At 40.2% G+C, this 72,089-nt stretch overlaps 1 protein-coding gene across 1 annotated transcript; it reads right to left on the reverse strand.

Moving 5' to 3' along the window:
* Positions 1-34,656: 34,656 nt before the first annotated feature.
* LOC121977596 (NAC domain-containing protein 105-like) lies at positions 34,657-48,611 on the reverse strand. The gene is made up of 4 exons (XM_042530078.1): positions 48,497-48,611; positions 46,664-46,829; positions 46,289-46,560; positions 34,657-35,295 (listed from the first exon to the last, which is right to left on the reverse strand). Exons 1-4 carry the CDS (start codon positions 48,497-48,499, stop codon positions 34,714-34,716), a joined length of 1,023 nt encoding a protein of 340 aa, XP_042386012.1. The 5' UTR covers positions 48,500-48,611; the 3' UTR covers positions 34,657-34,713.
* Positions 48,612-72,089: the final 23,478 nt, after the last annotated feature.

Consider the following 72,089-nt stretch of genomic DNA (forward strand, 5'->3'; position numbering starts at 1 on the left):
GGTCTTGGATTAGCAGAACGGGAATAATATATAAAAAAATGAACTCGAGTGGTGTTGCTCCAACTTCGAGCAAAAGCTTATTCGAACGAAGAAAACTTGATCAGAAAATAGCAATTATGCTAATACCAATCGACTCCGAAAAATAGAAAATACCACGAAAGAAATGCTGATTGGTGGTTGCACCAAATCAACGCTACCCCGCTCTGATATCAATTGTTGGATCGAGAAACGCTAGAGGGGGGATGAATAGCGCTCGTGGCTTTCACTCGTTTCGGAATCGTAAAACTCGAGTAATAAACGCAGCAGAAATTAAAAGGACAATCACACACAAAGACACAAGGAGTTACTTGATTCGGAGCCTGTGGCGACTCCTACTCCAAGGCCCGCGATCGTTGATCGTTTCCGGTGGGCAACAACTATAAGCTCGAAAAGTTATTACAAACTAACTATAATTTGAACTATAAAGAAAGAAATACCGACAACAAGAATATCAAATCTGAAGCTCCGGGTTGTCGGGATGATGTTGCAGCACTTCGGGATCGTCTCGTTAGCAGCTTGTAGCGTAAGGATTGCTCAGAAGGTGTTGTCTCTAGTTACTAGTCGAGACTCTCTTATATAGGGTGTTCAAGGCGCCTCCATCAAGCTCCAAGGCGCCTCTAACCCGAAAAATCAATCCCGATTCAACCACTGTCAATAAGGCCTGCTCGCTGCTCGTTATCCATCTGAAGGCGCCTTCAACCGCTCCAAGGTGCCTTCAAGCAGTGATCCAAGGCGCCTTCAATCCCCATGAAGGCGCCTCCAGCTCCACTTCACAGCCAGCTTCAGCCTTGCACCCGAGGCGCCTCTAAGCTCCATGGAGGCACCTCGGATACTATTTATCTGAGGTGTGACTTGCTCCTTTGTTCCTGTAAAATGTATTAGTCCCAAACACATACCCTGCAAAACAAAGTTAGCACATAATAGTCATAGTAACAAAAATATTGACAGTCTCCGGACTGTTCGGGTCTGACATCAGATTTCCAACCAGAAACCCTAGGTCGACCCGACGCCTACTGTTCCCTCTGCGGGGAACGCATCCTCACCTACTCCTCTCAGGAGAGTTACCTGTTGCCAGTGCGATCCTCCAGATCGACTGGACTTTTGCTTGGCGCTCGATGCTTCCGGACTTTCTGCTGGACACCCGCTCCCCGACCCGTCTAGTATTCCACCTGGTTCACGACACCAGGACTTTCCACCTAGGGTTACCACCCCCTAGGACTTTTACCTGAAGCCCTCGACCCACCAAGACTTTTCGCATAGAGTTACCACCCCCTATGACCTAAGGTTACCACCCCCTAGGGTTTTCCACCTACCTAACCTCTGTTAGGACTTTTGCCTAAGTACACTTAGGACTTTCCTACAAGCTCATTCAAACTGTTAGATCACAACATAACCTTAGCTTTGAATCCTTTACCATTATCAAAATACTGGTTCGATCGTCGGATGCTTCCCGCACCAACACGGTCGTGCCTAGTGACACGGCCCATGGCAGGTTCTGCTTCCCTACCACGGCTTGACCATGCCTAGTGGCATGGGTCATGGCAGGTTCGGCCACTATGCCATGGGTGCTCGTGCCCAGCGACACGGGTCATGTCTACGAGATCTGCACTCAATGCCTCCCTACAAGCGGGCGTGCCCAGTGGCATGAGCGGTCCTGCCTAGTGTCACGGCTCGTGTCGAGCAACAGATTTTAGTGGCTATAAAAGGGGATTCACCTGATCAATTTAGGGGTCGATCTAGTGTCATCCAAGGACCCAAGGAGGTAGAGAAGTAGTCTTCAAATCATTCTGGAGTCATCCACACATCAAGGAGCCAGCAGGAGTGTCTAGGAGGAAGATTCATCGAGCAATCTGAGCATCTCTTCCCCTTCTCTATTTAATTTGCATTCTAATTGTTTGATTGATATTGTTAATCATGTTTACTGACTATAACCCCTCATTTATGGGGTAATTTCCTAGATTCTAGGGTTAGGGAACCCAATCCTACGACCCACAAAAAATCAAGACGCGAAGAGTCAAATATAAAAGTGCAACCCAATTTACCACGAGGAAACTTAGGCAATCATAAAACTTAATGGATTAAACTTAATTCGTTGTCATGCAGTAGTAAAAGTGGATAATTAGGGGTCATGGGATCTAGTGATAGGGTCCCCTTAGGTTCTTTTTTTTTAAAGGAACTTTCATATATGATGAAAGAATCATAGTATGAGAGGGACCAAACCTGACCTTATACTAACATTTACAAGGACCCCAAAGATTTACATTAATATTCAAACTAAGACAACTCATCACCATACATACATTCCAAGATCTCAAAACAAAATGACATTACTTACAAATTCTTTAACAAAAGAACTGCAACATACCAGAGAGAAGACATCTATATCTCCAAATAAACACATGAACCCTCAAGAATATAACTCCAAGCTCACCAAAATAAATCAAGAGCACATAAAAGAGATACTTCATGATCTCCAAATAGATTACTCCATTCCAATTCATGCACACATCATTAGCTTCTAAACTCTATTTCACCATTCTCTCCATCAAACAAAATTTCACAAAGAAACCAAATTGAACATAATAAATTTAGAATACAGAAAATTGAGACGCATTCCATTCCACTACTTGCACACAACCTTAGCATAGAAAAGCAAAGACAAATCCTAGCACCAAAACAGAATCACATCCAAACACCAATAACCAAGAACAAAGCACCCATAACAACCACAACAAAGAAAGTCCAAACATAGAATGATTTTAGATATCCATACAACTCCATCACAACCTCCAAACCTTCCTTTAAAATAGAATCAAAAACCACAAGTGCATCTCAGAAAAGAACAATCACCACATAAAGAACAACACATCATCATACCACCAAGTTCTTATCCACTTTCAAGAAATCTCAAGCTTCCACAAAACCATCCAAACACACCTCAGAATTGAAAAACCATCACAAACAATAGAATATAAATCCAAACACCAACCAAAAATATTCATCCAAAAGCAATACCACAATAAAATTACATCAACTCCTTTTAAACAATCTTCATGGATATAGAAAAAGATGTTCCACATTGTAATGAAGCACCGAAATAAAAAAAACTCAACATCTTGAAAAATTAAAACCTCTCAACCAATAGATATCCACAACACCAAGAAATTCTCCAACTTCTCTTTTCATATTCACCAATCATGTTCTATCTTCCTGCTCTATGATCATGCTCTGTCTTCTTGTCTGGATCACACTTTGCCTTTCTATAGTAATCTCTCTCTGATTTCCTTCTCTCTCTTACCCTCTTTGCTTCCTTTTCACATTTAGACTTTGATTCTCATTTGTGACAACCATCACTTTTGATTTAGTCTAGGGAATATTAGGATTGATTTGTAGGCTAATACTTGATCACCAGTCCCTATGAATTCGATCTTATTATTACTTGATGTGTACTTGTAGATTTGCCATCACATCATCTTACCATGATCTAGAAGCCAATTTTTGAAACACTTGCTAAATTTGCTTAAAGAAAAACTTGAATCTAACCTAGGTTGAAATTTACACTAAGAATCAGGAACAAACAATTAAATTGATTAATAATCTGAGCCTAGCCCATACCTAAATCCAAACCCTAATTACAACCACACCAAATCTAAACCAAACTCATATCTTGTCCTAAGCCTTAATACAACTTGAACAAATACTTGTGTAGAGATATGTCATTACAAGAATGATTTAGTACAACCCACCCTCCTCTTTATAATGAAAAAAGTTTTACCAATTGGAGGAGAAAGATGAAACACATCCTTAAAACCAACTCAGAATGTTGGAGAATTATACAAAATGGAACCAATCTGCTCAAAGATGCAAAAGGTGAGCTATGCATGTTCGAATCATGGACAAGCATCATGAAGCAAGTAGCCCAATCAAATGCAAAAGAAACTACATAATTCGTTGTGATCTCACTCAAGCTCAACTTGAGAAAGTTGGACCATTTAAAGAAGCAAAAGACCTTTGGGAAAAGCTAAGTGCAGAAAATGAAGAAAGTGAATCAGAACAATAAACTGCACCACTCTTATGGTTGAATCAAATTCCAAGGACTCAACAAATGAAGCCCAACCTGAGTCAAAATTGAAGCCTTAATCAAAACTCAAGCCCAAGTCATAATCCTGACAAGGCAAGTTAAAGGTAATTGAGTCAGGTAACATCTCTTTAAATTTAAATATATTTATTGAGAAAACTTTGTATGTTGAACATTTCTTGTCTAATTTACTTAGCATGAATAAGTTGTATGATACTTGCCATAAAATAAAATGTCTTTTAACTAAGTATATTGAAGAACCAAACTTGATCTTATTAGGGATTAAGAAAATGGCATGTGTACACTTAACATAGCTTATTACTTACATATGTGTGCTACAACGCAACAAGAAGACACTTTTGGACAAAGTAAGAAATTAAGTCTGTATTGGATCCCCAAATATCACGTTCATTATATGGATTCAACTCATATTAAATCTAGCTCAAACCTAGAAGATAGAAACTTTTGGATAAAAAGAAATAAACCTCCAATTTAGGGGGAGCTAACTTTCAGTTTCACTCAAACTAGAATTTAAGTCTTGTTAAGTTTAAGCCAATTGACTTATTTTTACTTGTCTACTATTGACTTATTTTGACTTTAAAATTAAACTTAACTTAAGATGTTAATACTTAGCTTATTTGTCAAGCTACATGATTACATATTTTATTTTGACTTGACCTCATTTAATTTCAAAACCACTTACCTACTTAACTTTAATTAATCGAATTACTTACATAACAATTCAATTAAAAGATTTAAATTACTCACTTAATAAAATTATTCACTAGTTCATTCAAAGTCTAAGTAACTCTTACTTTATTCAAGTTAAATACTCACTTGTTTACTTATTCATTTGTAAGCTATACTCATCATTGTTCAAAGATTTCATGCTCATTAAGCCTACTATGTTGACTTACTTAATAGATATTTGAGCATACTTAAAATTATTTTAAACTTATTGCTTACTTAGAGCTTACTTACATGACCATTCAAAAGCCTATTAATTATTCAAGTCATGTTAAGTTAATTATCATTTAAAACCTAAGTTATTAAGTCTTGCCTTATTATAAGTCTAATGCTTATATGCTTAATTAATTCTTAAACTTGGCCTGACTTATATGAACTCGCATTGACTTTTAGTGACCTTTAGGTGACGAGTTTTAATTTTTATGTTGACATGGAAAATGTTTTCAATGTTGCTTATATTAACTACTCTATTTGCAAGTTCTACTTGATTACTAAATATATTTAGTCTACTTACTTTCAATTCTACTTTAGAATTCATGAGATTTCAAAGTTGTTAAGCTTACTTAACATAAATTCAAGCTTATTAATTCATCACCTATCTAATGTCATTGAAGCTTATTTACTTAAAAATTGTTTATCTAACTATTCAAAATGCTTCTAGACTTATGCTTGATTTCAGTATGACTTATAGTAACTTAACTCCTAGACTTGTTTGGTTTAACTATTTGACTATGATCTAATTTGAATCCATCTTTACTAATTCCTGAAATATTACACTTGATTATATGTCATGCTTTGTTTGCATTTTAACCCATTTTTTGAAATATAAAAAGGGGGAGAGAAATAAAAGATAAATATCAAGTAATTCAATTTACTTTCTTATTTGATTAAGGGTAAGCAATAATTAAAGAGGAGTTATTTCTTTATTTAATTTATTCATGTATGATTGCACTTAACTCCATCTTCTTTTATACAGTAAATATACAATTTAAAATTTTATTTTTTGATTATTTACTAATTTTAACTTAGTTTTTATATTATTAAAAAGGGGAAGATTGTCGGTGTTGAGTGCACAACATGTGTAACCCAAGGTTTTGATATATGACTAAGGTTAAAATTAGGTTAATTATGATATAACCAGTTATGTCAAATATGTAGGTGCAAGATACTTGATAGGTATTAAAGTTCTGGTTGTGAACCAGACAGTGATCAACTCCTAGTGGATCTAGGTATGAGTTAAATCTTAGTTAGGAGCAAACGGAAAAATTCCTAGTTGGAAGCTAGGTAAATCAAGTTCAAGTGATTAAGGTTTGATAGACATTCCTAGTTGGAAGATAGGTGAATCAAGTCCAAGTGATTAAGGCTTGACAAACAAATTTCTAGCTGAAAACTATGTGAATCAAGTCCAAGTGGTTAAGACTTGGCAGACAAATTCCTAATTGGAGACAAAGTGAATCAAGTCTATGTGGTTAAGACTTGGTAGACAAATTCTTAGTTGGAGGCTAGGTGAATCAAGTCCAAGTGATTAAGGATTGGTAAACAAAATCCTAGCTAGGTGCCAGGTGATTTATGTCCAAGCGAGTGGAATCAGTTGGAGGCTGATTACTTGATAAAAAGTCTAAGTGAGTGGAATTAGCTAGAGGCTAATTGCTTGGCACAAGTTTAAGTGATGGAATCAATTGGATGCTGATTACTTGGCAAAATCGAACTAGATAGGTTAATCTAGTCAAGTAGATGTGAGTATATTAATATTCTTTATTATACTCATTACATGTAATAACTATTGGAAAGTATGCTAGATGATTTTAGGTAATTAGATGAAGTTCGGAGGCGACTAGCTGGTGATAACTCTCTATGAATAGATTTCAGAGAGTCCAAGCAACTGTATGGGTCTAGGCAACTAGGCATACGAGTGATCGAGCAGCTTTTAGGCGACCATGGAGCAACGTTATCAGCAACCCGAACACAATGGTCAAGATAAAGTTTGACCCCATCTTAGGCAATCGGGTGGTACACGAGCAATCGAGAAGCTTCTTTAATATTATCTTATATATAGAAGTTGTAGCCATGTCAGCAATTATATAGGTGACCAGGAGAGTACTATATAAGGAGCTTCAAGGCAGAGCTTTCAAATTATGCCTTGCTCAATCATCTAGTTCTGTCTAGTGCTCTTTTCTCTTTTTATGCTGCGACACATGCTTCATTTCTGATCGACAACACCTAGAGTAATATTTTTATATTGTTTTAGTGTTGCCTTAATCTTTTTTAGTGTTGTCATTTCTTTTTATATTTTCTACTAGGTTTCTCTACCTAGTAGAAATTAAAAATAAGAATAAATTTTTTAAATTGCTACATGTCTATACTTTTGACTTGGTTAATCAATTTGCATGTTTATGTTGTTTGATTTCAATATAACCTTTATCTTACTTGATTCAATTAGTCTAAATTAATTTATTATTTATGTTGTACTAACTCTAATTAATTCAGTTACTATTTGTTGAATATTTTTTTTGTAAAGGTTCTGAATATTATTCATCCCCCTCTAGCGTCGATCTTGGTCATGTGGTTTCTCTCAGACTCAGCTTCCGATTCAAACTTGGACTCGGTCTCATACTTGGTCATGTGATCTTTTGTAGTTAGCACCAGGAAGCTCGCTTGAGTTTATTCTTCTTAGTTTGATTCTTTGATGGAGGCTCGTCCTCCTGCATATAATGTTAGCAAATTTATTCAAATTGAGGTTGTGTTTCATTAATTCCCTCATGGAGTTTGATAAGCTTATCCCATAGGTATTTTACATTGATATAACTCACTACAACAAAAATGTTAAAAGATAATGAATTTTAATCCATTGTCGTAGGCCCTTAAAACCGTTGTAACTGACTGTGTTGTTAAAAGTGGGGGCTACAACAATGGTTTTAAACTGTTGTCTTTGAATGAAAAGACAACGGTTTAAAACTGTTATTATTTAGAGCACTTTTAATATTGCTGACAATTACAACAGTTTTTGGGGCTATGATAACGATTTTTAACCGTTGTCTTTGAGGGCGATAGACAACAACAATAGTTTTAAACTGTTGTCTTTTAAAGTATTATCTTTTAATACCAATATATCATATTTCAATATAAATATATAATAAAGGCTCATAATCATAAAATAAAGAATATTCCCTATATCAATGTCATTCAAAATGTTACTTATATAAGAATTACAATCACAAAAGAAGAAACATATCTCTTGTTCAAATAAAATTTATGTCAATACAAATAAACAAATAAACTCCATTTACAACTAATGAACAATAGCCAAAAGACTAGAAACTTGTGATGGTGATTCATGTCATGTAGGAATACACTTAATTATTGTCAACCCAAGTCTCATTACAATCTTCAACTTATAGGATTTCATTGGACTCCTCTTTCTCACTTGCTCATTCTTTCATGCTAACCTTTTCTAATATTGTTGATCATCAATTCCATAATAAATCCAGTCTTCCCCACACTAGCTCTATCAAAAAGTCCAATCTTTCCACCCCTTTATAAGGCACCAAGAGATCAACAACCTATTGATATCAAAGAAATACACTATTATATATATGAAAAAACTTGTTCTGAAAGAATAATAAACGACACACATATTTTTTTACAATAGTTACTATCTGTGTGCCTTTGTTATTCTTTCAGAGTCGTGAATGGTTCCACAATTTAAAAAGTATACATAAATTTTAGATTTTATTTTTGAATATGCAAAGATCTGATAATTTAGGTTTTACCTTTATGTTCTGCATCAGTCGTTGACCTTGTGTATGGCAACATCGAAACAACTTCCAAGTAAATTGCAAGTGCTAATAATGCACAAGGAACAATCTACAATTATAGAAATAAAAAAAGTCATCAGATCTTGTAAAAACAATCATATAAATAAAAGAAATGTTTATCAGATCTTGTAAAAACATGCAAGTTATTTATGATCAAAAGAGATAAGTTTCAAAATCTTGGACAATTCACTTCAGCAGGATAAAACTGGAAGCAGTCGCCAATCTTGTCTGGTAGGATTGGATGGACTCTGGTTAACCTAGAATTTTCACAAGTTTAACTTGGAAAGAATAGTCAGACCTCCAAGTGAAACCACGTACAGTCCAAATTTTTCAATACAGGGGTCCTAACAATTTATAAGGTATGGCACAAATCATGAAAAAACTTAAGAGCACTGCCCAACTTATCGACAGATATCGCAGTTGTTCTCCTCTTATATTTGTACATTTGGACATAGAATAGGAAATCTCAGTTACAATATCAATCATTGGAGAACAAAAATATTAGTTACGTGTAAATAATTACTTACACATAAGAAAGGGAATGAACCAGATCCTATAGGGAATCAGTAGTAAATTCATTCTCATCCATTAGCCAGTTCTTTAAATAAGTTTTGCATTCGACTGACAGGGTACACCGAGTTAACAGTACATATGATACGTACAACATAAAAACAAGGCTACGTACCATGCATGTAGCTAAGCCTGCATTTTACAAATCATTCTTGCCACTAATACAACTCACCAAGAAAGTGTAATGAGGAGTTATATTATCAGAGAATTTAAAATTTAGTGAGTTAAATGACCATATGACTAAAGACCCAAGAACTGAAGAATGCATAGTACGAGATAGATAATGGACAAACTACTACAAGTTATTAACTTGCTTCTTGTCCAGTTTGACTTCTATATTGACCTAAAAAGTCTTACTATCATGTATCATTTTTATATGAGTCAATACACAAAACGGAACTAACAAATCAAGATCGGATTCAACTCCTAGAAAAGCGATTCTTGGCAAAGATACAAAGCCAAAAAAATCAAGAACTCCAAACTAAAGGAAACAATTATTTGAAAACAAAGATTCTACAGACACACACACAAAAAAAGGAAGAGAAGAGAAGATGAGACTAACCAACCATCAAATCCCAAAGCACTAGCTAGTTATGTAAGTCGTTAAGCATACATTTGGGAAGACTCCTTTGAGGAAAGCAAGGTATTACAAATTATTCTACATTCATCCCAATTCAACCAAGAAAGTTCCTAAAACCTTAATATCCATAAAATCATGCAACAAAGCAAAAAAAGAATAAGTCAAGTTTTAACGGAATAGAAAGCAACATCATGTGAATCAAGCTGATTGAATGAACTTAGGTAAGAGAAACTTCCACACTTTGATAAATGATAGGTTAATAAGCAAACAGAGGATAGGAAAGTTCAAAAAAAATAAGACTGGATGAAGGAAAAAATGAATCTCAGAGGCATAGAAACGTATGTGTTTTGAGCAAAATTAAATAGAATGTCGCTGATGAATCAACCACTCTTTTATCTGCAGTGAAAACATGAATAAAATAGCTTAGCGAGGTATAGTTCATAAAGAAAATCATCACCGTAATTATCAAGAATAGTGGAGTTGGAGCATTTTAGACCAAACAACAACATAAAGGGGATGATAACCATCGGGAGAGAATACCTTGATGCCATGGGTGTGGGCGGAGTTGGTCCAGCACGGCAGCGGCAGCGTGACTAGGTCATGTGAGAAGTAGACGAAGACATCCATGAGTTACCAATGCCAAATCGCGTATGCTCCGGGGTTGCCACTCCCCTGCACTCGCATGTCGTCGATATACCTACCCTTCATGTCATGGCAAACGAGGATCCTATGGCGGTAGCAGGGGGGAGGTGGCAAAGGACAAGAGCGGGACGGAGGCGCGGTTCAAGGGGAAATGAAAGGAGCAGAGGTAGGAGCGGGAGGCGAGAGCTTCGAGGCCAGTGATGGGATAGGAGATCGGGGGAGAGGGCTACGACAGGTCGAAGGGAGGATCCCATGGCTTGGGGTTGCGCTTCGAAAGGTTGTCGCGATGGCAGAGGAGGAAGTCGACTAGGGTTTTGAGGTACTTGCAAATCTCGTGCAAGTGCTCCATTTGGTGTCATGCGTGAAGAGATCGTCCAAGGAGAGGGAAAGAAAAATAGCTTAGGGTTCGGGAACGCGAAGGGGAAAACATGGCACCGAAAAGATTTTCAGAGAGAGGGAAAGTAAAACTTTGAGAGGGAAAATGACGAAATGAATAAAGTCAAAAACAATTATTTTATCAAAACTATTGTCGTAGACCTTAAAAAAAGCGTTTAAAGACAACAATTTTATAAAACCGTTATAAAAAGTGTTGTTGATTTAAAAAGAAGTCACTCAATGACAATAGTTTTTACAAAATCATTGTCTTTTATATTTAATGGGAGTTCAAAGACAACAATTTTGTCAAAAACCATTGTCTTTGGCTAAATTCACAATGGGTTCTCTTAAAACTATTGTCTTTATAATGTTGTCTTTTAACATTTTTGTTTTAGTGATAAAAGGGTCAACATAATTCAATTCCTTTTTGGTTAGACCACATTGTAGTATCCAAGTTGCCTTGGCATCAGCTTTAATTTGCCTTTGTATTTTGGTAGTCCATCTCTCATAACCTTCTTCGTTGATCGGTAGGGTGAACCCGATCTTGATTATGATCCATGAATTTATGCGGATCTTTAAGAAATATTTCATCCACCCCTTCCAATAAATGAAATCATCGCCATTGAATAAAGGGAGTGGACAATACTATAGCCTTCTTGGATAATGAGCAAGAAAAATAAAATAAAAAGGTGTAAGAAAGGTAGTTGCATCAATTCAGAATTACCTTGCTCTTATACCAATTGTTGGATAGAGAAAGTGCTAGAGGGGGTGAATGGTGTGCTTCATATACATTCAAAATTTGTTCAAGAAACCAAAGTCATGCAATGGAAATAATAAAGACAGAGTAAGAAAGACATAGTGGTTTTTACTTGGTTCACATCCAAGTGGCTACAACTCTAAGTTCCACAATTAGTTTGACCGCTTCAATGGACAATCACTATCAATCTTCTTCCCCAAAGAGAAGAAGACTCACTTCTTTTACAAATGAAGGGTTCGATAATAAGCCTATCGACAATTAGAGTATTTTCGCACAAAAGAAAGAGAGTGTAATTGAAAGAAACAACTAAACATTACCCAAGGCTAGGCTCATTTGAGCTCGTAACGATGTCGTGTCATTGTCACATCTTTGAGGCTTAAGTGCAGTAGAGTGTTGGAGTTTTAGAAGCTTAACAAAGCACTCGAGGGGTTTAGAAAGATGATCCTAAAGGTGCTATTCAAGAATTCTTTTACAAGGTGATCAGGGCACCTGAACTATCCCCGAGCGGCCCTAGCAAGGCCTATCTAATCCACATCCATCTGTGAGTTATCCAACTCTGGGCACTTGACTTGTTGGTGTGGTAATCACTAAACAAAGTTTTATCTACATCGACTTTATCCCTTCTCAGGCTCCTAAAATCCTTTTAGGCATCTAGAAGCTGATGTGCACTACCCAATCATGGCTTGCCACCTCATCTCGACGTGGCCTGGAGTTTGAGCTGTCTGAGCACCTACATCTACTCGGGGTGATCGGATTTGGATCGCCTAGATCTACTCTAGGCTCCTATAGTTCCTTTTTCCTTCCAGCTCCTATTTTTTATTCTTGCATCACTTTATTATCACAAGTATAACAAGAAGAGTATGATTGACAGGTTTTCAGTTGTTTGGTCTCAACTTTAGGTTTCTCATAAAACCTAGGTTAGAGCAATGCCTACTGCTATTTTTCTGAGAGCTCGTCCTCACCACTCCACTCGGGAGAGTTTACTTGAGGTCAAACCTTAATCCACCTGACTTGTTTAGACTTTTGCTCAGCTAATCTTGACCCTTGGAACTTTCTACTAGACCTCCAATACTCAATTAGTCTAGACTTTTGCCTGGTGTCCTTGACCCCTGGGGATTCCCGCCTGATGTCCTTAATTCACCAAGATTGTTTTCCTAATCTCACTGATCAGAACTTCCTTGTCTAGTCATTCTAACTAAGACTTCTTTGCCTAATCTCAGCTAGAAATTTTCTGCAAACTTGATCAACATGTTATAATACCACAAGACTTAACTTTGACCCTTTGCCAACATCTAAACTTAGGTTCGATTGTATGATGTTATTTGCACCAATACCATATCACAACCTTTATTTTATAGAAAAATAGAGTCTTCAATTGATCGAAGGGTGTGGTCGGCCGAATAGTGATCATATGAAGATAAGCACAGCTATATATGATCCAAGTCCAAAAACAAATAAAGGATTGGTCGACCGATAACAAGGATTAGTCAACCGAGCTTATATGGAAACAAAGGATTAGATGCGATGACAGCAGGAAGCAAAGGAAATCCTAAGGTTCAATTAACTAATTAGGAGTATCAGTCGACCAATCAAGTGGATTACACAATGATTTGATCTAATTGTGTCACGCCCCGGAGGAGTCCCTGTCCGAAGAAATTTCGGCAGCACCTCCCATGTACGGCGAACAATCTGAAACTTTCTACATCCACAATATACCTCAGCCACAGGCGGTTGGAATATACACATAACCACATAATTTATATGCAGCCTACTCGGCTGATATAATAAAAACACAACCAAAATACAGCAGAAAATGATAGAAAACCAAATATACAAGACTGCTAGCCGGCTAGGCTTACACCACATAACAACACAATACTCCGGAAACAAAACCGGAACACAAAGCTAAATACACACATACCATATACCACGATTAACATAAATAAAATGCGAATACTGGTCTTCTAATATGACGTGGGGACCGGCAGTCAGGATACTCCAAGCGACTCCATAAACAACCTGGTACCTGAAAAAGATAGTGTCCATGGGGGTGAGTTCAACAACTCAGCGAATACCAATAGACATGCCTAGTAAGATATATCTAACAGCAATAAACATGAAATGCAACTTCCTAATCATATATAGGAAAAATGCAAGACTGAAAGGCAACTGAGGAAGCTGTACTCACCAAGAACTCCTATCTAGAACAAAAGAATCGTCAAACCAGATACACAATATGCTTCCTGTATGCATGTCAAACAAATGCATCCACCAAAATGCAGCATATAAGTGCAGCAAACACAAGCAAATAAATGCAATACATGCATATGGTGCCAATGACATGGTCACCCCTGACGCCAGTCAGTTATCTCACACACAATGGTGAGACTGAGTGGGTAGGGTTGTGACAACCGTGCACTCTGACATCACTGCTCCTGATGAGTGACTGAGTGGACGGGATGCTGTCGGAGTACACACATACTCCTACCCCAAATCATAAGTGTGGGGGCGCAATGCTCTCATCTCCCGGTACACCATGATGGAGAGGGATCCCTGACGTGCTACCACGCTGCGTCACACTACCCATGAGCGGACCAACGGAGCACCGAACAGAGCAAAACTGACGTGCTACCACGCTGCGTCACGCTACCCATGAGCGGACCAACGGAGCACTCAATAGTGATGAAACTGGCGATATGCTCTACAATAATGGAGCAGCCTATCACGCAGTATGCAATCATACGAATGGTGCATGAAACTAAGCATGACAATATCCTGAACCAAATCCACACACATATATAAAAATGTGTACCCTAGTACAAGTAAGTCAAATCCATAGATTTAGGGTATACAAGTCCTCTATGGTATAACAACCTAGGTCCTGAACATATCCACCTCCATAAAATATGTACCAACAATGTACATGGATCAAAGCAAAAGGTCTAGGTATACAGATCAGGTATGATATAAAAATATAGATACACATGTCAGATAATAAAAATCCAGAGTCTAGTCCTAAACTCAGTAAAGCATGGTATGTCACTTACTCTAGGAACTAAAGTACTCATGGTAAGAATCATGAAGTATAAACATGGATACATAACAAGCGACCAAACAGATCATCCTATGGGTATCAAACCGTGACATACCAAAGGCAAACATGATCATTGCTTGCAGCTATAAAATACTATGCATATCCAATTGACAATATCATAAAAAGATAAGTCAAGAGGTACATGCCTTAAAATCTGTCAATCATGATAAGCTATCCCGCGTCACGACGCTCGCCTCGTAACAAAGTCTTGAGATCACATACTGTATTTAGTTAATTACTTATACAGTAAATAACTAAATAGACTCCCTAATCAAATTATGGAAAACCCTAATCGCAATAAGTAACCTAATTTCTTAACCTAATTAGGTTTAACTAAATCCACAATCTTTCACTTCAATCCAATCAACCTATCAACCATATCATCAATCACAAACTCTACCATCCTTTAGAAACTTAATTTAGCAACATACTAATAAAATACCCAAGGTACATCACTAGAAAAGCATTGACCTTGAGGTATGACCGAAACTCCAGTAGCTCAGTAACCCTACCAATCACTGCCAAGAAGCTCAATCCATAAACTCAACTATATAGTAAAAGATTTGCTGAAACCTTAATTCAAAACACCAAAGCTCACCTCAACAGAACCTTACCTCAATTCGTAGCCTTGTTACTGCTGATGGAATACGACCCAAGGGGTTCACCGCTGAAGCTAGATCGCTGGAACCGTGAATAACACGTAATCCGTATTAACCGAAATTATACTGACCATACAAGCATAAAATCTGATACGAACCATACACACCAAATTCTGAAACCTAAGCTGAAGCAAAAATCACTACAGCAAATTCCAAAAACCCTAAATCAGAAATATCACCACAACCATATAAATGTTTCCAACCAAAAGACTAAATCCAAATACTCACCCAAACATAAATGCCCAATCTGTTGAGTCACTACCGTATGTGGCTGCAGTCGGATAACGTCGAAAACCAGTGGCCGGAACAAATCTCCAAGTCCAGTGGTCGTCACAGAGGAGAGCAACAACCCTCAGCCAGCAGTGAAGAACTAGCAAGGTCCGGTGGTGTCTGTTGGCGTCGACAGCGGCGCTAGGGCACAACAAGAAGATGGCAGCCAACACGAAGGCAGAGAGGGGAAGCACTCAACACTATGGCTCGCGGCGAGTAGGAAGACTAGGGCATCGGCTTTGGGGTGGTGCTCGGGTGGTGGCTATTAGCGTCGAAAGGGCACAGTGTATCAACTCTAGGGCACGACATCACTGACGGTAGTGGGGATGATGCTAGGCGGCTGCGGCAGTGGAAACTAGGGCACGGTGTGGCGCTAGTAGATATCGGCCATAAGGGGTGCGTCGGGGAGAGGAGAGGGATCTGGCAGCTCTTGCTCAAACGCTGGCGAGGAGGAAGAGAGGGGAAGAAGAAGCTTGGCCGGCGTTCGATCGGAGAGGAAGAGGCTGTTGGTCCCTTTAGAGGCCGGCAAGAGGGGAGGGGTGAATTTCCCTATAAAATAAAACCAAAAACCCTTCTCGGATATTCAACTAACTTAAAAGAACTTGTAATTAAAAAGGCAGAGACTAATTAAAACAGAAAATAGACACAGAGGAATTACTTGGTTTGCAATCAGAGGATTGCTAATCCAAGGCAAAGAAGGCGCACTAATTGATTCTCCTCTGGGCGGAGTAGCCTCTTACAGCGTTGAAAGCACAGAAAGAAATAACACAAATGAAAGCACTGAATTACAAGTAGTTGCATTCAATGTACGGATCAGTACTTTATTTATAGTACTGGTCTGGGCGCCTGAAAGTGGTTCCGGGCGCCCCCGGGGGGATAAACTTTATCCCCAGGTCAATTTGCGAAAATCGCGATCCTGGTCAAAATCATGCTCCGAGCGCCCGGAATGGTTCCGGGCGCCCCGGAGCAAAAAGTCAACTATGGTTGACTTTTTGTCCAGGATCACTTCTCCGTTAAGTCCCAGTCTCGGTCCGGGTCTGTTCGCTCCGGCTCCGCTAGCTTGGGTGATCTCGACCTTCCTGAATAGGGCTCACCCGAACCCATGTTCCGGCCTTCTCCTCGAGCAGCCTTCCTTCCCGGTTTCTCGTCCCTCGAGCGCCGCGCACGCTCTTCTCGTCCACCGGTGTACTCTTCCGCGGACATCTCGTCCCTCAGACGCACCGAGCCCGTCGGCTCTCTCCCGTGCCGTCCTTCTCGCTAGCCGCGTCTTCCGCTCGACTTCTTGTGTTCCTAAGCTCCTGCACACTTAGACACAAGGGTTAAACAAACGCAGGACCTAACTTAGCTTGTTTGATCACATCAAAACACCTTGGGGTTCCAACAATCTCCCCCTTTTTGATGTGAGCAACCCAAGTTAAGTTAGGGTAACCATATGCAATAAAAACAATTTATATTAAAATAAGTCTAAATATTTTTCAATTGAAAAATTATAGTACCTCCTCCTAGACTTAACATACTTCTCCCCCTTTGATCACATAAAAATTGGGGTTATAAACAAGTCTAAGGTAAATTCAAACAAGAACTTTTAAGTGTAAAATATTTAGTAAAGACACTCTTCAGAATTTTTCGTTTAAAAAAATATTTTTCAGATAAGAACAGTCATAAGTGTTAAAAAAAATTTAAGTTTAAAACTTATCTCAGCATTCTCAAAAAAAAAAATTTCTAATTTTTTAAAATAAAATTTCTAAGTGAATATTCATAAGAAACAATTCTAAGTCAATTTTTTTAAAAAAATGATAAGGCAATTTTTTAAAAAAATCTAAGTTAACCTTTAAAAAAAAATTCTAAGTCAATTTTCTTGAAAATTTCTAAGATAATAAAAAATTTCTAAGTTAAGTTAGAAAGTTTTTAAATATTTTCTAACACAAATTGAATAACTCTTTTAAAGCATTAAGTAATTTAAATTAATGCTTTTTCAGTTAGTCAATTAAACTTTTCATTTCGATAGTTGGCTTCCAGGTCATGGCGAGGCACTAGGCCTTCTTGGTTATTGGAGCAACAATCACTTCCTTTGACAAAGCCTCATAAAGAAATTAGTTGTTTAATTTCCTTGCTGAAAATGCTAAGTCTGACTTTAATTTTAAGTTAAACAAGTTTTTGGAATCCAGTAAAGGTTCCTACCTACAGGATTAACCAAGTATTTCCTAGGTATGTAGATTTTTGATATATTTCTAATTTGACTTTGATGAAATCTATAATACCAATTTAAATTTCTAAAAGTAGGAATATTTGAACCATTAGATTTTTTCAATCTTTCTATTTCTTCTTTTAGTTTTTCATTTTCAATTTTTAATTTTTCAAAATCCTCTATAAGACATGATTTTGTCAAAATTCTCTTTGTTTCTAAAATTTCATTTTCTAATTTGGCATTTTTATTTTCTAATTTATACATGGATTTAGTCATAGCTTTTATACCAGAGTAAAGCTGATCAGGGGGTAAGAGGCATACCTCACTTACCATGTCGGACTTGAAGCCTGAATCTCCCCCTGCTTCACTGCTTTCATCCGAGGTCGCTCCCTCTTCATCGATGCTAGGTTCTGATATACTTTGTCTATCGTAGCTTGCCATTAGTGTTATTCCGGCATATTCTTGAGCTTCTGATTCGGATGAAGAAGTGTCGTCCCAAGTTGCTTTTAGGTTGTGTTTCTTGGGAGACTTCCTTTTAGCCTTTTTGAGTTCTGGGCAGTCTTCTCGTAGGTGTCCCTCCTTCTGACACTGGTAGCACCGCACCTTTCTTCCACCTTTTTGATTCCTTTTATTCTTCATTTTAAATTTATTAGATCTAAAAAACTTTTTAAAATTTCTTACCATGTATGCTTCTTGATCGTCTTCGGAGTCTGACTCGAGTTCATCCTTCTGGGTTGCGTTTAGCGCCATAGTCTAGGTTGTATCCTTTGTCGTTCCTGCATACCTAGTTTCATGCAATTCAAGAGTAGAAAACAACTCTTCTAAAGTGCTTACCTCCAGGTCTTTTGAGATGTAGTAGGCGTCGACGATTGATGTCCATTCCGGAGTTCTTGGAAACGCGTTGAGCGCGTAGCGTATAGTGTCCCGGTTTGTTACCATTTCACCGAGGTTCTCGAGACCAGTAACTAGTTCTTTTACCTTTGCGTGTAAACCAGCTACTTTCTCACCTTTCTCCAGACGGATGTTCATCAGTTTGTTGCGGAGGATGTCCCTTCTAGCGAGCTTTGCTTCAGACGTTCCTTCATGGAGTTCCAAGAACTTCTCCCAAAGTTCTTTAGCAGATGCATAGTTTCCGATGCGGTTGACCTCTTGAGGCGGTAACACGCTCAGCAGGTGATGTTCCGCACGGCTGTTTGCTACCGACTCATTCTGCTCCTTCTTTGTCCAATCGCTCTCTTCTTTGTCTTTTCCATCTTTATCTATTGGAGCTACAAAATCATATTTCATAATAAACCGAATTTCAAAATCTGTTTTTAGGAATACCTCCATACGACGCTTCCAGTCTGCGAAGTTCCCCTCGAATTTTGGTGGAACGATGCTTGGTCCGGCCATCTTGTTGCTTCGATCGGCGGTTAGTCCTCCTGAAGTGTCTGGCTCTGATACCACTTGTTGGTCCCTTTGGAGGCCGGCAAGAGAGGAGGGGTGAATTGCCCTACAAAATAAAACTAAAAACCATTCTCGGATATTCAACTAACTTAAAAGAACTTGTAATTAAAAAGGCAGAGACTAATTAAAACAGAAAATAAACACAAAGGAATTACTTGGTTTGCAATCAGAGGATTGCTAATCCAAGGCAAAGAAGGCGCACTAATTGATTCTCCTCTGGGCGGAGTAGTCTCTTACAGTGTTGAAAGCACAGAAAGAAATAACACAAATGAAAGCACTGAATTACAAGTAGTTGCATTCAATGTACGGATCAGTACTTTATTTATAGTACTGGTCCGGGCGCCTGAAAGTGGTTCCGGGCGCCCCCGGGGGGATAAACTTTATCCCCCAACGGTCAGTTTGCGAAAATCGCGATCCTGGTCAAAATCATGCTCCGGGTGCCCGGAAGCATTCCGGGCGCCCCGGACAGCTCCGGGCGCCCGGAATGGTTCCGGGAGTCCCGGAGCAAAAAGTCAACTACGGTTGACTTTTTGTCCGGGATCACTTCTCCGTTAAGTCCCAGTCTCGGTCCGGGTCTGTTCGCTCCGGCTCCGCTAGCTTGGGTGATCTCGGCCTTCCGGAATAGGGCTCACCCGAACCCATGTTCCGACCTTCTCCTCGAGCAGCCTTCCTTCCCGGTTTCTCGTCCCTCGAGCGCCGCGCACGCTCTTCTCGTCCACCGGTGTACTCTTCCGCGGACACCTCGTCCCTCAGACGCACTGAGCCCGTCGGCTCTCTCCCGTGCCGTCCTTCTCGCTAGCCGCGTCTTCCGCTCGACTTCCTGTGTTCCTAAGCTCCTGCACACTTAGACACAAGGGTTAAACAAACGCACGACCTAACTTAGCTTGTTTGATCACATCAAAACACCTTGGGGTTCCAACAGAGGCAACCGCCGGCACTAGGAGGTTAGGGCACGGGTGAATTCGGCGGAGGGGAAGAAGAATGGCACGCGGGGAAATAAAAAAAATGAGGGAGAAAAGAAATAAGAAAGGAAAAGTAAATAAATAAAAATCAACTTTTCCTCACTTAAATGGATAGCCTAAACAGGCTTTCCCGGGCCCCATTTTTATTCCGGTAAACTCGTCCATACGAGCTCTGAAAAATTTCCAGAAAATTTCTAAAACTTCCAAAAAATTCACTTATAATTATTCGTCATTTTTTCGGTATTTTACAGATTGGATAGGACAAGAAAGGAAAGTTTGTGTTCAGTTGACCGGTGAAGAGATTTAGTCCACCGAAAAACTCAGAAATCAAGAAATAAGTTGGAGGGATCACATCCAGATCAGTCAACCGAGTGTGGTGTTTGGTCAACTAATTGAAGGCTATAAAAGATGCTTGAGATAAAGGCTTAGTATCAATTCAATCAAGTTCTTCTATGATCTACTCAGTAAATCAAGCCTTGCTCATCTGTGCTGTATCATCTAACAACCTACGCTAAGCTTCTATCATATAAGATGTCGATAACATTTTTTATATATTACGTTTCATTGTATTAGAGGAATAGTAGCTTTTACTATATTCGCTATATTTGTAAGAGGTCTTCTCTCCCTCTAAAAGTTTTTCAAAATGAGAAATTATAGTGCTTATCTATCTAAAAATGATATAAGGGATTATAGGCCTTGGAATAGTAGATGTTGGACTATGAACCAAGTAACCACGTGCACCTATATCTGTATGTTTTTATTTCCCGCTATGACTCTGATTTCTAAAAGTGTTTGAAAAATTTTTTAACATGTGATATTCACCTCCCCCCCTCCCCCTCTATATCATCTTCCCAGTCCTACACTTTTATTGTAAAGTTTTAGTTCAATTGTAATCCACTTGGATTTTACCCTTGACAACTCGTCGTTGGACTTTTAATTGTCAAATGTTAGTCAATCATTACCCAAAATTAAACTTCTCCACTATCAAGATACAAGTCAACTCTGACCTACCTAACATCTCACTCAATCAAAATATATATATACACTTTTGACAATTGAAAGTCCAATGACGAATTGTCAAGGGTAAAGTTCAAGTGGATCCCAATTGAACTAAAATTGTGTGTGTGTGAGGGTAAAGTCTAAGTGGATCCCAATTGAACTAAAATTGTGTGTGTGTGAGGGTAAAGTCTAAGTGGATCCCAATTGAACTAAAATTGTGTGTGTATGTTACAACAATAAATATCTCGCAGTCAGTCAATGATAGCAAAAATAATTTAAATTTTTCAATAGAAAATACAATCACAACATTCCCATGTGAATTTTAGACCGTTGAGATAGAAATAGAACAATATTTTTTGTTGCATTTTTTTTACAATGTTTTTAAATTTCCATCACAAAGTATATCAGCCAATTTACTTTGTGATTGAATTTGTGACCATCTTAAATTGTTGTTTTTGATGGATTATTTGGTAAACCATTATTGATGTCTTAAATTTTTGTAGTGAGCCTTTTTCTAATAGATTAATGGTAGTCATCTTCACCAGGTTAATTTGTTTTATTATATGTACCGTTCATTCTCCAATACCTTTAGGATAAATAAGTTGCTTGAGTCTTTCCTTGTCCAAAGATAAAGACAAGGCTTATATTATATATATATATATATATACACTAAATTAAAATTGTGTTTGTTCTCATATGTTATTATTATATCAAATATGTAATATTTTGTTGAGTATGCATTTGTTTGGATCACATGAAATTTGTTATGAAAGTTGATCCGGTGGTAAGAGTCCGGGACCCCTTAACGAGGGGTCAATGCCACGTGGAGGTCAAATGCCCAAGTAGCCCGCCGGAGAAGGGTGAGCAGACCAGACTTGGAAGAAATGGATAAGACCGATCGGCCGACCAAGGGATATTCGGTAATAAAAGGCGCCCCGACCGGGTAGGGGTTCCGACGCTCTATCGAAATAGTAGTTAAGAGCCGAGCGGAAGAACCAGGAGAAAATGACACTGCTAACAGTCTCTACATAGCGCCTACGGGAAATTTCCCCAGCACACCAATGTCAGCGGCAGGCCGGACGCGAGGTGAGTGCCATCCGGCCAGCGCGTAAAAGGAGGAGGGGCCGGCCGGCCGGACTCCCTGTCCAGCCGGTCGGACGCCCCGGATTATGAACAGTGAAGAAGGGGGAACATCTTCTAACAGCCGTCAAGTCATATGGCTAGGCCATACTCCTAGTCTGACCACGGGGTGTCCTGTTGTCCCATCGAAGGCGCAATGGGACTGTTGCAGTATGGCGTCAGGTAAGCTCTCTGACAGGTGCATACCGGGGTATGGGCTGCAGACACGTATGCACCTCGGTGGACGTGCATTAGTTCTTTCACCGCTTTATATAAGGAACCTCTTACTTCGCCGGAGGTACGCACGCTACGAGTTTTGGAGCCCCTTTCTCTCTATTGAGCTTTGCCTGACTTGAGCGTCGGAGGGTCGCCACCGGGAACCCCTTCCCAGCCCGACTTCTGTGCAGGTTCGCCGGAGATTCGTGCGACCAGACGGAGGACTACAGCATTGACTAGGAAAGTGCCACGTGCCCAGCGTCCTTTGGTTCGGCGATTCGGACATGATCAATTTGGCGTCGTTTGTGGGAACGCTCCTGCATCCGATCGGCAGCAATGGACGAGGCTGGACGACAACACACAGTGACGCTCTCGAACGAGGAACTTGACGCTCTGATCGAGATAAGGGCCGCCAAGCTCGTGGAGCAAAAACAAAAAACCACAGCCGAGCGGCCGGAACAGCAAGCAACCTCGGCGTCCGGTGGTCGAGCGGAAGTACCACCGACCACCGTTGCATTTCATCGAGCCCTATTCCGCACCCCTAAAGCCGGACCAGCTCATAGGGATAGGGGATCTTCTTCGGATGAAATGCCTAGGCGAGATGACAGGAAGGGGAAAGCCCCCCGAGCGGACGCATCGCCCGAGCGGATCAATCGCCAATTTTCAGAGGCTATTCTACGAGACCCTCTGCCAAAGCACTACGCGCCTCTGACGATCGGCGAGTACAATGGAACAACCGACCCAGATGATCATCTGGGTAAGTTCGATAACACAGCTACTCTCCATCAATACATAGATGGAGTAAAATGCCGAGTTTTTCTTACCACTCTCTCGGGATCGGCTCAACGGTGGTTCCGGCGGCTGCCGGACGGATCCATCACAAGCTTAAAGGACTTCCGAACGGCCTTCCTCCATCATTTTGCAAGCAGTCGACGCTATCAAAAAATGAGCGTGAGCCTGTTCGCCATCAAGCAAGAAGCTCGTGAATCGCTTCGAGCTTACATCCAGCGGTTCAACCAAGTAGCAATGGGCATTCCAACGGCCACCTCGGAAACCATGATGAATGCCTTCACACAAGGCCTAGTGGATGGAGATTTCTTTCGATCGCTCATCTGAAAGCCGCCCCGAGACTATGATCACATGCTACACTGGGCGAACGAATACATCAACGTGGAAGAAGCGCAAGCGGCAAGGAAAAAGGAAACTCCAACCGAGCGGGCTCCTCCGGCCGAGCGGAAACAGCACGCCACTCATCAGCCGCCTAGAGGACCAAGGGCCGAAGCAATCCGATCCCCCCACGCCAGGTCCCATGTGCAAGAGGTAGCTGCCGCCCGGCCCAAGCCAAAAAAGAAATGGACCCCGATGTTCTGCTCCTTCCACCAGACGGACATGCACAATACAAGGGATTGCCGAAGTCTTCCCTTCGTGACTCATCCTGTGCCCCGGAATGCCGGACGACGGTCTCCCTCAGTCGACAGGCGACAGAGAACTCATGAAGCCGATCGGACGAGAGATAGTAGGCCACAGCAACAAACTCCCAATCGGCATCGTTCTCCAAGGCAGGAGAATCGCCGAGCGTCCAGAGAACGGTCGCGACCGTCCACTCGGGAAGAGGAAAATAGAAGCAATACTTCTCGAGGCGAGATCAACGTTATTGCTGGCGGGCCAACCGGAGGAGACTCCAATCGAGCCAGAAAGGCGAGCGTCCGGCAGCTCCAGATTCATGCGGTCGGCTGTAGCCGAGAACAAGCAGAAGGACCCGAAATTAGTTTCGGGCCCAGGGACATGGAAGGAGTTGAAGTACCCCACGACGATGCTCTGCTCGTCAAAGCGGTAATAGCAAATTACACTATTCATCGCGTATTTGTTGACACAGGGAGCTCAGTCAACATCTTATTCAAGAAGGCGTTCGATCAGCTGCAAATTGATCGAGCCGAGCTGTTACCCATGACAACTCCGCTCTACGGGTTTACGAGTAACGAAGTTCAGCCGGTCGGGCAGATCGGGCTGGCTACCTCGCTGGGAGAAGAGCCACTCAGGAGGACAAGGACAACAAACTTTGTGGTGGTCGACTCTCCCTCGTCCTACAACGTCATTTTGGGACGACCGACGCTCAGCGAATTCCGAGCGGTCGTCTCAACCTTCCATCAGAAGATCAAGTTCCCCGTGGAGGACAAAGTGGGAGAAGTACGGGGAGATCAGCTAGCAGCTCGGCGATGCTACATCGAGATGGTCCAAGCAGAAGCCAATTTCGCTCGGAAGACGCCCCGAATCGAAGTAAACGCCATCACTGAGAAGCCACCTTCTTTAATTTATGAAGAAAAAGAGGAGGTACAGATTCACCCAACCCGATCGGAGGCCACGACTTTTATTGCGTCCGATCTGGAGGAGAAGCAGAAAGAGGAGCTGATCCAATGCCTCCGAAGAAATCATGATGTCTTCGTCTGGTCGACACATGAGCTGCCCGAAATTTCGCCGAGCGTAGCGCAGCACGAGTTACATGTCCGACCGGACGCCCGACCAGTCAAGCAAAGAAAAAGGGACTTCAGCGCCGAGCAAAATGCCATCATCCGGGCGGAGGTAGAGAAACTGCTGGAGGCCGGCCATATACGCGAGGTGCAGTTCCCGAGCTGGTTGGCTAACGTAGTATTAGTCTCCAAGCCGGGCAATAAGTGGAGGGTATGCATAGATTTTCGGGATCTCAACAAAGCTTGCCCGAAAGATTTTTATCCTCTGCCCCGGATAGATCAGCTGGTGGACTCTACGGCCGGCTGTGAATTAATCTGTATGCTCGACGCCTACCAGGGCTATCACCAAGTGCCGCTCACCCGCGAAGATCAAGAAAAAGTCAGCTTCGTGACGGCCGACGGCACTTATTGCTATAATGTAATGCCGTTCGGATTGAAGAATGCGGGGGCCACATACCAGTGCTTGATGAATAAAGTATTCAGAGAGCAGATCGGGCGGAATCTAGAAGTTTACGTGGACGACATTCTCATTAAGTCCGTCCGAGCGGCCGATCTCTTCAAAGACATGGAGGAAACCTTCCGAACGCTGCGCAAATATGGAGTCAAACTAAATCCCCAGAAGTGCCTGTTCGGAGCAAAAGGAGGGCGCTTTCTGGGGTACATAGTGACCGAGCGGGGAATTGAAGCAAATCCCAGCAAGGTGAAAGCTCTACAGGATATGTCGCCTCCAAGAAATACAAGGGAAGTGCAGCGTTTGACCGGGCGGATCACCGCTCTGTCCAGATTCATCTCCAAAACCGCCGACCGGAGCCTTCCTTTTTTCAAGATCTTACACAAAGCTACAAAATTTCACTGGGATGAAGAATGCGACCGGGCATTCGAAGATTTGAAGGCATTTCTGAACTCTCTCCCGATATTAGCCAAGCCGACTGCGGGTCAGCCACTTCATATGTACTTGTCTTCAACCGAGCATGCAATCGGCTCAGCTTTAGTGAGGTCGAGCGGAGAAGAGCCTGTGTATTTCCTTAGTCATATTTTAAAAGATGCCGAAGCTGGCTTTCGCTCTGGTCCTGGCCGCTCGGCGCCTTCGTCCATACTTCCTGGCGCATACGATCATTGTCAAAACCAATAGCCCGCTCGGACGTGTCCTACTAAATCCGGAGGCATCCGGACGGCTCATCAAGTGGACGACGGAGTTAAGTGAATTTGACATCCAATACCAGCCCCGCTCGGCGATCAAAGTGCAATCCTTGGCTGATTTTGTGACTGAGGTGCAAAGGCCGGAGCCGGAAGCTATGTGGAGAATATATGTGGATGGGTCATCCACTCGGCTCGGAAGCGGGATTGGAATATTGTTGATCTCCCCTCAAGAAGAAAAGATGCACTTATCCGTCAGGCTGGATTATAAGGCTACCAACAATGAAGCAGAGTATGAAGCCCTCATAGCTGGCTTGCAGGCTGCTCGGCATGTGGGAGCCGGTCGGGTAACGCTCCACTCGGATTCGCAGTTGGCCGCGCAGCAGCTCTCCGGTACCTTCGAAATCAATAGCGTTCGGCTCAAGCTCTACGCTGAAGCCTTCGAGAAGCTGAAAACCGATTTTAGAGAAGTTATTGTCTAGAAGATACCCAGAGCAGAAAATCAAGCAGCTGATGAGTTAGCCAAACTCGCGAGCTCAATAACGTCGATCGCCATTCAGCAACCAATTGAAAAAGTACCGTTGGTAGCGCACGTCGACCGGATGGAAGGCCTCACATTTCCAAGTGACTGGCGGACGCCCATCATAGAGTTCCTCCGCTCGGGCGCCACACCATCCAATGAGTATGAAGCCCAGCTGCTGAGGAGGAGAGCCGGTCGGTTCACACTCATCGGCGATAAGCTTTATAAAAAGACTTTCTCACGCCCGTTGTTGAAATGCGTGAGCTCGGAGGACTCGGCTTACATCCTCCAAGAAGTACATCAAGGATCGTGCGGAGGACATCCGGGCGGACGAGCACTAGCTAAGAAGATCCTGCTAGCTGGATACTTTTGGCCGACTTTACAAGCAGATGCCGCTCGGACAGTGTCGACATGCCTTTCATACCAAAAGTACCATAACTTCAACCACCGACCTGCAGAAGAAATGAAGGCATCAACAGTTTCCTGTCCATTAGATCAATGGGGAATGGATATTGTTGGTCCATTCCCGATGGCGACCGGGCAGCGGAAATTTTTGCTAGTGGCGGTTGATTATTTCTCCAAGTGGGTGGAGGTCGAGCCGCTAGCCAAGATCACCGAACAGATAGTCAAAAAATTTATCTGGCAACACATCATCTGTCGGTTCGGCATCCCTCGCCGATTGGTCTCAGACAATGGGCGGCAATTCACAGGGAAGATGCTAGAGGATTGGTGCAAAAGCTACGACATCGAGCAACACTTCACGTCCGTGGCTTATCCCCAAAACAACGGTCAAGCCGAAGTGGCCAATCGGGAAATTCTTCGTATTTTGCGCGCTCGGCTCGACCATTTGGGAGGAAGTTGGCCAGATGAAGTGTCGGGCGTCTTATGGGCCATCCGAACGGCTCCAAAGGAAGGGACGGGCGTCACGCCTTTCCACTTGGTGTATGGCGGCGAAGCAGTCATTCCTGTTGAAGTCGGAGTCGAATCCGATAGGATCCAAAGCTATGATGAGGGCAACGCCGAGCGGAGGAACACAGAGCTGGATCTGGTCGAAGAGGAAAGAGCCAAGTCGTCCGTCCGGCTGATGGCGTACCGGCAACGGATGAAGCAAAATTACAATCGCCGCGTAATCCCCATATCATTCCAGGTTGGCGATCTTGTCTGGAAGAAAGTCAAGCCGGTCAGCGACGTCAGCAAATTGGAGGCACCGTGGGCGGGCCATTTCAAAGTTATTGAAAAGCTCCGCTCGGGCGCATATTATTTGGAGGATGAATCCGGGCGGCAGCTGGATCGATCGTGGAGTGCAAATCATCTCCAGCCTTATCGAGCTGGATGAAAGGTGCATGAATGTAATTCATTTTTGTATATATACTAGTCGCCTGCGTCCTTGTAATGCAGGAAGCAAAAAGATGAAAACGCATTGAGCATTATCCGCCGAACGGCTTACTGCGTGAGGACCCCGTGCCGTTCGGCCGGGGCGTGTAAATATATAAGCCAAATGCTCGAAGGTGAAGACCCCGCGCCGTTCGACAGGGGGAATTGTACCCGAGCCAAAGGCTCAATATCGAAGGCCCCGGGCCGTTAGGCCGGAGGTATATTGTACGAGCCGCACGCTCGATAGCGAAGACCCCTCGCCCCTCGGCAGGGCGTATATAATCAGTTAAAAGTTAGCCGTAAAGGCCGTCGAGCTCCGACGTTAAATATCGAGAGACGAGCCGGCGTCTATAAACGTCCGAGCGGAAGGCCGTCGAGCTCCGACGTTAAATATCGAGAGACGAGCCGGCGTCTATAAACGTCCGAGCGGAAGACCGTCGAGCTCCGACGTTAAATATCGAGAGACGAGCCGGCGTCTATAAACGTCCGAGCGGAAGACCGTCGAGCTCCGACGTTAAATATCGAGATACGAGCCGGCATCTATAAATGTCCGAGCGGAAGGCCGTCGAGCTCCGACGTTAAATATCGAGAGACGAGCCGGCGTCTATAAACGTCCGAGCGGAAGGCCGTCGAGCTCCGACGTTAAATATCGAGAGACGAGCCGGCGTCTATAAACGTCCGAGCGGAAGACCGTCGAGCTCCGACGTTAAATATCGAGAGACGAGCCGGCGTCTATAAACGTCCGAGCGGAAGACCGCCGAGCTCCGACGTTAAATATCGAGAGACGAGCCGGCGTCTATAAGCCCGGCGGAAGACCGCCGAGCTCCGGCGTTAAAATCGAGACGAGCGGCGTCTATAAACGTCCGGGCGGAAGGCCGTCGAGCTCCGGCGTTAAATATCGAGAGACGGCGTCTATAAACGTCCGAGCGGAAGACCGTCGAGCTCCGACGTTAAATATCAAGAGACGAGCCGGCGTCTATAACGTCCGAGCGGAAGACCGTCGAGCTCCGACGTTAAATATCGAGAGACGAGCCGGCGTCTATAAACGTCCGAGCGGAAGACCGTCGAGCTCCGACGTTAAATATCGAGAGACGAGCCGGCGTCTATAAACGTCCGAGCGGAAGACCGTCGAGCTCCGACGTTAAATATCGAGAGATGAGCCGGCGTCTATAAACGTCCGAGCGGAAGACCGTCGAGCTCCGACGTTAAATATCGAGAGACGAGCCGGCGTCTATAAACGTCCGAGCGGAAGACCGTCGAGCTCCGACGTTAAATATCGAGAGACGAGCCGGCGTCTATAAACGTCCGAGCGGAAGACCGTCGAGCTCCGACATTAAATATCGAGAGACGAGCCGGCGTCTATAAACGTCCGAGCGGCTCGCATTGTAAAGATCTAGTGCAAACCCCTTTGAGATAAGGCGCAAAGCTAGAGATGGTTAATTAGAATTAAAAATGTGAGCAAGTGAACGAATGACGTTCGAGCGCCGAGCGGCTACCTAGTTGCATAGCGAAAGATGTTATTGAAGGCAAGCCGCTTGAGTCCACGCTATAGCGTAAAGCCGAGCGGAGGAGTTATAAAGAACACTTAAAATGTGACGAAAGAAAAATTTCTTGTCAAAACAGAAGTTGGAGGAATAGAAAAGATTATCTATTATGCACTGGGTGAACCAAAAAAGTTACTACAAAGATAAGTTGAGCCGAACGGCTGGAATACAAAAAAGTTCAAAAAACGCTTATCACGCGTCAAAGTCAAAAAGAGTGTCTGGGATGGCGCCCATCACGGTCGCGAGGTCCTCGGGGGGGATGGCCAGCTCGGCGGGCAGGTGGCCCTTGGTCTTCAGGTAATCTACCGCCGCCTTGATCGCTTCTTCGAAAGTGAGGAATATCTTGTCGGTAAACTTCTCTCCGAAATCTTCCGAGCGGAGATACGCCTTCCTCACTTCGTCAGAACGGGCCGACTCCCCCCCTTGATATTCTTTTAGCGCGGCGTGGGCAGCGTCGCTGGCGGCTTGGAGATCCTTCAAGTCTCCATCAAATCTTTGGAGATCGGCCGAACGACTCTCCTTCTCGATAGCCAGCAGAGCATCCAGATCCTTGATGCGTTGCTCCAGCCCTCGGATCTCCACCTTCATCCGGTCCATATCGTCGATGGCCTGGCGCTTCCGGGTGGTCGCCGTCTTGATCTCTTTATCTCGTTGCTTGATCATCGCCTCAAGCCGAACGACCTTGCTCACCAGATCGGAAGTCCTTTTCCGTTCGGCTTCCAGTGACTTTTTGGCCTTCTCCAGAGCGGTCGTCGATTGTTGGTTGTCCCCGGCGGCTTTAAGTTTTCTCAGTTCATCCTCCAGCTCGGCCAACCGATTGCTAATGGTAATCTGCTCCACCCAGTTCTACGAGCAAAGGTGAATAGGTTAAAAACTTAATTCAACTACACGAATAATGAAGAAGAGCATACCCCGGTGGCCTGTTGGAGGTTACTGTCGCCGAGCTGCCCAGGAGTCATCGCTTTTATGCGACGCCGAGCGTCCTCCCAAGCTTTTGCAAGGGGGCCCGTCAAGGTGATCTGCTGCTCGGGGACCACTGGCCGATCAGCAGCAGCCATATATTCCTCTAAGGGGAGGCGCAGAACGGTCTTTATTAAATTCGAGCCGCTCGGCTCGCTCTGAGAGGCATCGGCCTTACCGGTGGACGGGGAGGGAAGCTCGCCCAAATGCTTGATACGGCGCAGAGTTCTAGAAGGGCTGGATGGCGGCACCTCAGAGCTGGCCCTTGGAGAGCCATGTGGGGTCGGAGTACTCTCGAGGGAAACCGTCCCGGACAACACCGGAGCATCCGCGCCCCGCTCAGGCTGTGGTTCATCAAATGGAGTTGAGGCAGATGCGGATTCCGGTCGTCGGCGTTTCCGAGTGCATAGCGGCATGTCATCGGCCGAACGGCCCTCCACCTCGGTTTCGGTAGAAGGTTCTATGTCGCCCACGGCCTCATCGTGAGAGGCAGGGGCGTCTAAGGCTTCGGGGACAGTTGGAGTCCCCTCACCTTCTTCGCCGGCCGGATCAGCTGGAGCCAAGCCCCGCTCGGCGACCTCTTTGTTCTTCACCGCCTCGATCTGAGCGGCTTTCAATTTGAGCTTTTCGGTTGCCTTGGCGCGCCACATGACTTCAGCTACAGAAGGAAAAAATAAATCAGTTAGAACAAAACAAATGGGAGGATAAGGGAATTTACTCATGCTGCAGGGCAGATCGGCCGGGGTAGAAGACAAGCCAAATATGTACATTACTCCCGGGAGAAGTAGCTTGTCGATATGATATCGTTGGCCGACCAGCCGTTCGGCTGCCTGAAGGTAGGCCGCGTCACCTCTAAATTTGTCGAGCTCTGGTTGCGCCGGCATCGCCGTCTGCCACTTGGTACGAAAAGTTGGCCGCTCGGGAAAACGTATATAGAAGAAATGCTCCTTCCAATGTTTGTTGGAGCTCGACATATTATCAAAAAGGACGAAGCCTATCCTAGACTGGAAAACAAAGGTGCCCCACTCGACTTGCTTGGGATAAAAAAAGTAGTGGAAAATTTTTGGGTCTAAGGGGATGCCGTTCAGTTTGAACAAAACTATCACTCCGCTCAGGAGCCTAATAGAGTTGGGAACTACCTGGCCGAGCGGAATGCGAAAATAATTGCAAACTTGTAAGAAAAATTGGTGGGGTGGAAAACGCAGTCCGGCCAGAAATTGGTCTCGGAAGAAAAGAACTGTGCCGGACGGCGGTTCATGAGGCCGATCGGCCGGTGTGGCTAACACTATTTGGTGGTCGGTCGGCAGGTCATAGGTTCGAGTAAGGCGCAAGGCGTCCTCCTCATCGAACCGGCTTTCCATGGCCGAATACCAAAGACCCGGAGCACCGCCGGTCGATTGCGAAGTACTGGTCATGATCGAAAGACAAGAATGCGGGACAAAAGGGGAAGGTTCAAGCGAGGAATGGATGGAAACCGACTGAAGGAGACGATTAACAGAAAGAAGAAAACGTTGGGAGCGAGAAAAAAAGGTCTTACGAGTAAGGAAGACGGTCTGAAGACGCTGTAGGGTCGCCAAAAAGCCGAAACGCAGGGTCGCCGGCGAAAGGAGGAGCAGCGGGATATCGAGAAACGAGGAGGTCGAAGTGCGGCGAAGAGCAGGGGTCGGGAGCTTTATATGGGCGGCCGCCATCAATTTCCACCGTCCGATGCAGGTCACCGATATCAAGGTCGTCATCCAGCCGTTCATTTCAAACGGCGACTGTCCCATCGAAAGTGACGCCACCGCCATACGCTGACAAACGCACGATCGCCACGTGTCAGCGGGATATTGGCCGCATTTAATGAGCTCCCCTTACCGTGCGCAGCGCACGTGATGGATAGTAGGGGAGAGCATCGGACATGGATTCCAAGAAAACACAAGGCACGGACAAGATGCCGCCGAACGGACGAGCATCCTTATGCCTGGCCGAGCGGCCCAATGCAGCGATCATTGCTTAAAGACAAGGCTTATATTATATATATATATATATACACTAAATTAAAATTGTGTTTGTTCTCATATGTTATTATTATATCAAATATGTAATATTTTGTTGAGTATGCATTTGTTTGGATCACATGAAATTTGTTATGAAAGTTGATCCGGTGGTAAGAGTCCGGGACCCCTTAACGAGGGGTCAATGCCACGTGGAGGTCAAATGCCCAAGTAGCCCGCCGGAGAAGGGTGAGCAGACCGGACTTGGAAGAAATGGATAAGACCGATCGGCCGACCAAGGGATATTCGGTAATAAAAGGCGCCCCGACCGGGTAGGGGTTCCGACGCTCTATCGAAACAGTAGTTAAGAGCCGAGCGGAAGAACCAGGAGAAAATGACACTGCTAACAGTCTCTACATAGCGCCTACGGGAAATTTCCCCAGCACACCAATGTCAGCGGCAGGCCGGACGCGAGGTGAGTGCCGTCCGGCCAGCGCGTAAAAGGAGGAGCGGCCGGCCGGCCGGACTCCCTGTCCAGCCGGTCGGACGCCCCGGATTATGAACAGTGAAGAAGGGGGAACATCTTCTGACAGCCGTCAAGTCATATGGCTAGGCCATACTCCTAGTCTGACCACGGGGTGTCCTGTTGTCCCATCGAAGGTGCAATGGGACTGTTGCAGTATGGCGTCAGGTAAGCTCTCTGACAGGTGCATACCGGGGTATGGGCTGCAGACACGTATGCACCTCGGTGGACATGCATTAGTTCTTTCACCGCTCTATATAAGGAACCTCTTACTTCGCCGGATGTACGCACGCTACGAGTTTTGGAGCCCCTTTCTCTCTATTGAGCTTTGCCTGACTTGAGCGTCGGAGGGTCGCCGCCGGGAACCCCTTCCCGGCCCGACTTCTGTGCAGGTTCGCCGGAGAATCGTGCGACCAGACGGAGGACTACAGCATTGACTAGGAAAGCGCCACGTGCCCAGCGTCCTTTAGTTCGACGATTCGGACATGATCAAAAGTAAATATAGTAATAATGATTGATATTAGTTTCATGTATACAAGATTACATATATTACTAATTTCAAAATATTTTTTCTATAATATTGCGACAATGTCTACCATCCTAGGAAGTCATCTAATGATTGTGAAATAGAATTTGTTGTGCTAGAAATCCTTATTTCATGTATGTTGCAAAATAGTGTCATTTTGTGCATGACCAACTGATAATGTTTTTGTGGATGTTACATTGCAACAACATTTTATCAAAATAAATTTTTTATGTGGAAGACATGACTATACTTGAGAGGACCTCCCTTGCCATTACAAATGAGGTTCTATAACTATGACCAACTTAGTCACGATGGCATGTAGATGAGACAATTTTTATAATTTATGTTACTAAGTTAAAGTAAGATCAACATGTTATTTTAACTAATGCAACATGACTTGATTTGTCTAATGTAATCAAATGGTTTATGTTGGATCAACCATATAAGATTGTGTTGAATTTAGATAATAGGTTTTGATCTTATTAATATTAAATTAGTTGGTTTGAATCAAAAGTAAAAGTGTCATAGGGCAATGAGACAATTCATTTGTGACCTATTTACATGAATTGTAACTATTGTATATCTTATCATTGCTTGTGCCCTATATTTGATGACATTTTTATGGTAACATTTGTATGGAATGACTAATATATATTTTTTATGATGATATACTGAAATGAATTTTCATATTATTTTGATATTGATAAATTGAGTTGCAAGATAATATAAATTTATCTTACATTAAAAAGAAAATTCATTCAAGATATAAATCTTTATCTAACTTTTAATAAGTTGTTCAACCTTATCAAAACTTCTCTAGAACTTTAAAATGACTCCTTGCCTTTACAACTTATTCATTGCATAATGATTTTCTTGGAATTTTTTTTCATGCATTCAATTCTAGTTGAACACTTAAATTTGAAATTCACTTCCAAGATCAACTTCATACAAATAAATTTATCTTCAACAATCAAAGCAAAAAGATCAACTTCATGTTCATCGACTTGAAATGCTTCGCTATAAGAAGTCAAACAACACAAAGCTTATATATTATATATTGAAACAAATGATATGGTTCTCATAAAACACCTTAATATTTCCTTATCTTACATATCCAAATACATGAAATTCATTGCTCGAATATACAAATTTCTCCCTTTTCGCTTGAGGAGTTAATTAAAAATTGGTCCACTACCTCCTTCTCATTGTGTAGCAAAAGAAATGTCATCTCTGAGTTGCTCCCCAAGCAAAAATCCCCCATCACATCATGTTCTTCAATAATAATATCGTTGAACCTATTATTATTATTATCCTCGTGGCTCAATTGTGATGCAACGAACTTGTCAAGTGCCCTCCAATCTGTGACCTTATTTGCCAATTGGTCTTCTCTAGTGTTGTCCTTTGATTGTAGCTTGGAGCTAGGTTGGTGCAAGGGAGGGCTTTCAAGTTGGGGAAGTTGGACAAAGTCACTAGAGTGGAGGAGGTGAAGGTCGTCAAGGAGCTCACTTTCTTCTTGCTTACATTGTGGAGTCATGGGAGGGGGTTGCTCGTGCATAGGAGAGAAGAGGTTGGGATGATGGTTCAACATGGGGTTCATCCAGCCAAGGTCATCATAGCAATAGTTGGAATTCCAAATGTTTCCAACGTTGCTCCGTGCGGGGTAGGTTGTGGCTCGTTTCTTGAATGCACGACACACCACCCAACCTTCTTCCTATAAACATGTAATGAAAAAGTTAATTAGGAGATTTAACAACAAAAGACACATTAAAAGGGTCTTTTATAAAGTCTCCCAATAACAATTATGATGAATATGATTTTAAGGTGTTCAATGTGTTGACATATTCTTAAATGCTCAATAACTTAGAATTCATGCCTAATTATAACAACAAATATTGGCATAATTTCACAAAAATATTGTCATCTAAAATGAAATAATATACAAGGTGATTTCTTATAATCTAAATTCTTACTAAATATATTTTCTCAACAATATAAAGAAAATGCAAATGTTGCGCTTAGTAGATATTTCCAAAGATATAAAAAGATTAATATATCATGCCCTCATGAAAGTAATGTTGATAAGGTTTGTTAATTCATTTTGAATTAATTAGTTCATGAACAAAATTGATAGTTATTGTCAGATTCTTTTATTGGTTTTCCATTTATTAATATATCTAAATATATAATTTCTACAAGCCAACTTTGATGTCTATCAATCTTGTGGGTAGGGTATGCTTATAGTAGATCTCAAGTCCTTAAATATCTAATGACAAATTAGTTCTGTTAAATAATTCTAAACTTTTCTTGATTCATATCATTATATTTGTACTTCTCAAAAAGTATTCTTCTTGATTAATATTTAATTTATTTATTTCATATGTTTACTTTTAATGGTTTATATAGATACATTTTGGTGTAGTTTATGATGGAATTCCTTACTATTAAATTAAATTAATTAAATATGGATCTAACTTCTTAATTATTTTTTTTTTTTTTGTTTATGAGGATGAGACTCAATGCAAAGAGTTCAAGAACATTTATATTGAGATGTGGAAGTTATAGATCTAGAATTCAAACTACTGACTGGGAAGAGAAAGTATGAAAAATATGCATGATCATTTAGTTTTGGGGTTAGTTGTTATGAATCTTTAAATAATGAAGATGCGATATCAATGTAATTGATGCATATATTTGATAAATTTTTCTTTATGCAACAATCAAGTTATTTCTTGGATTTCATAGAGTAAAATCAATTTGTGTTGAAACAAGGAGTCCCTCGCTTTCCTTAATTTGAAGTCGTTGGGTTTGCGATGCAGAAAATGATCAAGACTCCATAATTATTAGCATTTCTAACTACCAATAAGAGCATGTCATTAAGTCAAAAGTTAACACTTTTAAGATTATAACTCACATTGTGTCCAAGATTACATGAAACTCAAACACCTCTAACACCAAGGTCACCCCCTGAAATCACTCTCATTTGTTCAAGATACAATCTAACCTTCATAACCCACTCTTCCATGAGTGAGTGTTGCCATCAACTACGGTGTAGATCACCTCCCAAACATATTAGGCGCTAACACAATTGAAACCACAATTGCAAGAGTGTTGAAAATATAAACCAGATTAATTGAGTCAAAATTATTTAATATTGTGTGATAAATATTAGAGGTCTTTTGGAGGATTCAAGACTGACTCTTCGGATGATCTATGTATGTCATTTATTATTGGTTGATGTATTTGTGTAGATACATCTTGGGTATTCCCTATAAATACCCTATTTATTTAACAATTCAGATATGGAAAAAGGATAATACAAATTAGTTTCCTCCCGTCTTAAGTGTTATAGTTTTTATGCTCTCCATCTTCTAACAAAATGGTATCAGAGCTCACCATTTTGTGTTTGGAGATAATAGCTTGAAGGAAAAATGTCGAACAGAACTCGATTTATCTTTCCATCTCTCACCAAGGAAAATTATGATAATTAGTGCATAAGAATTAAGGCTTTGCTTGGAGCATATGAAACTTGCGATCCTGTGGAGAATGACGTTGATGAAAATGAGGCATCCGTCCAGAAGAATGACCAAAAAGTGCTCACCCTCATCCATCAAAGTTTGGATGAAAAGATGTTTGAGAAAGTTGCTGCGACAACTACTTCCAAGCAAGCATAGGAAACTCTTCAAGCTTCATTTAAAGGTGTTGATAAAGTGAAGAAGGTATGTCTTCAAACATTGAGAGGAGAGTTTGAATTTCTATGCATGATAGATTTCGAATCTATTTCGGATTATTTCTCAAGAGTATTGGCTATCACAAATCAATTGAAAAGATATAGAGATAATATGAAAGATGATCGAATTATTGGAAAAATGTTGAGATCTTTGGATCCAAGATTTAATTATACCGTGGTTTCTATCGAAGAGTCTAAAGATCTAGACACCATGACCATTGATGAACTTGCCGGATCTTTACAAGCACACGAAGAAAGATTAATAAAACCGGTTCAAGTATTGGTTGAACAAGCTTTGAAAGCAAAGTTATCATTGAAGGACACAAACCAAGGCACATCCCAAAGAGGCCACGGACGTGGAGGATCTTGAGGACAGGGCCAAGGTCAAGGCCATGGTCATGGAAGAGGTGGACGAGGTGACAAAAACACTTCATATAATAATGAGACGAGTCGAAACTCCAATCAAAGAAGAAATTGTGGAAGAGGTAGAAGTCGTGGAGGTCGTCAAATGATGTATGACAAATCTGAAGTTGAGTGTTTTACTTGTCATCGTCTTGGCTATTATTCTTGGGAATGTAGAAATAACATGGAGGAGACAAACAATTTTGCGGAGAGCAATGATGCAAAAGAATATTTGGGCCCTACTTTGCTTTTAGCTTGCAAAACTTATCAAGACGAAATGAGAGTACATGGTATTTTGATTCCGCCTCAAGTAGCCACATTTGCGGAAGGAGAAATTTGTTCATGGAACTTAATGAATCAACTGATGGAGATATAACTTTTGACGACTCTTCGAAAGTTCAAGTGAAAGGAAAATGTACGATTTTGATTCGTTCAAAAGATGAGAGTCTTCAATTAATTTCTAATGTGTTCTATGTGCCAGCCATGAAGAGTAACATTTTGAGTTCGGGTCAATTATTAGAAAAAATTATGATATTCACTTAAAAGATAAATACTTGACATTGAAAGATGAAAGTGGAAGATTGCTTGCTAAGGTGCCCATGACAAAGAACTGAATGTTTTTGATAAATATTCAAAGTGATGTTCCTATGTGTTTGAAATCTTATTTCAAAGATTCATCTTGGCTATGGCACATAAGATTTGGGTATTTGAACTTCGATGGGCTAAAAATGATGAGCAATGGAAGAATAGTGAAAGCATTGCCCTCCATAAACCATCCTAATAAATTTTCTGAAGGATGTCTTTTTGGAAAGCAAGCGAGAAAGAGTTTTCCCAATGAGTCTTTAACGAGGGCTCAACATCCATTGGAGTTGATACACTTGGATGTGTGCAGACCAATCAAGCCATCATCACTTGGTAAGAATAATTACTTTGTGCTTTTCATTGATGACTATTCTCAGAAAACTTAGGTGTATTTTTTGAAGGTAAAATCGGAGATGTTTGGAACCTTCAAAAGGTTTAAATTAATGGTGAAGAAACATAGTGACTTAAATAAAAGCTCTTTGATTTGATAGAGGTGAAGAATTAACATCTAATGAATTCAAGGTTTTTTATGAAGAAAATGGCATTCATCATCCCATGGTGACTCCATACCACAACAAAATGGAGTCGTAAAGAGGAAGAACTGAATTATTTTCAACATGGTGAGTATGTTAAAAAGTAAGAACATGTCGAATAAATATTGGGTCGAGGCTGTCTCTTGTGCAGTATAGTTGATGAATCGGTGTCACACCAAAAGTGTTTCACACTTGAGGGTTTTTGGAAGCATTGCCTACACACATGTTCATGATGAGAAAAGAACGAAGCTTGATGATAAAAGTGCAAAGTTTCTCTTCATCGGTTATGATCAAAGATCTAAAGGTTATAAGTTGTATAATCCAAGCAATGGGAAGATTGTCATAAGCATAGACATGGAGTTTGATGAAGTAGGTGTTTGGGAGTGGAGTACTACTAAGAAAGAGATGAGATATAGTTCTTTCCTTGATGATGATAAGGAGGAAGGCATGGCACCATCTAATACTCCACCACCAACACCACCACCACAAAATTCACAAATAAATGAAGCAAGCTCGAGTGAAGGGCCTCAAAGATTCAAAAGTTTGAGTGACATTTATGATACCATTGAAGAGGTAAATTTTAATGATTTTACTCAATTTTGTTTATTAGCATAAGTCAAGCCTATAAGTTATGACAATGCCGCTCATGATATGGAGAAAGGCCATGAATGAAGAAATCAAGGCAATCAAAAGAATGATATATGAGAGCTAATATCATTACCGAATGGCAAGAACACAATTGGTGTGAAGTGGGTATCGAGATTGAAAAATACAAAGCAAGATTAGTTACCAAAGGGTACAAGCAAAAGGTCGAAATTGACTAGGATGAAGTTTTGCACCATTGCCCGCCTTGAAACAATTTGGTTGATCATTTCTATTACAGTTCAAAACTACGATATGCCCATAGTACACTAGGGAGCTCATCGACCCAGCTTCCTCCGACATGTTCTAAATTGGTTTTATGCCATCCTATGATTTCTCTATTTGTTACCTCCATCTAGCCGTTGCTCTGGGGATAAGACATCGATGTAAAGGCTTAGGTGATACCATAGGTTGAGCGCCATTCTTGAATTTTCATATCTTGGAATTGTCTTCCATTGTTTGAGACTAATTTATATGGAATTCTGAACTTACAAATGATATGTTCTTATAAGAATTTGATAACTATCTGTTCGATTATCTTGGCCACTAGCTTGGCCTCCACCCATTTCGAGAAATAATCCACTGCCACTGTCAAAAATCTTCTTTAAGCAGATGCCAAGGGAAAATATCCTACTATATCCATACCCCACTGATCAAAGAGGTAGGAGATAATGGAAGTCTTCAGTAACTCCGTGGGATGATGTGGAATATTTTGGTGCTTCTGACAAAATAAGCAAATCCTTACTAATCACACCACATCAACTTGTAAAGTAGGTCAAAAATATCTGGCCAGTAAAATTTTCTGTGCAGGGGATCAGTCGCCCGTATGACTTCTACATGAGCCCTAATGTACTTTCTGTAAAATGTATGAATATCATCCATCCCAATATACTTAAGTAGTGGACATGAGAAAGTTTGCTTGTAAATATGGTCACTAATCATAGTAAACTGATTGGCTCTTTTCTTAATCATGTGTGCCTATTCTCTATCTATTGGTAAAATTCCTTGCTGTAAAAATAAAATTATAGGTGGTATAAAATGCCTTCTGAAAGCTTCTAGATTGACAAGTACCCAACCCAAAGTGATTTTAGTGAGTATGATTGGATGAGAAAGGAAATAAGAAAGTAACCTCCTGACAACTAAGACCAATCTATACGCTAACTTCTTGAGTGCAATATAATGACACTCGACTCCTTTCATTAAAATGACTTAAAAAGTACATAGGCTGCTGTTCCTTTTCCCCTTGTCTCGCTAATATTGACCCGACTGCATGGTTATTAGTCTACAAATACACCCACAGAGTTTTGCCCACTATCAGCTTGGCACTTATAGGCAGGGCAGATAAGTAATTCTTTAGTTCCTCAAAAGCTTTATCACAATCAGCATCCCATTGAAATTTGGTCGCTCAACGGAGTATCTTAAAAAAAGACAGAATCTGATCGATTAACTGGGATATAAAGCGAGAAAGGACAGTGATATGACCGGTCAATTTTTGCACGTCCTTCAAACTACGTAGAGGAGTCATGTCTTGAAGCGCCCGCACCTTGCTTGGATTAGCCCCTATTCCCTGCTCAGTCACAATGTATCCCAGAAATTTCCCGCTCTTGGCCCCAAACAAGCATTTACTAGGATTAACCTTTAGTCTGTAATGCCTTAAAGTGTGGCAGATTTCCTCCACGTTAATACATAAACCAGTCACCCAGAAGGACTTGATAAAGATGTCATCCACATACACCTCCATATTTTGCCTGATCTGCTTTCGGAACATCTTGTTTATGAGCCATTAGTAGGTAGCTCTTACATTCTTCGGACCGAACAACATAACGTTATAACAATAAGTACCCTCGGTAGTTATGAAACTGACCTTCTCTTGATCGTCCTTGAAGAGTGAAACTTGATGATATCCTTGATATACATCTAGCATACAAATAAATTCACATCTGGTGGTGGAGTCAACTTCTTGGTCGATGCGAGACAATGGATAATAATCTTTCGGATAGACCTTGTTAAAATCTCTGAAATCGATACAAACTCTTCACTTATTCCTTGGCTTAGACACCAGGACAACATTAGTCAACCAACTTAGGAATTGGACTTTACAAATGTAGTTCGCCTCCAGTAATTTGTCCACCTCCTTTTTGATGATCTTGTTCTGATTGGCCCAAAACCCTACTTCCTTTGCTTGACTGGCCGAGCATCTAGGTAGACATGCATCACATGCTCCATGACCGTTGGTGACACCCCAGTCACTTCTTCGGGTGTCCAGATAAAAACATCATTGTTACGTGTAAGGCACGCAACAAGCTCCTTCTTAAGTTCTTGAGGTAGGTCAACCGCCAACTGTGTAACAACTTCCGGTTAGCTTGGTCAAATCTGGACTTCCTCTTTTTCTTCATAGACCAGGGTGGATGGTGCCTCCCAGATAATGTTAACCTCCATCCACTACATCTTTCGTTCAGAGCTAGCCTTAGTTTTTATTACATCAACATAGCACTTGCGTGCCGCTAGTTGGTCTCCTTTGACTTTCCTAAATTGATCATTTACGGGGAACTTTATCTTCTGATTGAAAGTAGAGACTACTGCCCGAAACTCATTCAAGGTCGGTCGACCCAAACTAACAGTATAGGTCGAGGGTGTGTCCACCATTATGATGATCGATCTGCGCAACCTCGCCAGGGGCTCCTCCCCAAGGATATGGCCAATATTATTTGACCAAGCGACTGGACCTCATTTCCCGTGAATCCATACAAGGCAGTCGCCATGGGTTGAAGCTCGCTTGAGTCTATCTATAACTGCTCAAACACTTGCTTGAAGATGATATTGACTGAACTTCCTAAGTCAACAAAAGTATGAGAAATATTATAATTAGCTATAACATCCTTAATTAGTAAAGCATCACATGGGGGTATTTCCACCCCCTCTAAATCTTTGGGTCTGAAGTTGATTTCAGGCTCGACTGCATGTTCTATACTATAGCCAACCGCGTGAATCTCCAAACTCTAAGCATGTGACTTTCTTGCTCGGTTGGAGTCTCCATTGATAGGCCCCCTGGCTATTATGTTGATGGTGCCCCAAGCGGCATTGTTGTGGTTCTCCTCTTTCCAGTTTGGTAGCTCTGGTTGGTTTCGAGCTAAAGTTGGTGTACGATCTGCACATGGCAGTGGTGTCCTCTAGCTTCACTCGATCTCTCACTGATTTCTTCTAAGCGAGCCGTTTAGTTGTCGATAAGGGCATCGGTCAGATGATGGAGTGAGCCAGCAAAATCTCCAATTACCCCTTGGCGATTGGCCAAAATATAGCAGCCTTGTGTGTCATGAGTAGTCAACCGGTGGAGGGTGCACCACCGTCGCAGAGCTCCTTGGGGGGGGGGGGGTATCTCTCTTGCTCGACCTCCACATGTTGTACGGCCTAGGGCCGTGGTTTTTGATGATGAGGTTGAGGGCCTACTTGGGGCCCCTTAGGTGGAGGAGAGGGCAAGACTCGATGCTTGGGTGCCAGAGTTGTAGCTGGTGCGGTGACTTCCTTCCTCCAGGCGACCTTTTTTTTTCCACATTAACAAATTTGGTCGCTCGATCCAACAGATGATCTAAAATTCTTGGTGGTCTCCTAACCAAGGAGACAAAGAACTCATTATTATTAAGCCCTTAAGAAAAGGCGCTCGCTAGGATCTCAGTGGTGGCTGAAGGGACATCCATAACCACTTGATTGAATTTTTTAATGTAGGCCCTCAGTAATTCCTTGGGCCCCTGTTTGAGTGAGAAAAAACTCAGGGGAGTATTTTGGTAGTGTCGGTTGCTGGCAAAGTGATGGAGAAAAATCTTGTGGAAATCCTTAAAACAGCGAATGAATTCAATAGGTAGTCGCTTAAACCACTTCTGCGCTAAGCCGCCGAATGTAGTGAGGAATACCCGACATTTTATCCCATCAATAAATTGATGAAGGAAAGCAGCGTGCTCAAATTTAAGGAGATGATCCTCAGGGTCAGTTGACTCTGAATATTCCCTTATCGCCAAAATTTGATAATGCTTTGGTAGTTTGTCTTCTAACACCTTCTGAAAGAATAGGGTGCTAATTTCTTCAGGGAGCTACACCTTACTGGAGGTTTTCCCTTACTCTCTTCTTGGACATGCGCTTCTCCCGAGGATTCTTGGTGCAATCTTTCCTGGCCCAAGTGCTCAGATGGCATGTGAAAAAGTGCTAGATGGCGTGGAGCCAGTGAGTAGATGCTTGCGGCAAATGAACCAGGCCTTCCTCCGAACTCCTTTTTCCCTCTGGTGGGCTCTTGTTGATGCAACGAGATTGGGTGGTGGCAGGGTGCTTCCGGTAGCCACTTATTGTTGTTGTTGTTGTTGTAATAATTTTTGCACTCAGGTATTGATGAGCAGATACAAATATTCTTATGTCAGGATAACGATAGTGAGTTTTCCATCTTCCTCCATTTTTGATTCTTAGATTCAGGTGAGAGTTCCCACAAACGGTGCCAAATTTGGTTATGTCTAAAAAGTACAGAGATGACGCGCTGGGCATGATGGATTGAGGGTTGACTGGTAGAAGACCTTTTTCTCCACAAAAAAGCTTTTTGCTCCTCCTGCGTACATGGAGATGAGTCAACAAAACATCAGCGCCTAGAAATCAGGGGAGTCCCTAGCGAAGGCCCTCCGACGCTCAAGTCAGTACAAATCCGGATGGGTGGATGAAGAACAGTAAGAATGTGCACACGAGAGTAAAATTGAGGATGTTCAAAGATAGTACCTTTGCCACGGAGAGGACTCCCCTTTTATTTACCACCTCACATAACTTCCATAATCATGAGATGATAGAGTGTGCCTGAGTTTGTTAGGTAAAGAAAAGTGTACAACTCAGGCAGTGTGAAATAATCCTCTGAGGAATCTTCCTTTTACCCACATATATACTTCTTTTATCGTTTATAACTTTTGTTACTGTTGAGGTTGATGAAGGAATAGGTTGTTATAAATGGTTAGCTGACAGGGGACAAAAGAGTCCTTGAAGAAGGTTCTAGGAGAATATTCTCTAACATATGATTTGTTATTCTAACAGGATGTTAGGATGTTATCTGCTGAGTATATCTCGGCCAGTCATTAAACCGACCACCCTGTTAGGCCGAATTGCTTTTATATCTGTCTCGGCCTTAAGCCGTTTGGTTATATTCTACCTAGTTTTAAGTCATTCGTTCAGAGAATAATATAATGCTTGTACACATTGAGTGTCTGTTTGAGAAACAATATAATAACTTGTGTGTGCTAGAGATCCGTTTGATCCGTAATATGAAGCTAAACACCTTAACTCCCTTAGGCCCGATCGATATTTTGTTCGGACGGGCATACAACTAGCCTCTGGAGAAATGTTGTGTTCCGAGAGGTTCGGTCAACATCCCAAGCCAAATAGTCCTAGGCCTGATCGACCCTTTGTCTGACCTGGAGTATAGTAACTTGCAGGTAAAATGCACTTGGCCATCCGACCAGATTCATAAAGTTATCCCGCTTATACATAGAAGAGATGGGCATTAAGTCATATGAACTCGGTCAATTCTACTTTTGAGCAGATACCCATAAAGCTAACGGGTGATCAGATCGACTGGTGTATATAAAAAGGCTCCTACATAAGAATGAGTTCGACCCTCCCTTTGACAGTGGGTCGGCTATTCTAGCCGACCTATAAGGGTGACCGTCCTTAAACTCGATCGGTTATTGAGTGACCAGGTGCGTTATTTCTTTAGTTCAAAGGTGAAGCATTGAAACCCTTATGTTCGACCAGCTTAAGGGTCAGTCGACCTTTTTTCCGCACGGCTCAGAATTTGACCAAACCCATCTGACGAATCTTAGCATTGGGCAGCCAATCAGAGCCCGATGAGAAGATGCTCTCCTCCGTTGACTTTTACTGTCATGTCACCTTGATTTTGACCGTCACGTCATCTTTCGGGTTCACTCATTATAACCCATTTCAATGATGGTCACAAAATTTGGGGCTACATTATATGTGTAAAATATATACGTGACAATTAACTAGATTTCATCGAAAAATTGTTGTCTAGAAGGGGATAGGAGTAGGAACTTACAATGACTATTTGGTGTAGATACATAACTTAGGAGGTGGATAGCAAATGGTAATGAATGAGATCCAAGCTAACAAATATTTGATCTTCATTGAAACTAAGAACTATATAGTCAAGCATGGAGATATGTTTTCATAAATTTGAAAGAAAAATAAATTTTACGATACCCTTTTGATAAGCAATAATTTAGTAGCAAAACTGTAAGAGTAATTTAGAAATAAAAAAGGTTACTATGGTATATATATTATCTACTTAAAAGGCCATAAAAATGTGAGAGATTATACAAAATAAAATAGAAGTACCTATAAGTGAAACTGAGAGAACAGTAGTTTATAACTTTTTCTTTTAAAAAAGTATAAATGTATTCAAAGACCATTGAAGTGTTTTTGTTCAGTATATATAATAAAAATATCAAAATGTTTAGCTTAGAAAGGAAAGCGCTTTGGACATAAATGTGTATAGTGAACAAAAGAACAAAAAGTGGAATGAGTTTACAAGGTGAATTAGTGGAAGCTAAAGAACACAAAGTATCATTATTGCACCCATTATAATTAAGGATGCCTGTGCATGCTCATAATTAAAGCTATTTGTCTTTCTAAAAGCTAAAAGTTGTGTACATCATGCATCAGTTTGTAATATATTTAAATAATCTTCTGAAGCTCCATGCAATATTAAGATAATACTGAAAATTTAAAGTATTACTGAAGAGAAAAAAGAGAGAAGGTGAGATAGCATTTGAGCTTGCCTGAGGTGGTCCGTTCTCTTCGGACTCCAGTCTGTACTCGTGCATTATCCAGTCAGTCTTCTGCCCGTTTGGTGCTCTCCCTTTGTAGAACACCAGCGTCTTCCTCATCCCGATCACTTTGCTCTTGTCATGGACCGCCTTGTCTCGCCCTGTCGCCTTCCAGAACCCGGCCATGGTTGCCCGGTTAGTCCTCGTCCCCGTGGGGTACTTCTTGTCCTTGTGGCTGAAGAAGTACCACTCACTCTGCTCTTCGTACCCGATCCGGCATTGTTCTTAGCACAAACACATTGCGGGCATACGATTGGTTAATCGTCTGCGTGTTAGACGAAATGTCTACCTGAAAGAGTACTGCTATATATACGCTTTTTCACGTACCTTGGAGATCCCATGGCTCAATTCTGTAAAGATCGATGTCTCTGATGACATCCAGGTCTATCTTCTGCGAGGCCACCTTCTTCTTGAGGTAATACCCAACGAGCTCCTCGTCGGTGGGATGGAACCTAAAGCCAGGAGGAACGCAGCACTCCATGGCTTCCCTTGCCTGCACCAGAGCAAGAGCTCTTCCTTATATATAAGTGATGCATGCTTCATAGGAAGAGAGAAAGAGAGAGGAAGGAAATGATTTTAAAATACTTGGCATGGCTCTGGTTTTGTACTGTCCTTTATGAAATCAAGGGAAAATGGCCATGTGTTGGAAGCCGGGACAGGGCAGTCCCTGCCATGATGCTGTCCCTGGAATGTGAATGGTGGCAATCATTCGGCTACAACATGTGCTCTATTAGTCCTCAATAATCATGGTTCAGACCTAAATGTAAGGGAGCAAAGCCAAGTGGTTATGGTTTTTCATTTGTTTTCTTCTCCTTTCCTTTGCCTTGAGCAATCATGGCAGCTTCAGCTACTGCATTAATTACCATCTACTTGAACATTGGAGTGTAATTATTGGCTAAGATGTGTGGTTTGGTGATGATAAGCTTAATTAACGGAGGATCCAGCCGGGGAGTGCATGTTCAATTGGCATGAGCATGCATGACGTTTGGTAAAGGACACGGCATGCGCTTCTTCTGTGAGGGGGAATGTCATCTAAAGGTAACAAAGGAAGCTTTCTTAGAGTCAGGCCTGTCACGGAGAGGCTTAAAAGGAGGAAACTGAGCTCTTTGCACACTGACTCATTTGTCTCCTTGTCTTGGGATTGCATGTCAGTACACATCCCTCTCCCTCTCCCTCTCCCTCTCCCTGTACAGTACAGTACCTTTTGTCTTACTAATTAACTAAGTCGTCTTCCCTACTTTAGCTTGAATTCAACAAGGTGGAGGGATCCAGAACAAGGTTCGACCTCTTCATGGCAATGTATAATAGGTTCGACCTTTTGGCTTGCTAATTAGTCTTGTAGATCTTGATGGGAAAGAGAAGTTTTATGTCAAGCGAGTTAAGATGTGTAAAAGGATAGTAAAAAAGTAGAATAAAAAAAGGGAAAGTGAGCATATATACTTATGATTAAGTTTTGAATAGAAGGGGGAAAAAACACTCTTGAAAGCCTGTATAATTTCTCCTAGATTAAGAAACAATTGCTTCTTGGTTTCTCTCTCTCGTATGGATACGAGTGTAAAGGTAATTATGATCAAATATCTCTAAAATATTTCCCTTTTATACTTTTGCGTTGTAATTTATCAAAAATGACTCCTATATATACTCCATTCATAATTTACTTGCAGTTTCATCAATTGCGCAGAAAATATTAACTGCTGTTTCTGATAATTCATGGCTTCAATCTTCTGTCTCCAGACTAGCTAAAAGATCATTACCTTGGAAAGAATCAGCAAAGGTAGATCATATATCCAGAATATTGAATAATCATCACAAAAAAGATGCATGTACCAGCTTCAGGATCTGAGATCTCATATGATAACTATAAGAAGCTTGCAATCTTCATTCTTAAACCAAGTGATCAATAAAACTCCAAGATCTGTATACTTTGCAGTTTCCTTATCAGAAACTAATTAATAGTTATGTACATAGACAGAACCCTAAAATTAACCAGTTCTCTCTTGCTTCTGTTCAATGATAGTGGATAAAGGGAAGAAAGAAAAACAAGTAGATTCTGATCAAGAGATCGATTCATTAATGTGAGAAAGGGGACGTATCGGTTACCCCCATGCATCATATATATTCGTATTAAATATATGCTACACTTGATAAAATTAAACTAACCATATGATATGGGGGAAAAGTTGTATGAAGGTAGCAGCTAGCGTCGTCGTCAACAATTCCGAATTGAGGAGGGAGAGGGAGTAGCAGGCCAGAGCAGCTAGAAATTAAGGGGTGGCGTTCTAAGGAAGGAGAGAAGGTGGCCTGAGGGGATATATAAATTAAGTTTTAAAAGGAGATGAGCCTGAGAGGAGGCAGACCCACCCCCTCTGCCTCTGCCTCTGGTTTCGATTGCGCGTGGGTTGATGGAATGAAGGTCGTTTGACGTCACACACCCACTCTCCCTTTGCTTTCCACCTTTTTCCTATCTATCTTATCACAAAAGACTCTTCATTGGCTTCGGCTTCGGCTTCGGCTTAGCTTTTGCCTTTGGCTTGTAGAGCAGTGCAGATTAGACTGCGAGGGTGCATGGTGCGTTGTGGGGCGGGGGGTGGAAGGGAACCGTACAGCGGGGATGAGGGGAGGAATGAGAGCATGGCAGATTTAACTTGTTGTCAAGCGTATTGTGATATATCGATCGATCTCGATCGATCGGCAATGAGGAATTGGTCTGCGTGCAGTGCAGTGCAGTTCAGTGGCAATTTTGTTGGCTTTTCTCATGCCATGATTTGCTGCTGGGTGGAGTGGAAGGCCAAATGAATGCTTGGTTGGGCCATTTAGAGATCATAATTGAGGATTTGGAGGGCAAAACAGAGCTTGCCAGTGACGCGCACTGCGGATTAATGAGATAGATAGATAGATGGTTATAATTATTACTCAAATCTCACTTGATTCAGTTTCATGAGTAATTCAATTTGAGTTAGATTTGATTTTAGTCAATTGGTTATGATCATCTCCAAATACTCATTTTGGCACGTGCGACTACTCCTACCTAATAAGGAGAAAATTTACGTGCACAAGACCATTAAAAAGTTGAACAAACAACTCCACAAAACAATACAAAAGAAACACCCATTGAAAATTTATTCCAATCTCCATGTGGATTATCCAGTTCACTACCTAAATATTTGGTAATTTAACATAGGCATTATGAAAAATCATTATATAATGTTCTGAAAGTAGCTGTAAAAACATTCAAAGCCCGTTTGTATCCTCTTTCTAGTTAATTTTAGAACAACTCAAAATTCACCAGTTATCTTAATTTGTTGTAACATTATCAATTAGGTAACCTTAATGCAAAGGATGGTTCCTAGAAAAGGAGAGAGGTTGAGAGGATTACTCAACTCTAGGGTTTGGTCGACAATCAAGTATGCATGGGAATACAAAATTGGCCCTAATTTGAAACATACCAATGCAAAATTCTTCAAGTAAAGTTGACAAGACCCCAAAAAACTCCTATAAGGATGTTTTTTTCACCCTAGTTGAATTTTGGTTCGAGTTTAATAGTAATGATAATCCAATAAAATAATTATATAATAAATTTAAAAAATAGGAATATAAAATTATGTATTTTCATTTATAAGTATCATAATTAGCTAGTGTATTTTGTTTTGAGTTACAAGAAATGAACTAATTAGGCCTATCTAATTATCCAACCCAAAGAACATATCATGAAGAGCAAATAGGCTTGATTTAGCCCAATGAGTACCCCCAAGAGGGGAGAACCCTTCTCCATAGAAAGGAACAGAGCCCCCCAACCCTAGATTAGAATATAAGATGCGTGAAAAATGGGAGAAAACCTCTTTTATAGACAAGGGCATGATCCTTGCCCGGTCAATGTCACAGTCTTGCCTCCTTATCATGGTCAAGGCGTGTGCCGCCCCTGGATGGTGAGGCAAGGTCGTGCCTAAAGGTACGGCCAAGGCATGTGTCGCCCTTGGATGGGGAGGCAAGATAGTGCATAAAGGCATGCCCCCTCCTTGGTTGAGCTCTGGAAATATGGCATGGTCATCTCATTTGGCACAGCCTGGTCGTATGCTCCTCTGGTGATGGGGCATGGCCCGACCATGATTTGGCTATGGAGAGGACCATACCCTGGATGCTTGCTGGTAGGAGGCACGACCTACCATTGGGTTGACATAGAGTCGTGCCTCTAGGGCATGAATAGGTTGCTGATTTTCTCTATGTTTACTCCAATGTGCGTCTTTACTTCATTTTCACTCCAATTTACATCCTATCAATCAAAATAAGTAAAGAGTAAATCTGTGAATAAAAGGAATGGAAGAAAGACATTATAATGAAATACGGTGCAATAAATATAAATTATACTCATGAAATGCAAGTAGATATGCGTCAAATAATACTTAGAAATATATATAACCTATGCACATTAACTTCATAGGTGAACAATGAAGAATATAATACTAGAGCAAGTTTGGAGGACTTGGTGCATTCAATATACTAAGGGTTGAGGTGAGATGAACTCAATGCAACATAAAACATTGACAAGATCAAAGACTTGAAGGTAAGAGAGTCGTAAGAGATTATGAGTGAAATGTTATCATATATTTGGGTCTATGATCAATATGGTTAAGGGATAACTCAAGATTGAAGACCTATAACCTAAGTGAGCTATTCAAGATGATAAGTGATTGTAATCTTAGGCTTCCCACTTTTAGGCAACGTCATCATGGGTTAAGTGTGTAACTAGGTAGGTACCTAAATTATCTAGTGGTTTGTAGGAATCCTTCAATCGAAGGACAAGAATTCTATGGTTGTAGTATATGTTAAGCTTAATTCTGATCTTTTGAATGGGCTTATAATGGTGTAAACTGAGTGATCAATAACTTTGAGCAAATTTAGTCAATTAGAAGTGAGCCTTTGCTAACTTAAGTGTTCATTCTATTCGGGAGTCAATTGGACATAAGGATGTGGAGAGCATAATATTTCTATTTGGGCTCTAGTTCACTATAAGTAATCTAATCGACTAGATGAGTAAGCAGTTGACTGGATAAGAACTCTAGTCAATTTTCCAATTGAAGGTGGGCAAACTAGAGTTGCTAGAGACAAATAACATCCAAGGGCTCACAATTCAAAGTCAGGGCTTTCTCCTTCAGGATCTTTTGTTTATTTGACTGTTTTATTTCAAGAGAATAAATACTAGTAAGATATTTAATCCACCTTTAGTAAAGTAGATTTTATTAGTGGATTTATGAGAGTGATACAATTAACAAATTGATAAGCGGTAGAATAGGAATAGAGCATTGTGTTACTATGTTTATATCCATTATTGTTTTAATTCATATTAGTGGCATATACAATATTGACATGATGAATTTAATCTGCACACAAGCATCATGCCGGATTTTTGATTTCCTGAAATCCAATTTCAGCGAAATTCAGAAATGCCCTAGAAATTCTATAAAATTCTAAAAATCATGAAAATTCATGTAGACATTACTTAGGTTATATACTATCATGGAAAAATAGTTTTCTATGAAAATACTTCCTATTTTCAAATATTGACATAAACTTGAAAACTTGTAAAAATTTCAATGTTTTCTTCTAGTTTGTGTCTAACTTTTCAATGATGATTACTATAAAAGAAATAGTCTTCACCAAGGTTTTTCAAAGTATATTTAAAATCATTTCCAAAACTAATATCCAATCATGTTCTTTGGGCTATGCACATGACTTGTATATTAGCTTTCCTAATGATTGGAAAACACATAACTGTGTTTTGATGAACCTAAAACTCAAAAAGAATGCAGTAAATTAATATCTTGAGTTTTGTTCATCATCCTAACATCTCACTTGTATCTAACATGTACTAAAATACATACAAGTCACCTACTCTTGACGACACCTACTCGAATAAAGATATATATTACAAATTAGAAATCAAAATTGTACACCAGATTCTAATTGCATGGCCTAAATGTCACATAACCATCAAATAATTGAAATGTAATATTATTACATTTCATGCATCTCAAGATAAGCTTCTAGGAAAAAATAGACCTCAATAGAAGAATAATTGTATGAAAAAACAGACCTCTTGCAACTCTCAGCGAATTTGAAGGGCATAGGTGACAATAAGAGATAGATTTCACATCAAGATTCAACCTTTAAGAAAGAATCATGTGAATCATGAGCATATGCAGTTGTGATGGGAATAAAACATCAAAATTCAAAAATCTGCAAGAAAAAAGTGAAAAAGAGAGACAATTTGCATTAAGAAGTGATTGATCACACAATATTAAACATTTATCTATAAGGAATCTGAACTTTTTACACAATTAATAATGAAAACAACCAAACTATTTAGAACTATTATGAACACTATATAAAAGAGTTAAATTATTCAAAGTATGCATGTTTCATAGACATAATGAACTATTATGAACACTGCATCATTTTCCTCAGCAACAGAAGCTTGCTGAGATTCATTATGAACGAGAAGTTTGATTTACATAATTGATAGTAACATGTATGAAAAAACAAAACAACTAAAAATTGTAAAACAATAAATATGAAGGTCAATACTTAGAGTTACTCAAGGAACATGAATACATGCAATCAAGCAAGAGTTAGCAACTAACATAGAAGCTCAGTAACTGAGAGAAAAAAAATCCCTGATGACATAGTTCAAAGTCAGAAAAATTGAGACAAAACAGTTTATCAATACAAAACAATATAATACCATGTAGTAGATGAAGTTTGGAATTGGGTGGTCTAGAACATCCAAGTCGGCAGCTTTATCCAAAGCATTGATGAACATCTACAAAATCATTAATTAGGATTCCATGCCAAGTCTCTATAGCATTTACAAATCATGACAATTAGAAAAGGCATTCTTATAGTTAAAAGCCACCATAATTTGACCAAATCAAAAGGAGCTATAATAATGAAGCATTGTGCATTCATAAGAAAGTACTGTAGCATCATACAAGGGTTTTTTTTCCCTCAAGATGGCTGGAAACATTTTGACACTTTGCATGTTTGGCTACTAATTTTAGGTTGCCCATAAACTAGGAATTGGATGTGGGTCAAAACCAACAAACATGTAAACACAAAAGACTCAAAAAGCTAAGACCCAAGCCTTGCCTTGGCTAAACTGGATATAGGAGTAACACATGCAAACTAAATAACTAGAGGCCAGAAAACAAATAGTGCATTTATGCCAAAACATGTTACTAAAAAAATAATGATATATATTTTTTAATATCTCTAGTTCACATAAGACAAAGCGTGTTGATGAGACTTAATCTCCAAAACATGTTATAGGAAAAGAATGATGAAAACAAAAAATTGAATATCTCTGGTACACATCTGTTCACAACTGTGAAAGTGGAAAATGTTTCCATGATACATTAACACTCGTAAAATGGGGAGTTAAAAATACAGTATCAAGTAAGCCGGCAAAGAATATCTTGGCAACAATGACCATGGCTGGGACTGGCTTCCACAACAAAACCAACTATAGAGAGATCTGCATACAATTGAAATAAAATGCTATCACTAGAATGCATAAAACTGTGAGATCTTAAAGGAAAAGCTAATGAACAACTGAAAATCATGAAAAATGAAAAAGGGTAACTATGAATAACAATACATATAAGAGATGAAGAGATCGAGCAGGACAATGAAAGTTACGCTATCTAAATATTTATCAAAAAACTGGGGTGGTTTAAGAGAACAAAAAAATTGAGGCCTTCAACCTTACAAAATAATGGACCAAGGAGGATCGGAAAAATAAAATCAATGAGCAAAAAAATCATTCACATCAAGGCACACAGTTCGAATCACCTAGAATACCAACAACTGGAAGTAGGAAAACCAATGACAGACAAGGTGAAGAATTACCAAGGGGGACGAAGAAAAGCAAGGAGGATCGAGAGGATAATACCTTACCCTCACCCACCTGAGAGTTCTGGGAAGGAGCGGCGGCAACAAGGAAGGTGTCGTGCTTCGTCGGATGATGGGGCTCTAGCGGCAGTGAGGCCATGTGAGATGGTTGGGAAGGCTAAGGGATAAGGAAGAGCAGTGGAAGTGAAGAGCCCCGTGCGGTCGCAAAGTGAGTAGCAGAGGAGACGGAGGAGAAGAGGTCGACAAAGGCATCTGTGGCTTCGATAGGCATAGGTGAAAACAGTCACACGCGACTGAGAGAGGAGGTGGGAAAAAAAATTTAGGGTTATAAAATAATTTCCGTCGTCTTAGACACCAAAACACATACATACACAACAATTTAATAAAATTGTTGTCTATTACTATACAAACAATATTAATAGTTATCAACCACCGTTGTACCAAAAAAATAATCTCAAAAATAATGATTTTAAAAAACTGTTATTTTTGACCTACATAAGACAACAGTTTATTAAAACTCGTTGTGTTTTACAAAACAAAAATATCCAACAACAATGGTTTTCAATAAAACTGTTGTTAAATAGAAAAAAACAACAATTTTTTAAAAAATTATTATCTATTGGGTGTGATTGTATCTCAAATTTTTTGTAGTGAATAAACAACAGTTAATTAAAATTGTTGTTGTAGATAAAAAAAAATAAGCTCATAGACAAAACTGTTGTCTTTGACATATATAACACAACAGTTTATAAAAACTGTTGTCTTTTTTCAAGAAAAAATAGTCAACAACAATAATTTTCAGTAAAACCGTTGTTAAAAAGAAAAAAGACAACAATTTTTTAAAAAACCGTTGTCTATTAGGTGTTGTTGAATTCTAAATTTCTTGTAATGGTCTAACTTAAACCGTACATCCTCCCCCTATTGGCATACATCAAAAACTCTCCCCCTGAAGAGTTACTCACTGTTGTTCACAACTGCACTTGTTGTGTTCAACGCCATAATGAAGGTCACATACCCTTCATTATGTATAATGCTCATCCTTGAGCATACGCAACTAAACAATGAAGATATCCATTCTCCATTGTGTTTAAATGCTCAACCTTGAGCATTTTGCTAAGGAAGGTTGATCACCTTCCAAGGTTTATGAAAAATTAATTTTCATGTCCTTAAAGAGTAACTCCCCCTAAAGACATGCTCGTAACTTCTGTCATTGCACCAGCAATGAGTTGGAATTCCTAAATCTTTAGGAAACCCAAATTTAGAAGTTTTGAGGTTCAAAACTTCAATATTGAAACCAAACCTCAACCTAAACTTCTACTTAGTTTCCCTTAACCAATCCATTCATGTTTTCATCATAAAAACTCTCCCTAAATATATACAAATGTGTGTCAAGGGGTTAGGAATGGTTACCTAGACTAAAAATGGTTTAAAATGCTGAAATCAGGCTTTCCCACCCAAAATCAGTTTTTTCAATCGATTGAAGTTGGGTCTCAATCGATTGAAACCATTTCAATCGATCCACTGATTGATTCCATGAGCTTCTGTTCACAAAAATTACCCTTGAATCGATCGGCTGATCGATCCAGCCTGGTCAATCGATTTCCTGAAATCCAATTTCAGCGAAATTCAGAAATGCCCTAGAAATTCTATAAAATTCTAAAAATCATGAAAATTCATGTAGACATTACTTAGGTTATATACTATCATGGAAAAATAGTTTTCTATGAAAATACTTCATATTTTCAAATATTGACATAAACTTGAAAACTTGTAAAAATTTCAATGTTTTCTTCTAGTTTGTGTCTAACTTTTCAATGATGATTACTATAAAAGAAATAGTCTTCACCAAGGTTTTTCAAAGTATATTTAAAATCATTTCCAAAACTAATATCCAATCATGTTCTTTGGGCTATGCACATGACTTGTATATTAGCTTTCCTAATGATTGGAAAACACATAACTGTGTTTTGATGAACCTAAAATTCAAAAAGAATGCAGTAAATTAATATCTTGAGTTTTGTTCATCATCCTAACATCTCACTTGTATCTAACATGTACTAAAATACATACAAGTCACCTTATAGTTCTTTGTGAGATGTAAAGTTTGGTTTTGCCCTAAACTAAAGATCATGCATATCCACCTAGGAATTTTGGATTATGAATATCTACCTAGGATGCTACTTGTGAGTAAATGTGATTATCCTTAATTGTAAGGAATTAAAAATAATGCATGATGAGTTATGACATACATCAAAATGAATAATTTTCAAAAGAAAATTTGCTATAACTACATGATGTATGTATGACATGGTATGGTATTTTTATATTTTTCATAATAAAGTATGAATACAAAATATGATATCATGACATATGATGGGAAAACAAAACATGGTAATTTAGCTTAAATTAAGTACCAAGATTATCTATCTAAGTATCCTTAATCTTTAGCTAACTTAAAATTAAATCCTAGATTGTCCATATTTTTCTTCAAGAAAATGTCAAAACTCAACTTGGCATTTCTTTACCTCTTGATTAATTATGTCAATTTAAAATTAAGCATATTTCTCAAATTTTTAGCACATTTTACTTTTCCAAAGAGTACTTATTTTAAATTAAGGCATAGATTGGCCCTTAACTTCCTAAGAAAATACTCAAGTCCCAACTTGGTATTTCTTATGCTTTTCCCAATTGTGTCAATTTAAATTGAATTCCAATTCCTCAAGTTTTGGCACATTTTACTCATTCAAAGAGTAAATGATAATCCACTTCATTTTCAAAGGCTTACAATAACCTTGAAAATGCTCTTCGAGTGTCAACTTCATCAAGATTGGGTTAACTACCCTTCCAATTAGAGTTAACACTCTCTAACCTATTCAAGGGGTAGAGAAAATGCTCCTAGGAACCCAAAACCTATTGGTTCTCCTTGGATGCTCTAGGTACTCACTAGGGATAACCTTCCTAGTTACCTTCTTAATGACCTTCCTAGGTTTCTTAGAAGTCTTGGTCATCTCCTTTAGGTTAACTCTAGGGATTGCTTCCCTTGTGACCTTCTTAGTGACTTTCTTAGAATTCTTAGAAGTTTTAGTCACATTTGTAGTTACAAAGATACTCCTAGGGATAACTTCCCTTGTATCCTTAACTTTACACCTAGATCTAGAGTTGGTTCCATAGCTATATGGAACCCTATGGTAAGAAGTTACATCCTTCTTAGCCTTAGGTTTGTATCCCAAATCTCTATGGCCATTGGATGACTTTGCACTCCTAGACCTAGGTTATGTTCATTTTGCCCTTTTAGGATGTTTTCATCTTTTTTAGGGTCTTTTCTATTTTATCAAGCCTTGACCTTCAGACTTGATTTTCTTTCCATAAATTCCTAGATTTTGGTTTTTCATTATGTTCTTGAGCATTTTTATTTTTAGGCCTATAACTAAAATCCTTAGAGTTATTGCCTAAATTTTTATCTACCTTCCTAACCCTAGGTGTGGTAGTCTTAGCATGAAGAGTCACATGATGTTCATTAATTCTATCATGCCTCCTATGTTTATGGTAAATAGTATTAAAATGATATAGGTTAGAACTAGCATGCTTTTTACCATGATTTAGAGGGATAGGCTCAATAAATGATGCCTTGGATCTTGGAAGCTCCCCCTTGACTTGTGTTTCCTCTCTTAGGCTTGACTGATTTCTTCCCCGTAGGATATTAACTTCGATAATATCCTTTTTGGTTGCACAAGAAATACACAATGCCCTCCTTGCTCTTCTTTATTGTGGGGGTGGTCTCCTTGTGCTGCTCCTTGTCCTTTTGTGCCACTTGGCTCTTCTTCTTGGCCAATTTAGGGCACTTGCTCTTATAATGCTCATGTTCCTTACACTCAAAGCAAATGATATGATCTTTATTATTAACATTTGAAATTGTTATACCTTTGCTTGTAGGGGTGACATCTTCTCCTTTTGATCCGGATGTAGATGCTTCCTCTTGATCCAACAATGATGCTCCTCCAATTGATTTGACTTGACTTTTGGAGGTGGAAGCTTCTTCATCTTCATCCCTTCTTGATCTGGAGATGGAGGCTTCTTCTTATTCTTTGTCCTCTTGTACATTAAACAAGGAGTATGCTCCCTCCTTACTCTTTTAGTTGTACTCTTTTGAGGATGAAGCTTCTAGGACTTCTTCCGATGTTGAGCATCTCTCAACCTCGGAATCCTCCTCCTCTTGGTCTTGCTCCAATAAGTTGTCCTCTTTGAATTTCTCTTGATTTGGTGTAGTGGAGGGTTCTTCATGAAGCTTGGCTAATTTGCTCCACAATTCTTTTGCATTTCAAATTCTCCAATTTTGTATAGAATTGTGTTTGACAATAAACTAACTAATAATTTGGTTACCTTGTCATTCACCTCGCACATTTGGACTTGCTATTGGCTCCACTTGTTCTTCTTGAAAATTTTGCCTTTGCTATTTGTTGGAGATTGAAAACTTTCCATTAGAGCAAACCATTGCTTTATCTCCATCATAAAGAAATTTTTTATTCTTGATTTCCAAGAATCGAAGCTTACTGATATGAATGGTTGAGGCACCATTGTATCGAATTCAAATCTATCTTGGAATTCCATCTTGAAGTTGAGCTTTCTGAATTCTTTGAATTGATGAATTTTGCTCTAACTTTTTCACCCTCTAGCCTTTTTACCCCTTCCGGCGCTGATTCCGATAAAGAGCGACCTCGCTCTGATGCCACTTGTTAGGATCATTTTGGTGCTAGAGGGGGGGTGAATAGCTTGTCGCGCGTCTCGTTGCTTGCTTCTTGGTGATGATGTGCAGCGGAATGAACAAGAAACAAACTTACAATGCTAACACAAGGGATTTACTTGGTATCCACCTCAAGAAGAGGTGACTAATCCAAGGATCCACACGCGATACACACTCCACAAATCAAAACATTCCTTCTCGGTTGCAGTCGGAGGTGGAGAAGCCTCGTACAAACTCGCACAACAATATACAACACCCGCAAGAAGAAAATACAAAAGATACAAATGAAAACTCTTTCTTCTTGCTTACTTATTACTTGTTGTTGACTCTTGAACCTTGGAATTGTAACTACACTTGTTTCCAAGAGCCTTTAAGAACTGGCTATAAAAGTATGGAGAAGCTCATGAATTGTCATTTTTTTTGCTCTAGATAAGAAGCACCCGAAGAAGACACTCGGCAACGGCTATAACTTGTGCAACAGTCGGATTCCAATCGATTGAATAGCTCTCAATCAATTAGGGAGGCTTTGAATCGATCAGATGATCGATTCAGAGTGCCTCTGTGCTCTCTGGAAAATGCCTGAATCGATCGCCCGATTAATTCAGCCTCTATCGCGCGATTTCTAATCGGTTGATCGATTGAAGGTTTTAATCGATCAACTGATCAATTCAGAAGCTCACTATTCACTCATAAACTCTCCCAATCGATTGACCAATCAATTAGGAAAGTTTTGATCGATTACCCAATCAATCAAGATAGTTTCTGCATAAAATCGTGTCAGCCAATCGATTGGCTGATCAATTGAACCCCCCAATAGATTGGTCAATCGATTAGCAAGTAGAAAAATATGTAGAGCTTGAAATGAGCTTCGTTTTGCATCTAAGATTATCGCATTCCAATATCCGAGTCAAAAGTTATGGCCTTTGAAAGTTTACTATGTCCGAACTTCCTAGTTCCATGTCAACTCCCTATTGGACTTCCGACCACTAAGTGTTCGGTCAACTTTTGACCCATCTAGACTTTCTCTTTGCCAACTGCTCATTGAACTTTTGATCACCAACTGCGGTCCTCCTTGACCCACTTAGATTTACCGTCTCGTGCCAAGTGTCCGGTCCTCCATGACCCACTTAGACTTCCTTCCACCAGATGTCTAGTCACCCTTGACCCATCTGGATTTCCTTGTGCCAAGTATTCGGTCAATCCATTGACTCACTTGGACTTCTCAATACTAGGTGTCCGATCAATCTTGACCCACCAGGATTTCCACGTGCCTGGCTTCACTTACCAAGTCTTTCCATCTGCCTGTCTTCACTCACTAGGACTTCCCCTTCCTATCTACCTGGCTTCATTCACCAAGACTTTCGCCTAGGTTCACTCACTAGGGTTTTCACCTAGCTTCACTCACCAGGATTTTCCCACTGCTCGGCTTTACTCACCGAGACTTTCACCTGCCTAGCTTCACTCACCAGGACTTTCACCTAGCTTCACCCACTAGGATTTTCCAATTGCCTAGCTTCACTCACTAGGTCTTTCACTTGGCTTTACTCATCAATATTTCCCAACTGCCCGGCTTCACTCACCAGGATTTTCCAACTACCTAACGTCTAGTTAGGACTTTTGCAGTCAAGTATTCAGTCAACCCTTTGACCTACTTGACTCTTCTTCACATCTAACTGGTCAACCTTGACCAGAGGGGAATTGTATCAACAATCTCCCTAAACTGACGATTGCATCTGCAATCTTCATGTATTATCAAACATCAAAACTCAAATATCAAGACTCAAGCCTAGGGATATTGCACCAACATAAAGGGGGTTCGCCAGTGTGAAGAGATCAGGAAAGAAAAATGAGAAGTAGGTGAAGAGATCATAGGTTGGACACAAAAAATTTTGAGGAATGGGAAAGAAAAATGCAACAGCAAAAAATGGCGAAGTCGAAAAAATGACAAAGGAAAAAAAAAATGATATTCAACAACACTTAATAAACAATTATTTTCAAAAATCATTGTCCTAATCCCCAAAAAAGTGCACATAGACAACTATTTTTAAAAATCATTATTGTAGCCTTCAAAAATCATTGCCATAGCCCTAAAAAAGCATAAGTAGACAATGGTTTCTCAAAATTGTTGTTGTAACTGCTAAAAGACAATAATTTTTATTAAAAGCACTGTTAAAAGGCAAAAATAATGATTTTGGCATAAAAATATTGTCTTTTGAATGTTGTTGAATGAGCATTTTTTTGTAGTGAACGTACAGGTCAAATCACCTCCTCCGTAACACAACGATAAGTTTACAATTCCTTCAAGATATTAAAAAATCATTTTCACTGCTTTCCAATGCTCTCTTCTAGAATTAGCCTGATATATGCTTACCAGACTTACTTCATAACATATGTCCGAGCGAGTACACATCATTGCATACATAAGACTACCAACTGCATTGGAGTAAGGTACTTTACTTGTAACTACCTGGCCCCTTGACCCCTTGGGCGGCCCAACTGGCAGCCCATTTGGCAGTCCCTTGGGCGGCCCAACTGGCGGCCCAAATTGGCGACCCCTTATGTCGTCGACCGACGACCCTCGGGTGTGTGCTGTTACTCACTAGGTCTTCCCACCCCTGGCTAGTGGGTTTTTGTCTTCCCCAGGATTCGAACTCTAGACTTCCAGGCTAAGTACTAGAGTTTATGAATCCTACGTTAGGATTGTAACGACCCGACCCCTCGGCCCCTTGGGCGGCCCAACTGGCGGCCCATTTGGTGGCCCCTTATGTCGTCGACCGACGACCCTCGGCCATGTCGTTACTCACTAGGTCTTCCCACCCCTGCCCAGTGGGTTTTTGGCTACCAGGATTCATAATCTCTAGTACTTAGCCTGGAGGTTAAGAGTTCGAATCCTGGGGAAGGCAGAAACCCACTGGCCAGAGGTGGGAAGACCTAGTGAGTAACGGCACGGCCGAGGGTCATCGGTCGAGGACATAAGGGGCCACCAAATAGACCGCCAGTTGGGCCGCCCAAGGGGCAGAGGGGTCGGGGCGTTACATTACTCATTTCCCTTATTTCTTCTTGTGTTTTAGGACACATTTTCATACATAGACCTTCTCCTTTTAGCAATTGGAATATCTGTGGGATTACATTTACTCATCTCAAAGCGCTCAAAAATTTTCTTAATGTAGGTCTCTTGTGAAAGAGTTAACATTTTCTCGAGCGATCCCTCTAGATCTATACTCTGAGAATAAGCTCATCTTCACCCATGTCTTTCATATCAAAGCTGGCTAACAACCATATTTTAATGGTTATTAAATACTTAATGTTGTTCCCAAGCAACAATATGTTATCCACATATAACGATAGAATCACAAAAGAGTTATCTGACAGTATTAGATAGATACAATGATCCTCCTCAGCCATAGTAAAACCTCCTCATGAAATCTTAGGTACCACTATTTGGATGACTATTTAAGGTCATATATTGATTTTCAAAGTCGACAAACCTTATCTTCCTGACCTACTAGAACAAACCCAAGGGTTGTTCCATATAAATCTCCTTATCTAGATTCATGTTAAGGAAAGCAGTTTTAACATCCATCTGGTATAACTCCAGATCTAAATAAGAGATAATCGTTAAAAGTAAATAAATCGATATAAACTTGACTACTAGGAAGAAGGTCTCCTCATAATCAATGTTCTTTTTTTGCATGTAACCCTTGGCTACCAAACGAGCTTTATACTTCTTGATCGACCCATCGACTTTCTTTTAATTTTGAGAGCCCAATTGCTCTCAATGGCCTTTCTATCCTTAGGTGAGTCAACTAGGTCCCATACCTTATTGACTTCCATTGATTCCGTTTCTTCCTACATGGCCTTTGACCATTAGTTTTTTTGCTGAACCCTTGAGAGCCTCTCTGAATATCCTTGGTTCATTGTCCTCTAGAGTTACAATGAGAATCTCATCCTCAATCGGGAAATGAAGATGAGGTACCTTGTCCCGATAACTCCTACGAGGAGGGAGAGTCATCAGACCTTCAGACGGACCACTCTTATTAGGAGCAAAATCCTTAATAGGATCTATCCCACCTTTGGGTATAGCTGAGCCACAAGGCTCATCCATCTCGTAGAATGTGAAGTCTCGATCGATTTCACCTCTCTTAGGGAAATCATTCCTGAGAAACTTGGCATCACGAGACTCAATCTCAGTGACAGCCCCATCTGTATGTTCTCATAGGAACACAGCCCCTTGGAGTGATCAGAGTACCTAATGAAGATACACTTCTTTTCTCACATGCCTAACTTGCTATATTTGTGTAAGGAATCATAAACATACGCAGTGCAATTCCATGGTTTTAATTTGCTAGGTCAGGCTGCCTTCCTGTCCAAAGTTCATACGGGGTGTTGACTATAGACTTCGTTGGAATATGGTTGAGGACGTAGGTTGTAGTCAATAACGCATCCCCCTAATGGAAGATGGATAAATTGGCCAATGCCATCATATATCTTATCATCTCCAATAAAGACCCATTCCTTCTCTTAGTGACTTCGTTTTGTTATGGATTAGTAGGAATAGTCAACTATCTTGTAATGCCTCTCTCAAAACATAATTCTTTAAACTATTCAGATAGATACTCACGTCCCCGATCAGTTTTGAGAGTTTTCACCCTCAAGTCTAGTTGATTTTCAACCTCGCTTATAAACCTCCTGAAGCACTCTAGTGCCTTAGACTTGTGCAAGATTAGGTTAGACATAGCCAAAACACGTGTAGTCATCTATAAACGTAATAAAATACGTGGTTCCGTTTATGACATTCACATTCATGGGTTTGCAAATCTCAGAATGAACCAACTATAAAGGAGTCCCAACTCTCATTGTTTTCCAAAAGACTTTCTTGTTGCTTTGCCTGCTAGGCAGAACTAACACAAGGGCAACTCGACCTTGGTTACTGGGCCCAACAGGCTACTTGTTGCTAACCTACTCATCCTCTCATGCCCTATGTGGCCAAGTCTGCTATACTATATAATCACATCATCTACTACACTATCAAATGCATAGATAGTAGGAGAATAAGAATAAGCAAATGAAATCAAATTTAGTACATGGACTAAACCAGAGCAAACTAAAGAGTTGTCATAAGAAATAAAAACTTCAGAGTTTCCTAACATCACATAGTATCCTAATTGATCTAGATATCAGACAGATACAAGATTTTTCCTAATCTCTAGAGCATTTAGAACTTGGTCGTTTTACAGCAATAGCTTGCACGTCCCAATCCCTCTCACTGCCACATATGCTTTGTTCCCCACATATAACCTCTTTATATGAGGACTCAAATGGTGGAACTCCACAAATGCTCTCCTATCACAAACTATATGGTCTGTGGCTCCTGAGTCTATAATCCACACAGGAGAAGAGTTAGCCAGCATCATACTAGATGACACATAACTCATATCATCATTACAATAAAATTGCTAAAAAATAACACCACAAAGACAATGATTTTAGGAAAAAAAATATTGAAAATTTGGAAAAAGAAAATGATTTTTGACAACCCCGTTGTCTTTGATGCAACAGTTACCCTAAAAGAGAATGGTTTGACACTATCCATTATCATTTAGGGAAACAATTTTTTTAAATAACAACGCATTTTACAATGATTTTCTAAAACCATTATCTTTAAGAGTTTTTTATCTTAATAATAGTTGGGATAACGATTAAATGAACCATTGTAATTGAGAATATTTTCATAATGCTTGGAATAACGGTTCATAAACCATTGTCATTATAATACTAAGGCAACGGTTATAACTCGTTGTCAATGAAATTATAACCGTTGTATTTTTTCTGCCTCAAAACTCTTGCATGGGGAAATGTAAAAATAAATTAAAAATAAAAAACCTTAACCCTAGATTTGTTCTTTGCACGACTCCTTTATAAATAAATGAACTTCAGCCTTCGACCTCGCTGCTTCACTGCTTTGCCATAAAATAAGAAAGAAAGAGAGATAGAAGAGGAGGATGGATAAGATGTAGAATCTCATGGTCATCGTCTCTTCTTCCTCTCTCTCTCCGCCATCACTGTCGTCATCATTCTCAAGTTTGAGAGTGTATGGGCAAGCCACACGCCCCAGTGACTGCAGCGGCTGTGGTGGTGGGCTAGGCCTATGACGATCACCTTCGAGGAGATGAGCCGCCTTCGAGCTTGATCGTGGGGCTGACGACAGCATTGCTTCAATCTTCATTGATGCCTGTAGTAGAAGAGCGAAGGAGCCCACCTTCAAACTTGCCCCCAAATCTATCCTTCCTCCACCCCTCGGAAAGATTTGAAATAATTTGTTTAAAGTTACCTTGAATGAGTATATTGTCTATGAATTGGACCCGTGATATGGCTTCTCTACCATGGACATAAAATTAATTTGTGATTCAAAGTTAGTTTCTTTTTATCCTCCCACTAACGAGTTAAAAAATATCTATTTGAGGATGGGTTCTACTTGTTGCAAACCCATTAACTTCCATTTGTGATTATAGCAACATTATTAAGTGTGGACTGGTAGAAGGATGTTGCATATGATATGCATTCTATTTTGATGCTTTTATCTACGTTCCACATCTACTCTAAGCATGCCCACAGTTTGATCTTTTTATTAGCATACCAATATGACCGGGTGTCATCTTGTTTTGATAATGATTTGCACTCAGTTCTCACCTTGTAAGAAATAATGTATATTGTGAAAGTTATTTTGTATGCTATTATTCTTAATTGATAATGTTTAGATATAAATTGTTTGCATCCTATAATATGAATTTTAATCCAATTTGTTAGGAGCCTTATTGAAAGGCTTGTATCGTTAGGTTTCCTCCGCTACGAATGGTGTTGATGAGCAGCTTCATTTTTCGATTGGTCGACGTCGCACTATCTGTTATTTTATTTTATTTTTGCAAGAACCAATTGACAATAATGTAAAAATTTTCTATATCAAGGGTGGTTGATTTGAGAAGGTACATGATAGAGAGTGCTGCTAGAGCCTTGAGGGATAAGCAAGTTAGCAACACAAACGATAAAATTGGAAAAAACTAGTATTTTCTCTACATTCAGATGCATAAAATCTATGTTTTGTTGCCATTTATAAGTATTATTATTTATAATCATGATCATTCCACATAACATGAATTGTAGATTCTTTTGTTTTTCCCAACTCATTAGTCAACTTATAGTATGCAGCAACATTAGTTCAACTTACTGATGTTTATAAGGAAAATAACAGTTAAAATGACATCTTTTAGTTTTTTGATTGGTTTTCTACTGTATATATTCTTTTTATAATTCTAGATTTATTAAATAGACACTTGTTAACTCTATTTACTTGGATTTATGTTATTGTCAATATGCTATTTAGTAAAGGATTTAGGATTGTGATGTCTCTTGTCATTTTCAACTTTCAAAGTCAAGATGTAATCCTTGGCTAAGGTTGGTAAGACAAACTACAAAAGTCTCATTTTGGAATGAACTTTAGAAACTTCCCCTTACTTGTAGGAACTTGTTTTATTGGTATATTAACAATATCATGATTAGTTTGTCTATCTCAAGTTATTATATAAGATCAAATAAAGAATGACTAGATAACCAGAAGATTATTCATCTAGGTTTACTTTATTATTAATGCAAAAAATCAACTGGATATGAAGGGAAGAGATCTCTTAATATAAAATTGTATTGGTAGTTCAACCAGCATTATGTATGATAAGTTTAATTAATTATTATGTGCCTTTTATTTTCATATATTTGAGTATAATTATTATTATATATATTTTAATAATTTACTGCATATGTGCCTTCATAATATATATGCAATATCTATTGACCTGTCAAAATACTGCTTATGTTTGTTTGTTAAAACCTGGCCAGGTTTCCTTGTTTATACATATAATTGACATGCTACATCTGGGTTGTTCTAATTGTTTATTCCTATTCAGCTAAGTGGATTACTTCTTAGTGAAGATCAGGTCAGAAGCTTAGTTAAACAAATAAAACATGTGATAACTGCAAGTGTAGTTAGGAAAAAGGAAAGGGCAGAAAGGACTAAAGCCAAGGATTTTGATGTAGAGGAAGAGGAAATCCTCAAGGAAGAAAATGAATAGGAGGAAGTCTTTGGTTAGGTTATTAATGCTGTTTGAAAAATGTCATTTTTTATTAATTTGTACAAAGATCCTTTTGATTGAAAGTAACAGATTATTAAGAAACCTGTGAAATCAATTTATTGAATATTTAGCAGCTTCTCTGGTTAATCCAATTCAGATTGGGGATTACCTTGGAACTCTGATTAAGACCTTCAAGGTGTCTTTTCTTCCATTCTTTGATGAGCTCTCTTTTTATATTACTCCAATGCTAGTATGCTTGACACACTCTTGCTTATTACTCCAATACCTATGTTGACTACAACAATTTTCATTTAATCACCATAGTTTAATTTTGAAGGTAGTTCGATTTTGAAAAAAAAATCTGTTGCAATGCTATGCATTTTTTCCTTCAATAATTGAATTTTCCTGATAAACATCATGTGTTAGTTGAAGTAGAAATGAAGTATATATTGTTAGTTAGAGCCCTAGAGTCAATCATATGATGATTATTGTATGGACTCATTGTATCATATTCCTATATATATAAAGGCTTTTGTTTTGGTTATTATACTTACTTGTATTGGTGCCAAATAACTAAGTATAATAGCGTCCTTGAGTAGAAGGTTCTTACCTATATCAATCGATTGGTTGAATCGATAGTAAGATGATATAAGGAACGTTACTTTTAATCAATCCTAGTCAAGTATTAACATTCAGGGGCAATGTTAATGCGATGAGACTAACATGTAGGTCAACTCGATGACTTGATCTCACAAGTCATGGATATAGAGATATCAAGTTGGCACATGGGTATGCATTGGAGAATGTATACTGAATAACCCGCCATGAGAAAGTATCATGGATTGTTATATGAGTGTTATATACTTTCTCATGTGGCTATTAGTATGACTACTAGTCCTTGGACCTGAAGTCACCATGTTTCCCTACATAAGAAGTTGCATACTTTGGCTTCGTCAAACGTCACCCGTAACTGGGTGGACTATAAAGGCGATTACTGGGTATGTAATAAATTATGCGGAGGGATGTGAGTAATGTAGATGGGATCTATCCCTCCTATATGACGGGAGTGACATCATTATTCTTGATAGAGTGAGACCACTAAGTGCATGGTCATGTCCAAATGAGTCAATATGAGATATTGAACTCATTTGATTAGAGTGAGTCTACTTGAAGTTCAAGATTTAGATTGATTAGAGGATGACACGGTTTATGTCTCACATTGATCAATCTAGATGTCAAGGATAGAAGGACATTGCCATATATTGTGAAGAGTCACAATTAGTAGTGACAAGGTGATGTTGGATTTCAACATTCTTGTAACTTGGGTAGTAATGATGTGTTGCTAGATACCGCTCATTACTTATGCTTCTAAATGAGTTTAGGAGCATTGCTAACGTTACAAGAACCTATAGGGTCATACACAAAGGGCAATTAGATGGAGATTCGGTTCATATGATGAACCAAGAGGATTAGGTTCATGTGATGAACCAAATTGGATTAAGAGTAATCCAAATTAGATTAATTGAGTAAGACTCGATTGAGTTAGACTTGAGTTAGACTTAAGTGAGGCTAGACTTGAGTTAGACTCAAGTGAGGCTATACTTGAGTTAGACTCAAGTGAGGCTTAATGATGATATTCATTGAATTTTGAATTCAATGATAAATGGAATTCAATTTGAATTCTAGATTCAAATTTCGAATGAGTTTTAAAATGGTCATTTAATGAAGAATGAATATTCATTAAATATTCATTAAGGCTCATTAATGATGTTAATGAGCATCAAGTATTTTCATTAGATGAAAATACTTAAGCCATTTTTTACTCTGATTTTCATAATCGATCATTATTATTCCTCCTTGCTTCTTCTTCTCTCCCTCTCCTCCTCCTTGGCCGAAACCCTAAAAGAGTGCTAGCACACTCTAAGGTTTCCTCTCCACCTAATTGTTCATGTGGATACACACAGAGGGGTGTTCACTTGACACCCTTGAGATCCAGCATCTTCTTGGACGAGCGGGATAAGCGAAGGGCTTCGCATCAAAGGTATAAACTCCTAAACATGTAGATCTAGGATTAGAAAACACGTACATGAAAAATTTAATATTCGCACGGATCCGGTGGCATGGGATTTCGGGGTTTTCGTAACACAAAAAGCAGTTTTTACGGCCCGAAAGACCCAACAGTGGTATCAGAGTCACGTGCGAACATGTACTTATTTTTATTTTAATTTTTATGAAAAATTACAGATCTATAAGTTTCTATAAACTTATGATTTTTATGTATTTTATGGGTATTTTTCTCGTAGAAGCGAAACAACAAGTGTTTGAACACTTGTAGGCTTCGACTACCGAGAAACACCTTCCGAAACGGCAAGGTTTCGCCCAAAATGTTTTGGGACAGCAAAGGCGTTGTAAGATCATCATAGGACACTCGTGAGACTCATATCGCGAGAAGGGGCGCTGCCCCTAACCCCGCAAGGGGCATTGTCCAGCGATCGCGCCCGAAAATCGCTATACGGGACCACCCGGAAGTTGCGACTCGTAAAAACGTAAAAATCAGTAGTAAAATTATAGAAATGATGGAAATTACATAATTTAGAATTATGTATAATTTTTGTGATGGTCATGGCCCAAATACCCAATAAGATTGGACAAAATGTGTTGTAATTCATAATATGACTTGCGTGCCATTTTGTGTGTTTGCGCGTGTTGTATATGATCGCGACCTGCGCGTCGTGCCTTCCTTTATTTTATATTCCTGTTGTAAATAGTTTAGACTCGAATGTAACTCAAGTTTCAAATTTGTAATGTACAAAAATTGAAGCGGTGGAAGGTCCACTCGAGGAGTTACGAGGAGGGTGCGAGCAACACATGGTGGTCAAAGGGAGGAGCTTGGAGAAGCTGTTGACCCTAGGTTGACCATCCGATCTTCTCATTGGCTTGAGAAGATCGTAGTAGGGCCATGACTAATCACAATTTAATTAATTGCTTGTGTGTGTGTATGTGATGCATGCTAGAGTAGAGTAATTAATTAACGATTAGATTAGATCTAAATCGTGTATATGATGCACCACGATTAGATTAGATCTAAATCGCGTATATGATACACATTAACGATTAGATTAGATCTAAATCATGTCAACTCAAAATGCCTACCATGTCGTGATACCCATCACTACCTCGATCACATGTTGTTGTTGAATCTGTCAAAGCAGAGCAACGCATATTATCTTGGTAGGGTGCGGAGGGACAATCTTGGTCCCGCCTATCAACGCATGGGTGATGAAAAACTCAATTAGATTGAGTATAACTAGTTAAATTGGATTTAATTATAGGCATTATCCAATAGTTGGAAGATAGGACAAAAACACATTTATATTAAATCTTGGGTGATTTATCCAAAGCTAACTCAAGTTTTAATATACATGCGGATCTTGATCCTATAAACAAGAGTTGCATAGAGATGTAATTGGTAATTAGTTACCTACCAATCATACTAAGTCTTGGGCGATTTAGCCAAAGCTAACTCAAGGCGTAGTATGATGTGGATCTTGTCCCACAAAATTATAGCTAGTTGGTTAGAATCTAGAAAGTGTGGTTTGACCACATCCCTGACTTGATTCTACAAAAGTTCTATAATTCAGTGGGAGCATCGTTTAATTAAAGACCTAATTAAATGATAATTGGAATATGATATTTATTTTCTGCATTTTTCTGTTGTAGATTGTCATGTCGTCAAACACAAACTCCTTCTCCCTGCATTCTGTCCTCGATAAGGACAAGCTCAATGGAGCTAACTTCCTGGACTGGTACAGGAATATGAGAATAGTTCTCACATAGGAACGAAAATTGTACGTCCTGGAGCAGCCCATTCCTAAGGCACCTCCTGCCACTGCCATGCGAGCTGACCGAGATGCTTACAAGAAGCATCAAGATGACGCATTAGATATGTCCTGTCTCATGCTCGCGACCATGAACTCTGAGCTTCAGAAGCAACACGAGTTGATGGGTGCTTATGATATGGTTGAACATCTTCATCAACTAAATCAAGGACAAGCAAGGCACGAGAGATTCGAGATCTCTAAGGCACTGTTTCAGTGCAAGATGCAAGACGGGACTCCCGTAGGTCCATATGTACTCAAGATGATTGGGTACATAGAAAACCTACAAAGGTTGAGATTTCCCCTTGGCCAAGAGCTGGCCACTGACTTAATCTTGCAGCCCTTGCCAGAGAGCTACAGTCAATTTGTCATGAATTACAACATGAACGAAATTGACAAGCCACTGCCCGAGCTGCTTAACATGTTGAGAACTGCTGAGCTCAACCTTAAGAAGGTTAAGCCTAACTCCATTCTGATGGTGCAAAGGCACAAAGGCAAGGGCAAGCCTAAAGACAAGGGAAAGTCCCAAGCCAAGGGCAAAGGCAAGGCATTGAAACCCAAAGGAGGGGTTGCCAAGGATGCTACTTGCTTCCACTGCGGTCAGACCGGGCACTGGAAGAGGAACTACAAAGTGTACCTGGAAGATCTTAAAAAGAAGAGAAGCGAGACTTCCACTTCAGGTATATATATATATATATATATAAGTCAATCTATCTATTTCTTCATCATGGGTATTAGATACCGGATGTGCTTCTCACATTTGTACTAATGTGCAGGCGCTGAGAAACAGCAGAGTATTGACGAAGGGCGAGGTGGACCTACGCGTAGGCAATGGAGCATGGGTTGCTGTTGTTGCTGTAGGGACTTATTCTCTATCTCTGCCCTCTAGGCTTGTACTAGAATTAGATGATTGTTGTTATATGCCTACTCTTACTAAGAACATTATACCAGTTTCTTGTTTGGACAAGAAAGGCTTTTCATTTATAATAAAGAATAAATGTTGTTCAGTTTATTTAAATGATATGTTCTATTGTAGTGCACCTCTGATTAACGGACTCTATATTCTAGACTTAGAGAACCCCATCTATAACATAAATACCAAAAGA

This window comes from Zingiber officinale, chromosome 4B, assembly GCF_018446385.1.
Source record: "Zingiber officinale cultivar Zhangliang chromosome 4B, Zo_v1.1, whole genome shotgun sequence".
Lineage (NCBI taxonomy): Eukaryota > Viridiplantae > Streptophyta > Magnoliopsida > Zingiberales > Zingiberaceae > Zingiber > Zingiber officinale.

Bases quoted from the DNA above. Each gene is read 5' to 3' on its own strand.
- LOC121977596 (XM_042530078.1), bottom strand. The intron at 46,561-46,663 runs GTACGTGAAAAA...GTTTGTGCTAAG, and splicing joins TGAGCCATGGGATCTCCAAG to AACAATGCCGGATCGGGTAC. The intron at 35,296-46,288 runs GCAAGCTCAAAT...ACATGTTTATAG, and splicing joins AAGAGAACGGACCACCTCAG to GAAGAAGGTTGGGTGGTGTG.